Here is a 62,391-nt window from a genome sequence, read left to right on the forward strand (position 1 = left end):
TAATATACTTACCTTGCCCCTGTCGGGACTTCAAACATCGGGATGCCAGCGTCGGTACTGTAACTACCGGCATCCTGTCCGCGCGGTCAAACATACTGAACCCATCCACACTGTATACTTTTTAATAACATATTGTAGCCAGCATATCATGTTGACAATTTTGTTGGTAGGGGCTCTCAAAAGTTAGTTGGGGCCCCCACAAACCTTAAACCGACCCTGCTGTGTAGTTCCACCACTGAAAAATAACTAGGTCACAAAAAACCACGAGAGCATCCGGGAAAGGCTTTCTAAATGTTAGCTTTAAATAACTTCTTGCCTGCTGGCAAAAGCGTTTCTGCCCGGGAAGTGTACTACTAAGCGATATCAGATTTATATGTAGCTCATATGAAAGTTAATGCGAGCTTCTGGGCATTCTTATTATGGGGCAGGTTTTTGCCAGGTCATAGAAGTCCGTCTTGGATGAAGCTTTAAGCCTTGCTAAGAAAGCTGATTAAGAGGATCCTAATTTACTGATGTTCATGTCTGTGGGAAGATTATACATGCAATCTGCCCCTCCCGCACAGCACTCGAAATGCCAGTCTTCAGAAAGATTCAGAGCAGTGCCACCATACTGCCTGCGGGTACTGCCAGGGAGACGTTCTCACATTACAATACAAGATCTCATAGGAGTCAGTGGCAGGTGGAATGTCAGACTGTCAATGTCGTTGATGCAATCTGTTAGTTGTTAATGGCTTTGGGTACTGAAGGTCCTAATACAGGGTTGGAGAAACAAATGTAAGTATTATATCTTCTTCCATTTAGGTCTAATTAGATTTGTATGTATTATTAGGGTAATGTCTGCAACATCGTATACTTGATGGTTTATAAAGAGCAGTAATCTGTGTACAATATTCAAATGCTCCAATCAGTTCTATGGCCCTCATTCCGAGTTGATCGGTCGCAAGGCGAATTTAGCAGAGTTACACACGCTAAGCCGCCGCCTACTGGGAGTGAATCTTAGCTTCTTAAAATTGCGACCGATGTATTCACAATATTGCGATTACTAACTACTTAGCAGTTTCAGAGTAGCTCCAGACTTACTCTGCCTGTGCGATCAGTTCAGTGCTTGTCGTTCCTGGTTGACGTCACAAACACACCCAGCGTTCGCCCAGGCACTCCCACCGTTTCCCCGGCCACTCCTGCGTTTTTTCCGGAAACGGTAGCGTTTTCAGCCACACGCCCCTGAAACGCCGTGTTTCCGCCCAGTAACACCCATTTCCTGTCAATCACATTACGATCGCCGGAGCGAAGAAAAAGCCGTGAGTAAAAATACTTTCTTCATAGTAAAGTTACTTGGCGCAGTCGCAGTGCGAACATTGCGCATGCGTACTAAGCGGATTTTCACTGCGATGCGATGAAAAATACCGAGCGAACAACTCGGAATGAGGGCCTATATTTTCATTATTGCTGTTATCATTATTTGTGATTAATCTTATTACTTTTTGTTAATAAGTGTCCGTAGTGCGGTACAGAATAAATTACAATAATACCCAAAACAATACACTATTACAAAGGTTCAGACAGTGGAAGGGGTTAAAAATCAAACAGTGACGTAACTTTACAACTAAGGTGTCTATTCATGAAGCAGTGAAAACTGTGGAGAAGTGAGCCAGTGGTGAAGAACCAATCAGCATTGAAGTAACATTTATCATTTACATACTATAAAATCATACGTAGCAGCTGATTGGTTACCATGGGCAACTTCTCCACTGGCTCACTTCTCCGCTCTTTTCACTGCTTCATGAATAGACCCCTTTAAGTCACTGGCAGTTAATTACAGGAGCGTCAATGGTATACCTTAAGGATTCCGGCTGTCGGGATCCTGGCAACCGTAACACTGACAACGGAATCCCAACAGCTGCCAGAGCACCGAACACGGTATCCCGAAAGGATCAGGATCCCGACGACAGAGTCACCACAGCCAGGATCCCGAAGGTAAGTATTAACGGCCGGGTTAGGTTTAGGCTGCAGGACTGGCAGTTAGGTTTAGGCACCACCGGGTAGGGGGAGGGGGGGGAGGGGATAGGGTTAGGCACCAATAGGGGAGGTTAGGGTTAGGCTGCAGATAAGGAGGGTTAAGGGGTTTGGGAAGGAGGTTAGGATACTTACCCGTGCCGGGGTTGCCTCTATTGGGATTGCCAGCATCAGGATACTGACCGCTGGCATACCAACCGCCGGGATTTGATGCTGAATCTGCATCAATGACCTGGTGAGGATCAGAGTTAATGACTAAGGGGGAGATGTACTAAGCAGTGATAAAAGTGGAGAAGTGAGCCAGTGAAGAAGTTGCCCATGGCTAACCAATCAGCATTGACGTGAGATTTATAATTTGCATACTATACAAGTATACAGAACGCTGATTGGTTGCCATGGGCAACTTCTCCACTGGCTCACTTCTCCACTTTTATCACTGCTTAGTACATGGGAGTGCACTGGAGATATTGCAGGGAGATAACCAAGAGAGTGGAGGGCCCTGCTCATGACATCTTACAGTATAGGGAAGTGGTGGGCATAACTGGGAATAGAAGGGAAGGGAGGAAAGAGGATGTGAGTTAAGAGAGTGAAGAAGGCCATTAGACTTTAATGCAACAGGTACTTTTTACTTGTTTGCATTATTGGTCCTGCTGGTTCCATTTATAATACAGCATTTAAATGTGACACCCCCTTTCCTGTCCTAAAAAGACACTGCTTCGTACTCCGTTACCCCTGCCCTGTGCGCATCACTCCCAGGTGAGTGTAACACGGCAGTGGCAACACGGTGCAAAGTTTATAAGATGCTGATGGCTAAATCCACTGGGGCAGCTGTCATCAGCTTAGATAAGCAGCTTTGTGTCCATCTTAATCCTGCGCGTCTGGGAAAGTGTTCCAGCAATAATTGTCCACATAACTGTATTCAGGTTAAATTAATGGCTGATAATAGATGAGGAGATGGCTCAGCTGGTTAAATAAATTACTTAGTCCTAGAGGAAATTAATGTGTGACTTTAGAATAGTTTCCAGAATAAATTAATCTAGAAAATCAATAATTTATGTCAGAAAATGAATAGTCAAATTACAATGAATGGTTTTGAGTTTTGACCTTTATTTGCCCAGGATGTGTTACAGTAGAGTTAATCGGTGTCGGACTGAGGCATAAAGGATGCAGTGGTAGGGGCCCATGTTTACAGGTGTGGCCAGTCTCCGGAAGGGGTGTGGCCAGCCACCACATTGGTTTGCCTAATCATGAAAGAGTGCATGGGCTGGCACCTTGATAAATATATATAGTAAATACTGCTAATGCATGCATGATAATGTACCAAAGTAATACACCATAATCCTGTGCAGTATAAGGTAACATGTATAATGTACAATTCAAGTGCACAGTCTGGAACCTGATCTATAATGGAGGGGAAGGGCCCCTCAGACAGTGGGGCCCACCGGTGGTTTCCCCTGTACTCCTGTGGGCCAGTCCAACCCTGGAGTTAATGATAAATCATACATAGTATAGACAGACATGAATAAGTCACAGTTTCCTCCTCGTCTGGAATGTACAGGAGAATGGCAATTTAGTGGGAGACCTCCCTAATTCCAGAGATTGTACCTGGTAAAGGTTGGCAGAGCCATGACACCAGTCATCAGGTGTATGTATAAATGAGTCCCATCTGAATAAATAGACTTTTATTAATAAAGTTATTGAGAAATACACTTTGTTTAATGCAGGCCAGAAGACACTTCAGCTGTCTCTTCAGCCTCTCCCACCAGGTAAGGAAGAACACGCTCTAAGAGGTCAGGCTTTCAAACATTGGGTGGGATGTACTAAAGGGAAAATGCGGTAATAACCCCATTTTCGGGGGTTTTACTGCATTTTCATATGTACTAACCCCCGGCCACCGCGTTTTTGCCCCTGAGGGTATCCCTATAGAAGCCCATGGGCTTCTTAACACTGGCCTCCGCAACCTGCTGCTGACGCCGCCCTCCCCCCGCTGACGCCGCCCCCCTTTCCCTGAAATACCTCCGTTAAGGCAGCCCTGGTCCCTGAAGCTAAACTCCTCCTCCCCCAGCAACACAGCCGGAGGGCCTTCCAGCTGCAGGGAGGAGGAGGCGTCGGGGACAGCCTGTTCCTGCTTTCTGGCAGGTGAGCAGATGGAGACCCCAGGGATGTGCGGAGACCCACTGCACACCACCTCACAGGTATTGCGGGGGGACTCCGTCACCGCATTATGATGTTAATCGCATATATTAATACATATTCGATTAACATCGATGCGATTGGCCGCGAGGGACGGCGATGTATGTTAATACATTCCGCCTGTTGTCAACAAGGGCATAGCCAGAACGTGAGGGCCCCATAGCAAGTTTGAAGGGGCCCCAGTCCCAATGCTTCTAGAGATACACCTCTCCACAGCAGTTCTTAATTTTCTGCCCCTTTAGTTAATGTTATGCCCCTTAGTAGTGCTCTAGTTTATTTTCTGCCCCATAGTAGTGCGTTAGTTAATGTTATGCCCCATAGTAGTGCGTTAGTTAATGTTATGCCCCTTAATAGTGCCCTAGTTTTGTTAAGAACCCCAGTAGTGCCCTAGTTCATGTAATTTCATAATGCCAGTACACATTATGCGACACAGCACCCCCAATTCACATTATTACATACAGTGCACCCCCCCCTCCCCGGTCATATTATGTCACATTATAGTGCTATCTAGTTTATATTATGCCATAATACAGTGCCTCCATTTCATATGGTCTCACACTACAGTGCCTCAGTTCAGATCATGTAACATTATAATGCCCTCCAGGCCATTTTATACCACATTGCAATGAGCAAGTCCAGGGGCATACCTAGATATATTGCAGGCCCCAAGGCAAACGTTTTAAGCGCCCCTATGTACCACCGAAGGGGGGAAAATGCATATAACACGCACCTTTGACAGGGCTCTGGGCCCCATAGCAGCTGCACTCCCTTCATCTATGGTAGCTACACCCTTGTATATAACACATGTAACTATGAGAGGGAAGATGGGCCCCTCACAGCTCTGGGCCCCATAGCAGCTGCACTCCCTTCGTCTATGGTAGCTACACCCTTGTATATAACACATGTAACTATGACAGGGAAGATGGGCCCCTCTCGGCTCTGGGCCCCATAGCAGCTGCACTCCCTGCACCTATGGTAGCTACACTCTTGATTGTCACCATAAACATTGCATAATGTTCTTTCCCAAAGGCAGGTTGCACTGTGTAGGTTTGCACTCATGTTAATAAATAACAATATACAGTATATTTGTTCTTAACAGTTTTCTCTATTATTTCATATCACAGTGGGGCGGAGGATGATGTATGCAATGTCCGTCAACAAAGACTGGAGCTGCAGGTAAACTAAAAGTGTATTTACTAAAGCACATGAGATAAAAGTGTACTTGGGGTCACTGAGACATTGGGGGTGTGGTGGGCGGGCCACTGGAAGGGGCAGGGCCACACCCATCATGAAATATAATCCTATAGTGTGCACAGCCATGATGAAGGAGGAGTAGTCTCAGCATCTTCTGGGGTATCTGCATTCCCCTAGAGAGGAACAGGTAGCTTGTATCCGCCACCGCTTTTCAGAACCTAAGGGCTGGGAGACCGGTGTTTGGGATCCCGGAGGTCAGCATACCGACCCCAGGATCCCAGCAGCAGAATGCCGGGGGTCTGCGCTCGCCACATGTTCTATTCCCACTCTATGGGTGTCGTGGAATAGAGCCTGTGGATCTGCATTCTGACTACTGGTATTTTCAGTGCTCGGGATCCCAGCGTCGGCATGGTGACCACTGGGATCCCGAGCGCTGGTCACATGACCACATCCCCTAAACACATTATAAACTCAAGAACACATTATGGATGCGTCAAAATACAAGCTAGGATTTAGACAAACTTTTCTATGGCCAGTGGAACAGTGTTTTTCCCCATGAAAATGTGTACATCAGACCAATAAGAGAGCCAGAGTAAACAAAATATACAGTATATAAACATCAAAAAGTGACATAACATTTTTGTCATTAAAGGAAATTTGGAAAATCTTTTTATTATTATTTTTTATTGCTCTGAAGCGTAAACTCTTTGAAAAGAAACAGAGAAGAAAGCGGCAGGAGCCCCAAATGATACAACCCAACGTTGACTATAAAGTCAAGCCACGGAGATCTCGGAAGACCGGGGAGCAGGAGGCCCCGGGGGAGTCCAGCACTGGGAGCAGCATATTTATGGGTACGACACAGAGATCACAATACAAATGGAGATCAGAATGCTATTTTTCACATATCTTGATTAAACAAAAGCATTTGGTGCCTCACAATGATGGCTATCTCTCTGTGAACATATAAGAGGCCTATTGTAACCCACCTCTGATAAAGCTACAATATGGTGCGATTATGGGAGGTAAATACTGTAGTCCTTCAAACACAATTATTTTGTTTTCTTTTATCTTATAACTAAAAACATCCAGGTGTCTCAGTGGATGCAACTGCCTTAACAGAGGGCACTCCTGCCAGCCGCTGCCTCAGTCCTATCATACGGAAAGTCAATGCTGATTGTAAGCTGGAGAAGAAGGAAGAGCTCAATGAAGGTACGGTATGCAGAAAAGTGGCCGAATTGGACAAGACTTTATCATTTGGCTCTCATTGCCAAGTGGCTGGGTGACGTTTGGCGTGACTGGGGTGTGAGGCACAAACTACTGTGAATATTTATTTGCATGGGAAGAGATAATATACCGATATAACTCTCCCAAACATCAAAAAGAGCCTGCACCTGCTTTTCTTATTCAAGCAGGATTTCCACCCAGTCCATCCAAAAAACGTATTTGGGTAGTCTTGATATAAAGATAATTCAGGGAGGCCATGGTGGATGTAGTTCTGAAGAGTTAAGTGCCAGGAGGAGTGTTTTACCTCCCATAGTAATACATGGAGACAGGGTTGGACTGGCCCACAGGGGTCCCAGGGAAACCACCGGTAGGCCCCACTGACTGAGGGCCCACTCCTTTCTCTAGGTATCAGGTTCCAGACTATGCACTTGTATTATACATGGTAGATATGTTGCATTACACAGCACTAAACTATTGTGTATTTCAAGCCTCTGTGGAGACTGGCCACACCCCATTTGTAGTCTGGCCACACCCCTAGGTATGGACCCCTATAACTGCATTACCCCGGTGGGCCCTTCATGTCCCAGTTCGACACTGCATGGAGACTTGGGTGTTATACAAAATATTGCCCATTCCGGAGTGAACAGGACATGATTAATCAAGAATCTCCCTTCATCACATTTTATCTGTTGCAAGAACCTATTATCAGTATTATTAGTTATTTATATAGCTCCACCAATTTACACAGAGAATACGTGAACCAGAGTCTCGCCTGAGAATCACTAGTAATTTTCCCTGAGCACTCCTAGAACTAACATTGGTATAGAAATCAGTTGGCCATTCCCCCATTGCAACACCAAATATGTGACTTATTTATTTTTTCTCCTTATTAGCCAACATTTCAGATGAAGAGCTGGAGGAGACCCTACTGGAAGATGTTCTTCCCCGGGCAAACAAGAAAGAACCCAACTCAGCCAACCAAGAGCAGGAGACTAAGACAAAGGATGGTTGGTAACCATGAGTCATTCTATAACCTCACATACAGTAATCCCTTTCCTGAATTCATGGTGGGGGAAAGGGGCAGACTAGATGGGCCAAGTGGCTCTTATCTGTCATCAAATTCTATGTTTCTATGTGTTCATTAACAAGCTCTTTGCTTAATGTTTGGCAGTGACATTACTAATCAAATTGTTTTATGTCCTCTCACCAACTTTTGAGATAAATTATTAATGAGTCTAACCTGAATGTTGGTGCATGAAACTATAATCCGTGTTGGTTCCTATTGCATGTCATTCAGGGCCAAAAATAAACACGAGAAACTCTGGCATTTCTATTTCCAACATTTTGAGCCATTTTAAAGCATGTATTTATTCCATGCTTGCCGACCTTTGGGCTGCCCCCTCCAGGAAGGGGAAACCAGGTCGGCACTGTAGGGGGTTGTTTTGTGGCCCAAGTGGTTGGTGCTGGGGGCATGATGACATGATCACATCATCGTGGCCCTGTACTTGGCTTTACAATGCTGTGATTACTGTCATTATAAAGCATGGGGCAGGGCCACGTTGACCTGACTCAACATGAATCATGTCATTGGTCGTCTGTACCATCCTCTTCATTCGGGAAGTAGGTGGCCGCTGCCGGGTTGCAATTGGAGATGTGCCCACTCTTACGGCCACCCAGGAGTGCCACACAATTTTCGCGAGCCTCACAGATGATCAAGGAGAGTAGGCAAACTGCAAAAATCTTTAGGGCATGCTCTTTAACTGATCTTCTGTCAGAAATGTCCTCCTGCTTTATAATTTTAGACTAGTTTATGGTTTTGATGGACATCGGCAGCTGAAGTTATTCTAAAGGTACGAAAGGTAAGGAAGCCATGGTCCCTTCACATCTACAACTGCAACGGCATCACCCAAAAAGTCTAAAACCCCTAGTGTCACCCCCCAGATCAGGATACAGAGAGGAGAGCACACACACACTTACTGATGCCCAGTCTCTCCATACAGAAAGCTCAACACTTCAACACATGGAACCGAGTCATAACCTGTCCTCTCCGGATTTTCCTGCAGGTGACGCTGTACCGGGTACTGTGCAGAACACGAATTCAGAGAAGGCGTTTGCATTTGATAACTCCAGTGAAGAAGAGGCGTATTCGGTGTCTGTAGGGGATCGCAAAGTTCCTCCCGCACCTGTCAAACAGCGGAAGAAAAAGAAGACGCAAAAGCAAGCAGATGCATATGAGGAAGACAATGACTATGAGGATATTCTCAGTAGTGTGGCATACGCCAGACCAATGACTATCTACAATAAGGTTAGCTTATAGTGAGTGATGTCTTCATTTGGTTAAGGAAAGACATGCCTTAAAATGACATAGTTTATTGTCTTTATTTATTTCCCCATTCCTCTATTTGAAAAAAATGTCCTTTGTAAAAGCCCAAAGTTTCTAGACTGTTGCAGCCTGACATAGTAATACTCGCCTTATTATGGTAACGCTAGGAAGAAGACTCCATGATAGCAGTGCCGTTGGAGATTGATGATCTAAAAGAATTTGCCTTATGCCCAGCTCCCCACAACATGACTCTGAAGTGCCGCATCACCAGGGACAAGAGGGGAATAGAGAAGGGCATTTACCCCACCTACTACCTCCACCTGGAGAGAGATGATGGCCAACGGGTAACTAAAGAAAACCATTGTGTATAGTCTATTAGTCCCTTGCTCAGACCAAACAATCCCTCATTAGATTCATTCCAATTTCTTTTGTAGATAAATGCAGGATATGCGGATGGAGTACAGTATAGGGTCCATGTACTAACGTGAGATAAGGAGCCAAAATAAAAACAGTAGAGAATATCCCTGTGCATATCGTTTCTCGATATGTACTAAATGGTTTGCTCCGCCATTTGGCTACTTGCTCTGAGTGAAGGCTAGATTATTATCACGCTGCCATAGGAACCCATGGCAGCGCTAAGCGTCCCATCTGTTAGTAAACAGACAGGTCACTTACCATCAGCTGTCTTCTCCAGCGCCGGCTTCGCCTCCGCTAGCGGCCGTCATCTGCCTCCTGCAGTATATAGATTTGAGAGCCAGGCGTCATCTTTGTTGATTAGTTACTTTGTTGATAAAGTTTTTTGGAAAAAAAGTATAAAGCTGCGGTGCTTGTTTCATCAGCTTGTGGGGATATTTTAATTTGTTGACAGGTTTCGCGCGTGCGCAGAAACCCGTCACTATGCAAAGTATGTATCTGAGCAGTCTGCACCGAGAGGGTGAGCTTTCGTTACCCTCTTCAGCCGTCCTAATTTTAGTAATAATCGCGGTAGCCACCTCCTGCTTTGCAGTGGTAACAGGCAATGCAGGAGCTGCTATTTCACTGCGCCTGGTGATATTCTACATGGACCCGTATAAGACAATGGGGGTCATTCTGACCCATTCGCTCGCTGCGTTTTAACGCAGCAGAGCGAACGGGTCCCTACTGCGCATGCCAGACGGCCGAAGGCCGTAGCAAGGATGCGGTCACCTCTGCCTGATTGACAGGCAGAGGCGATCGCTGGGTGGGAGGGGGCGGAACGGCGGCGTTTGACTGCCGTTTCGTGGGTTTGGTCCGGCCAACGCAGGCGTGGCCGGACCGAACGGGGGGCGGGCCGCAGCGGCTGCGTGATGTCACACGCAGCCGCTGCGAGCCGGGGAGAGATGAGTAGCTCCCGGCCAGCACGCTAAAGCTGCGCTGGCCGGGAGCTACTCTTGAAGTGCAAAGGCATTGCCGCTGTGCGATGCCTTTGCACTTCTGCGAGCGGGGGCCGGACTGACATGCGGGGTGGGCTAGCCCTGTGCTGGGCGTCCACCCGCATGTCAGGGAAAATTATCGTAGCTATGCTAAATTTAGCACAGCTACGATCAATTTGGAATGACCCCCAATGTGGCATATTTAACAAAAATATGAATTTCCTCACCTGTTAAGTATCATTCCTTATCACTGCATATTACAGCAATAAGAACCTATATAAATATGAGAATTAATTACACATGAGCATATAGACGCAATGTCCAGATATAAAAAAACAAGCGTGTATATGTGCATATGTATATAAATCCAGGCGCAATAAAATGTGCCTTCACTAAAACACACTGGCTAGTGTACTGTTCACCATACAAATAAAAATAACACATGCTGCTCCCACTTTATAGTCCGAAATTACACTATAATAACAACCATAAGTAGATATATAAGAGAGCGCAAAAGTATTTAAAATATTTATTACACAAAAAGCCATTAAAACCAATCAATGTTCATAAAAAAAATGCACATTAGCACTATAGCTGGAAAACCGCTTCCGATTTGATTTTAGAAGGTTTATTGATCCAAAAATGATTTGAGAGTTCATATATGAATAAGCATATCAGTATACAGTTATATAGCTGTATTGCAATTACCACCCTCCGCTTGTCTAGCAGCGTTACACTCAGCCTCCTTCTTTATGCCGATGTGGTCAGACGTTATTAATGTCCAACAACTAAGGTATGGTTTATATTTGAAAGTTCAGCAGTACCTTAGTACCCTGTCCGTGCACAGACCAAGGGTAGAGGCAGCGTCCTTATGATGCAGACCTCAGTTCTTAGGACCGGTAATTATGACTTGTAGCTGCGGCAGTTATGTCCCTGATTGCGGGCTATGGTGTCCGGGATCCAATCCCGCTGTGTACGTTCACCAGGCAGGGTCCAACTATAGTCAGTGTGTCGCTTTGATGATCCGGTCCGCGGCCAGGAGGGAGTGTGCTGCTGCAGGTGGAGAGCACCGAAATCAGCTGTAAGATGTATGAGTGTATACGAGCGCAGGTGCAGAGGCCCCTTATTATATAAATATGGTATTTAGTAAATCTCTTGCTAAGGCATGGAGCCCATTCTTGCAAAGAGTAGTAGGTCATAATTTACCCTACTTTCTGCTGCGGGGTACACTGGGCTCCATAAGGATAGACATTGGGGTGTACAGTAGGATCTTGATCCGAGGCACCAACAGGCTCAAAAGCTTTGACTGTTCCCAAGATGCATAGCGCCGCATCCTCTATAACCCCGCCTCCCTGCACAGGAGCCCAGTTTTGTAGTTGGTGCCGCAGATAGCAGGCACATAACAGGGCTCTTAGGGCTGCTCCAGGCAGCCCTAAGAAGAGCTTTTTATGAAGAAAAGTGAAGACTACAAGGGCTGCAGCAGTGTGTAGATGTCAGGAGACATTTACTGCTGCAGCTCCATCTCTCCCCAGCGGCGCTGTACACTCCCGTGCCCTGGTTGCCGGGTACCTACAGCAGGAGGCTCCGGTTTTCTTCTCGTCAGGCACACACGACTGGGGCTCTCCGGGATCGCATGGCCGCGCTTCGGGAGGTGGTGCTGTATCGCGATCAGGCGCGGTCCGTGGGAGGCGGGCTGCGCGCGCTGGCGGTGGACACTGTGGCATACAGGTGATCCCACTAGATAACCAGGGCATGGGTGCAGGTCAGGTTTTCTCTCTAAACCGTTTTACTAGTAGCCCGCAGTACCAGGTGGTTTTGCCAGCAGGGGGATAAGGCTTAGACCTGGAGCCACTCCCCCAGCCCCAGGGCACCATATACAGTAAATGTTCCCGCCCTGGAGCTGCATATCTGTCTCTCCCTCACTCCCTGTCAGTGTTTGGGCGCCATTTCTCTTAGCTACACTGTTCCTGGGACTGCTTGGGCAAATCCTCCTTTGTAAAGCCGCCTGATAGTCAGTGCTGTGAGTTTACAAGACACTTAAGTATTCTACATGTCATTTGGACAGTGATAGTTAAGAAAGAGTGCACTTAGTCAGGGTTATCTGGTACAAGTACCCTGTGATATACATCCAGTTCTTACTGTGTACTGTTATATCTATTGTTATATAGCTGTGTAAGCTAGTCCAGTGCAGTATTATTGTTTGTAATAACCTCTGCATTGTACAGACTGTGACTATATGTGTGTGCATTAGCTTGCTGGGTGATTTTCATTTCGTGTCTCTCACTCAACTTGCTATCCCTATATTCTATAACCTGAGGGGGCTTGGCGCGTCAGGTTTATAATACTATAATATAGGATATTCACAAGATATACTCTAATTGTATTTTTCTCTGTGATTTTAGTCACCATATCTCTCCTGTATCCCTGCTTGTGCTGACTACATTGCGCAGGGGTTTGGGTAAGAGGTATTGTGTTGCTCACAATTGTACTGTGTTACCTGTCTGCTTCTGAGGGTAACGGTTCTGGGGCTGAACACACTACTGGTGTTGCTGACGCCACAGATCCCTATGAGGAGAATATAGCAGCTGAGGGCTCTGGTTCTGGGGGCTCCTTGCCCCCCAGTGGGACTGTGGCAACGGGGGTCCATAATGACCCACCGTGGGCTACCGTCTCCACACTTCTGAATACGCTAGTTACTAAACTAATGCCCCCTATGGGACCTCCTATGCTGGTTCAGCCATATGTGGTCAATTGAAGAAATTTAACCAGTCTTTGACTACAAAAAAGTCTGACCCTCGCTCGCCTAAGACTAAGAAGTCCTCTAAGCGAGCTCTTACCTCCTCACAATCCACTGCTGTCTCTGACACCTCGTCTGATGAAGATGGCGATTACACTGACCCCACAGATTCTGACACAGATACTGCTGATGGGGAGGGTAGGTCACAAGTGGATGTTCCTCAGTAGCGGATCTTGCCACGGGAAAGCAGGACTTTTGCCCGGGGCGCTACCTTCCGGAGGGCGCTGGCGCCATCCGGAGGGCGCTGGCGCCATCCGGAGGGCGCCACACCATGGCAAGATCCGCCACTGCTGTGCCCTCCGTTGTCCGCTGTGTCCCCCGGCTGGGTCCCCTGTGAAGGGAACTAGACGCTACGCGTCTAGTTTCCCTTCGTGGAGAGGACCTTTTGCTGTGCGGTGCGCGATGACGTCATCGCGCACCGCTCAGCATTTAATCGGCGCTACTACTGTACAGGGGGCGTAACTGACCACGCCCCCTGTATTAAGCCACACCCCCATTCCCTGGCCGGGGCGCCGTGAGGCCTCGAACCGGCCCTGATGTTCCTGATCTTTTGGAGGCTATTAAGTTGATTCTACAGATTACAGATGATCCCAAGCCATCCGTCCCTCCTAAGAAACCAGATAGGTTCAAGCGTCAGAAGGTGATTAAACAAGTTTTACCTCATTCTGATCACCTAGTGGATATACGTCAGGAATTCTGGGAAAATCCAGGGAAGAAGTTTGTGCCTCACAAGAAGATGCTGGCTCGCTATCCCCTCGTGCCAGAGCTGTCAAAAAATTGGGAAACGCCTCCTCCAGTGGACTCGATCTGGCAAGGATGGTGGTTTCCTCAGCTCTACCTGTCACTACCGTCACGTTTCTGAAAAAGCCTACGGATAAACGTGTGGAGGGTTGTCTGAAAGCGATTTACACCCTCACGGGTGCTGCACAAAGGCCCACTATTGCAGCGACATGGGCTGCAGAGGCTATTGAAGCATGGGCCCTAGAGTTGGAAGCTGAAATCTCTTCTGACCATGCTAGACAGTGCTTGTCATATATTGTCACAGCTTCTCGTTATATTAAAGAGGCGGCTTCTGATGCCGGTATTCTGGCAGCCAAGGCCTCTACTACATCAGTCCTGGCTCGCCGGATATTGTGGCTGAGATCCTGGTCAGTGGATCTGGATTCTAGAAAAACCCTAGAGGTACTCCCTTTCAAAGGAGATATTCTGTTTGGGGAGGACTTAAATAAGATAGTAGCTGATTTGGCTACTGCCAAAACTGCCTGTCTGCCAAGTACCGCTCCTTCTGTGTCTAAGGCTAAAAGTACTTCCTTTTGTCCCTTTCGTCCTTCCGGTAAAGCAAAAGGTCAGGCGTACCACAAACAGGCCCGCACTTCCAAACCTGGGAGGCGGGCCGCGCGCGCTGGTGGTGGACACTGTGGCATACAGGCGATCCCACAAATTCACCAGGGCATGGGTGCAGGTCAGGTTTTCTCTCTAAACCGTTTTACTAGTAGCCCGCAGTACAAAGGTGGTTTTGCCAGCAGGGGGATAAGGCTTAGACCTGGAGCCACTCCCCCAGCCCCACAGTATACAGTATACAGTAAATGTTCCCGCCCTGGAGCTGCATATCTGTCTCTCCCTCACTCCCTGTCAGTGTTTGGGCGCCATTTCTCTTAGCTACACTGTTCCTGGGACTGTTCCCGCTGTTCCTGGGACTGTTCCCGCCATTTCTCTTAGCTACACTGTTCCTGGGACTGCTTGGGCAAATCCTCCTTTGTAAAGCCGCCTGATAGTCAGCGCTGTGACTTTACAAGACCCTTAAGTATTCTACATGTCATTTGGACAGTGATAGTTAAGAAAGAGTGCATTTAGTCAGGGTTATCTGGTACAAGCACCCTGTGATATACATCCAGTTCTTACTGTGTACTGTTATATCTATTGTTATATAGCTGTGTAAGCTAGTCCAGTGCAGTACTATTGTTAGTAATAACCTCTGCATTGTACAGACTGTGACTATATGTGTGTGCATTAGCTTGCTGGGTGATTTTCATTTCGTGTCTCTCACTCAACTTGCTATCCCTATATTCTATAACCTGAGGGGGCTTGGCGCGTCAGGTTTATAATACTATAATATAGGATATTCACGAGATATACTCTAATTGTATTTTTCTCTGTGATTTTAGTCACCATATCTCTCCTGTATCCCTGCTTGTGCTGACTACATTGCGCAGGGGTTTGGGTAAGAGGTATTGTGCTGCTGACAATTGTACTGTGTTACCTGTCTGCTTCTGAGGGTAACGGTTCTGGGGCTGAACACACTACTGGTGTTGCTGACGCCACAGATCCCTATGAGGAGAATATAGCAGCTGAGGGCTCTGGTTCTGGGGGCTCCTTGCCCCCCAGTGGGACTGTGGCAATGGGGGTCCATAATGACCCACCGTGGGCTACCTTCTCCACACTTCTGAATACGCTAGTTACTAAACTAATGCTTCCTATGGGACCTCCTATGCCGGCTCAGCCGTATGTGGTCCCCACGGTTAACCCGCCGTGGGCAGATAACTTGTCTGCTCAATTGAAGAAATTTAACCAGTCTTTGACTACAAAAAAGTCTGACCCTCGCTCGCCTAAGACTAAGAAGTCCTCTAAGCGAGCTCTTACCTCCTCACAATCCACTGCTGTCTCTGACACCTCGTCTGATGAAGATGGCGATTACACTGACCCCACAGATTCTGACACAGATACTGCTGATGGGGAGGGTAGGTCACAAGTGGATGTTCCTCAGTAGCGGATCTTGCCACGGGAAAGCAGGACTTTTGCCCAGGGCGCCGCCTTTCGGAGGGCGCCGCACCATGGCAAGACCCGCCACTGCTGTGCCCTCCGTTGCCCGCTGTGTCCCCCGGCTGGGTCCCCTGTGAAGGGAACTAGACGCTACGCATCTAGTTTCCCTTCGTGGAGAGGACCTTTGCTGTGCGGTGCGCGATGACGTCATCACGCACCGCGCAGCAAAGGTCCTCTCCGCGAACTTCGTGGAGAGGACCTTTTGCTATGGGGTGCGCGATGACGTCATCGCGCACCGCTCAGCATTTAAGCGGCGCTACTACTGTACAGGGGGGCGTAACTGACCACGCCCCCTGTATTAAGCCACGCCCTTATTCCCTGCCCGGGGAGCAGTGAGGGCTCGAACCGGCCCTGATGTTCCTGATCTTTTGGAGGCTATTAAGTTGATTCTACAGATTACGGATGATCCCAAGCCATCCGTCCCTCCTAAGAAACCAGATAGGTTCAAGCGTCAGAAGGTGGTTAAACAAGTTTTACCTCATTCTGTTCACCTAGTGGATATACGTCAGGAATTCTGGGAAAATCCAGGGAAGAAGTTTGTGCCTCACAAGAAGATGCTGGCTCGCTATCCCCTCGTGCCAGAGCTGTCAAAAAATTGGGAAACGCCTCCTCCAGTGGACTCGATCTGGCAAGGATGGTGGTTTCCTCAGCTCTACCTGTCACTACCGTCACGTTTCTGAAAAAGCCTACAAATAAACGTGTGGAGGGTTGTCTGAAAGCGATTTACACCCTCACGGGTGCTGCACAAAGGCCCACTATTGCAGCGACATGGGCTGCAGAGGCTATTGAAGCGTGGGCCCTAGAGTTGGAAGCTGAAATCTCTTCTGATCCATGCTAGACAGTGCTTGTCATATATTGTCACAGCTTCTCGTTATATTAAAGAGTCAGCTTATGATGCCGGTATCCTGGCAGCCAAGGCCTCTACTACGTCAGTCCTGGCTCGCCGGATATTGTGGCAGAGATCCTGGTCAGTGGATCTGGATTCCAGGAAAACCCTGGAGGTACTCCCTTTCAAGGGAGATATTCTGTTTGGGGAGGACTTAAAAAAGATAGTAGCTGATTTGGCTACTGCCAAAACTGCCTGTCTGCCAAGTACTGCTCCTTCTGTGTCGAAGGCTAAAAGTACTTCCTTTTGTCCCTTTCGTCCTTCCGGTAAAGCAAAAGGTCAGGCGTACCACAAACAGGCCCGCACTTCCAAACCTGGTAAGCCAAAGCCCAAAAGAGCCTGGGCTGCCCGTCAGCCAGCTTCCAAGACCGATAAGCCTGCCACATGACGGGGCGGGCCTCCCCCTGGGGGATCCCAGGGTGGGGGGCTGGCTTCTAGGGTATACCCAGGATTGGTTGAAGTCCACTTCAGATGCCTGGGTACAGGAAGTCGGCACTCGAGGTTACGCCATAGCTTTCAAAAACCGCCCCCTCATCGATTTTGCCTGACAGACGTCCCTTCGGACCAGACAAAGGCAAAAACTCTCCATTCGGTGGTACAGACCCTCCTGGACACAGGAGTTGTAGTACAAGTGCTTCCTGCTCAGAGAGGCCAGGGGTACTATTCTCCAGAGCCGGATTAAGGGGGGGGGGGGGGGCCCGGGGGGCATGTACCCTGGGCCCCCCTTTATAAAGAGGCACCCGCCACTCACCACAGATCGAATCCGATCTGTGCTGCCAGCGCTCCCAGCTCCTCACTCCCTTGTGAGCCGTGGCGCTGACGCCGCATTTCAGTACAGGACTTGCTGAGCGACGGCTCAGCTGTCCAATACTGTGTGAAATAGGCAGCCTGCGGCTCAGTCATTGGCTGGGCGCGCAGGCTGCCGGAAAGGAGAAGCAAGGGATCCCTGGCGATGCGTGGAGCCGAGCCAGCGCAGGCGGAGGTACGAGCTTGCAAACTGCTTGGAGGAGAGGCAGAGATAAACGAGCTCTCCCTCTCCTGTTGTGTCAGGGGCAGAACAAAAAATAAGATTTTACTCACCGGTAAATCTATTTCTCTAGTCCGTAGTGGATGCTGGGACTCCGTAAGGACTATGGGGAATAGCGGCTCCGCAGGAGACTGGGCACAACTAAAGAAAGCTTTAGGACTACCTGGTGTGCACTGGCTCCTCCCACTATGACCCTCCTCCAGACCTCAGTTAGGATACTGTGCCCGGAAGAGCTGACACAATAAGGAAGGATTTTGAATCCCGGGTAAGACTCATACCAGCCACACCAATCACACCGTATAACTCGTGATACTATACCCAGTTAACAGTATGAAATATAACTGAGCCTCTCAACAGATGGCTCAACAATAACCCTTTAGTTAGGCAATAACTATAAACAAGTATTGCAGACAATCCGCACTTGGGATGGGCGCCCAGCATCCACTACGGACTACGAGAAATAGATTTACCGGTGAGTAAAATCTTATTTTCTCTGACGTCCTAAGTGGATGCTGGGACTCCGTAAGGACCATGGGGATTATACCAAAGCTCCCAAACGGGCGGGAGAGTGCGGATGACTCTGCAGCACCGAATGAGCAAACTCTAGGTCCTCCTCAGCCAGGGTATCAAACTTGTAGACTCTTGCAAAAATGTTTGAACCCGACCAAGTAACAGCTCGGCAAATTTGTAAAGCCGAGACCCCTCGGGCAGCCGCCCAAGAAGAGCCCACTTTCCTCGTGGAATGGGCTTGTACAGATTTAGGGTGCGGCAGTCCAGCCGCAGAATGTGCAAGTTGAATCGTGCTACAGATCCAGCGAGCAATAGTCTGCTTAGAAGCAGGAGCACCCAGCTTGTTGGGTGCATACAGGATAAATAGCGAGTCAGTTTTCCTGACTCCAGCCGTCCTGGAAACATATACTTTTCAGGGCCCTTACTACGTCCAGTAACTTGGAATCCTCCAAGTCCCAAGTAGCCGCAGGCACCACAATAGGTTGGTTAACATGAAAAACTGATACCACCTTAGGAAGGAATTGGGAACGAGTCCTCAATTCCGCCTTATCCATATTCAAAAACAGATAAGGGCTTTTGCATGACAAAGCCGCCAATTCTGATACACGCCTGGCCGACGCCAAGGCCAACAGCATGACCACTTTCCACGTGAGGTATTGTAGCTCCACGGATTTAAGTGGCTCAACCCAATGCGACTTCAGGAAATCCAACACCACGTTGAGATCCCACGGTGCCACTGGAGGCACAAAACGGGGGCTGACTATGCAGCGCTCCCTTAACAAAAGTCTGAACTTCAGGCAGTGAAGCCAGTTCTATTTTGGAAGAAAATCGATAGAGCCGAAATCTGGACCTTAATGGAACCCAATTTTAGGCCCATAGTCACCCTGACTGTAGGAAGCGCAGAAATCGACCTAGTTGAAATTCCTCCTTTGGGGCCTTCCTGGCCTCACAGCACGCAACATATTTCCGCCATATGCGGTGATAATGGTTTGCGTTCACTTCTTTCCTAGCTTTAATTAGCGTAGGGATAACTTCCTCCGGAATGCCCTTTTCCTTCAGGATCCGGCGTTCAACCGCCATGCCGTCAAACGCAGCCGCGGTACGTCTTGGAACAGACAGGCCCCCTGCTGCAGCAGGTCCTGTCTGAGCGGCAGAGGCCATGGGTCCTCTGAGATCATTTCTTGGAGTTCTGGGTACCAAGCTCTTCTCGGCCAATCCGGAACAATGAGTATTGGCCCTCATTCCGAGTTGTTCGCTCGGTAAAAATCCTCGCATCGCAGCGATTTTCCGCTTAATGCGCATGCGCAATGTCCGCACTGCGACTGCGCCAAGTAAATTTGCTATGCACTTAGTAATTTTACTCACGGCATTTTCATCGTTCTGGCGATCGTAATGTGATTGACAGGAAATGGGTGTTACTGGGCGGAAACAGGCCGTTTTATGGGCGTGTGGGAAAAAACGCTACCGTTTCCGGAAAAAACGCAGGAGTGGCCGGAGAAACGGAGGAGTGTCTGGGCGAACGCTGGGTGTGTTTGTGACGTCAAACCAGGAACGACAAGCACTGAAATGATCGCAGATGCCGAGTAAGTCTGAAGCTACTCAGAAACTGCTACGAGGTGTGTAATCGCAATATTGCGATTACTTCGTTCGCAATTTTAAGATGCTAAGATTCACTCCCAGTAGGCGGCGGCTTAGCATGAGCAACTCTGCTAAAATCGCCTTGCGAGCGAACAACTCGGAATGACCTCCATAGTTCTTACTCCTCTCCTTCTTCTTATTCTCATTACCCTGGGTAAGAGAGGCAGAGAAGGGAACACATACACCGACTGGTACACCCACGGTGTTACCAGAGCGTCCACAGCTATCGCCTGAGGGTCCCTTGACCTGGCGCAATATCTTTGTAGCTTATTGTTGAGGCGGGACGCCATCATGTCCACCTGTGGCCTTTCCCAACGGTGTACAATCATTTGGAAGACTTCTGGATGAAGTCCCCACTCTCCCGGGTGGAGGTCGTGTCTGCTGAGAAAGTCTGCTTCCCAGTTGTCCACTCCGGGAATGAACACTGCTGACAGTGCTAACACATGATTTTCCGCCCATCGGAGAATCCTTGTGGCTTCTGCCATTGCCATCCTGCTTCTTGTGCCGCCCTGTCGGTTTACATGAGCGACCGCCGTGATGTTGTCTGACTAGATCAGCACCGGCCGGTGTTGAAGCAGGGGTCTAGCCTGACTTAGGGCATTGTAAATGGCCCTTAGTTCCAGAATATTTATGTGTAGGGAAGTCTTCTGACTTTTCCATAGTCCTTGGAAGTTTCTTACCTGTGTGACTGCCCCCCAGCCTCGAAGGCTGGCATCCGTGGTCACCAGGACCCAGTCCTGTATGCCAAATCTGCGGCCCCCTAGAAGATGAGCACTCTGCAGCCACCACAACAGCGACACCCTGGCCCTTGGAGACAGGGTTATCCGCCGATGCATCTGAAGATGCGACCCGGACCACTTGTCCAACAGATCCCACTGGAAGATCCTTGCATGGGACCTGGCGAATGGAATTTCTTCGTAAGAAGCTACCATCTTTCCCAGGGCTCGCGTGCATTGATGCACCGACACCTGTATTTGTATTAGGAGGTCTCTGTCTAGAGACGACAACTCCTAGGACTTCCCCTCCGGGAGAAACCCTTTTTATCCTGTTCTGTGTCCAGAATCATACCCAGGAACAGTAGACGCGTCGTAGGAACCAGCTGCGACTTTGGAATATTCAGAATCCAGACGTGCTGTTGTAGCACTTCCCGAGATAGTGCTACTCCGACGAACAACTGCTCCCTGGACCTCGCCTTTATAAGGAGATCGTCCAAGCACGGGATAATTATTTCGGCCATTACCTTGGTAAATACCCTCGGTGACGGGGACAGACCAACGGCAACGTCTGGAATTGGTAATGACCATCCTGTACCACAATTTTGAGGTACTCCTGGTGAAGAGGGTAAATAGGGACATGCAGGTAAGCATCCTTGATGTCCAGTGATACCATGAAATTCTCCAGGCTTGCAATAATCGCCCTGAACGATTCCATTTTGAACTTGAACCTTCGTATATAAGTGTTCAAGGATTTCAATTTTAGAATGGGTCTCACCGAACCGTCTGGTTTCGGTACCACAACATTTTGGAATAGTAACCCCGGCCTTGTTGAAGGAGGGGTACCTTGATTTCACCTGCTGGAAGTACAGCTTGTGAATTGCCGCCAGTACTACCTCCCTTTCTCCGAGGGCAGCAGGCAAGGCTGATGTGAGGTAACGGCAAGGGGGAGTCGCCTCGAACTCCAGCCTGTATCCCTGTGATACTACTTGCAGAACCTAGGGATCCACCTGTGGGCAAGCCCACTGGTCCCTGAAGTTCCCGAGACGCGCCCCCACCGCACCTGTCTCCACCTGTGGAGCCCCAGCATCATGCGGTGGACTCAGAGGAAGCGGGGGAAGATTTTTGATCCTGGGAACTGGCTGTCTGGTGCAGCTTTTTCCTTCTTCCCTTGTCTCTGTGCAGAAAGGAAGCGCCTTTGACCCGCTTGCTTTTCTGAAGCCGAAAGGACTGTACCTGAAAATACGGTGCTTTCTTAGGCTGTGAGGAAACCTGAGGTAAAAAATTTTCTTCCCAGCTGTTGCTGTGGATACGAGGTCCCAGAGACCATCCCCAAACAATTCCTCACCCGTATAAGGCAGAATCTCCATGTGCCTTTTAAAGGCAGCATCACCTGTCCACTGCCGGGTCTCTAATACCCTCCTGGCAGAATGGACATTGCATTAAGTCTGGATGCCAGCCGGCAAATATCCCTCTGTGCATCCTTCATATATAAGACGACGTCTTTAATATGCTCTATGTTAGCAAAATATTATCCCTGTCTAGGGTATTAATATTATCTGACAGGGTATCAGACCACGCTGCAGCAGCACTATTTATGCTGAGGCAAATGCAGGTCTCAGTATAGTACCTGAGTGTGTATATACAGACTTCAGGATAGTCTCCTGCTTTTATCAGCAGGCTCCTTCAAAGTGGCCGTATCCCAAGACGGCAGTGCCACCTTTTTTGACAAACGTGTGAGCGCCTTATCCACCCTAGGGGATATCTCCCAACGTGACCTATCCTCTGGCGGGAAAGGGTACGCCAGCAGTAACCTCTCTTTTTAACCCTTTGAGCCTGAAAACTACAGGGGAGAGCCTGGGGAGCTGTCTTCCAGCTGCACTGTGAAGAAAAAATGGCGCCAGTGTGCTGAGGGAGATAGCCCCGCCCCTTTTTCGGCAGACTTTTCTCCCGCTTTTTTCATGGATTCTGGCAGGGGTAATTTATCACATATATAGCCCTGGGACTATATATTGTGATGATTTGCCAGCCAAGGTGTATTATATTGCCCTCATGGCGCCCCCCCCCCCCCCCCCCAGCGCCCTGCACCCATCAGTGACCGGAGTGTGAGGTATGCATGAGGAGCAATGGCGCACAGCTGCAGTGCTGTGTGCTACCTTGTTGAAGACAGAAGTCTTCTGCCGCCGATTTTCCGGAACACTTCTTGCTTCTGGCTCTGTAAGGGGGCCGGCGGCGCGGCTCCGGGACCGAACATCGAGGTCGGGTCCTGTGGTCGATCCCTCTGGAGCTAATGGTGTCCAGTAGCCTAAGAAGCCCAAGCTACCACCAGTTAGGTAGGTTCGCTTCTTCTCCCCTTAGTCCCTCGCTGCAGTGAGTCTGTTGCCAGCAGATCTCACTGTAAAATAAAAAACCTAAAATATACTTTCTTTCTAGGAGCTCAGGAGAGCCCCTAGTGTGCATCCAGCTCAGCCGGGCACAAGATTCTAACTGAGGTCTGGAGGAGGGTCATAGTGGGAGGAGTCAGTGCACACCAGGTAGTCCTAAAGCTTTCTTTAGTTGTGCCCAGTCTCCTGCGGAGCCGCTATTCCCCATGGTCCTTACGGAGTCCCAGCATCCACTTAGGACGTCAGAGAAAGTAAGCCTGGCTGAATTAAACTGCTGCTGTAAATTAGGGTCTAATTTACAGTTAATTTAGGGTATAATATATACACACTGTACTGGTGCCTTCACAATAATAGCAGAATTATTTCTTAGCGGGTACAGCACTCAGGCTGAATAATAACACAAAGAATCCAAAGCGATTGAAGTTGTGTTTGTGTTATTATTATTCAGCCTGAGTGCCGCACCCTCTAAGAAATACATTTTTTTTTTCTTCGGATAAGTCCTCTATCTGCCTCTTTATTAGGGGCCCCACTGTCAGAGGTGCCCTGGGCCCCCCATAGTCTTAATTCGGCTCTGCTATTCTCCGCTATTTCTAGTCCCGAAACCGAATGGGTCCTCCTGGCCCTTTCTCAACCTCCAGGCATTGAACAAGTTTGTGAGAGTCTCCAAGTTCCGTATGGAAACCCTTCGCTCTATCGTTCTGGCCTTGGAACCTGGGGATTATATGGTCTCCCTGGATATTCAGGATGCTTACCTGCATATTCCTATAGCAGTGTCACATCAGCAATACCTGAGGTTTCCGATTGGCAACCTCCATTACCAGTTTCGGGCGTTACCTTTTGGTTTAACCACGGCTCCGCGAGTCTTCATCAAAGTTATAGCGGTGATGACGGTGGTACTCCGCCGTCAAGGGGTCAGGATCTTACCGTATCTGGACGACTTGTTGATCCTGGCAAATTCCCCAGAACTTCTCCTATGTCACCTAGATCTGACTGTCTGGTTTCTGCAAGCCCACGGGTGGCTCATCAACTGGAATAAATCCTCCCTGGTCCCTGCTCAGAGCATGGTGGACACACACAACCAGCGGTGGTTCTTGTCTCAGGAGAAAGTCCTGAAGTTTCAGGACAGGATTCGTTGCTTCCTCTCTCGTCCGCAAGTGTCGATACATTCGGCGATGCAGGTGCTGGGCCTCATGGTGTCAGCATTCGACATGGTGGAGTATGCTCAATTCCATTCTCGCCCCCTCCAGAGGCTGATTCTGGCCAAGTGGGACGGCCTGCCTCACCGGATCAGGTCTCACATGATCTCATTGACTCCGGAGGTCCATCTGTCGCTGTACTGGTGGCTCCAGGACCAACGATTGTGCAGGGGCCGTCCCTTCTGGATATCCAACTGGGTCCTGTTGATGACAGATGCCAGTCTAAGGGGTTGGGGCGCGGAGTTGGAGCAACACTTCCTTCAGGGTCGGTGGACCAAGGAGGAGTCTCTCCTCCCGATCAACATTCTGGAATTGCGGGCGGTCTTCAACTCCTTGTACCTGTCCCAGCTTTTATTTCAGAACCGTCCTGTTCAGGTACAGTCGGACAACGCCACCACTGTGGCCTACATAAATCATCAAGGCGGCAATCGAAGCTGCTTGGCAATGAAGGAAGTTTCTCGGATTCTTCAATGGGCGGAATGCCATCTACCGGCCATATCGGCGATATTCATTCCGGGAGTACTGAATTGGGAAGCGGACTTTCTCAGTCGTCAGGACGTGCATGCCGGCGAGTGGGGCCTCCATCCAGAAGTGTTTCAACTCCTAGTGGAAAGGTGGGGCCTTCCAGACGTAGATCTGATGGCGTCTCGACACAATCACAAGGTTCCGGTCTTCGGAGCCAGGACAAGGGACCCTCAAGCAGCATTCGTGGATGCGCTGGCGGTGCCGTGGAAGTTTCGCCTGCCGTACGTGTTCCCTCCGGTGTCACTCCTGCCCAGGGTAATTCGGAAGTTCAAGCAGGAAGGAGGAATCCTGCTTCTCATAGCTCCCGCGTGGCCCAGACGGCACTGGTTCTCAGACTTTCAGGGCCTCTCGTCAGAGCGTCCAATTCTACTCCCACAATGCCCAGACCTCCTCGTTCAGGGCCCCTGTGTCTATCAGGACCTGGCCCGGCTGTCTTTGACGGTGTGGCTCTTGAAGCTTCCGTCTTGAGGGCTAAAGGGTTTTCTGAGGTGGTCATTCAAACTATGTTGCGGGCCCGGAAACCGGCTTCTGCTCGGATTTACCATAGGGTCTGGCATTCTTACTTTGTTTGGTGCGCATCTAACAATTATGACGCTTCCAAGTTTAGTACAGCCAAGTTGTTGGCTTTTCTTCAGCAGGGCCTGGACTTAGGCCTGTATCTGGCCTCCCTCAAGGTTCAAATTTCTGCCTTGTCGGTGTGGTTTCAGAGAAAAATTGCGACCTTACCTGCTGTGCATACCTTTACTCAGGGTGTGTTGCGTATCCAACCTCTCTATGTCCCGCCTGTGGCTCCTTGGGATTTGTCGTGGTTTTGGAGGCGTTACAAGAGTCTCCGTTTGAACCTCTTGGTTCAGCTGATCTTAAGTGGCTTTCCCTTAAGGTGGTGTTTCTGCTGGCTATTGCCTCAGCTAGAAGAGTGTCGAATTTGGGTGCCTTGTCTTGTAGTTCCCCATATCTGATATTTCACCGTGACGAGCTGTTCTTCGGACTCGTTCCGGATATTTACCTAAGGTGGTTTCTTCGTTCCACCTTAATCAGAAGATTGTGGTTCCGGCACTTGTTTCTCCTGATCTGTCTCCCAGAGAGCGGTCTTTGGATGTGGTACGGGCTCTTCGTATCTATGTGAAGTGAACTGCTTCTATTAGGAAATCTGATTCTCTCTTTGTTCTGTTTGGATTTCACAAACGGGGCTGGCCTGCTCACAAGCAGACTTTGGCCAGATGGATTAGAATGGTGATTGCACATGCTTATGTGAAGGCTGGTCTGTCAGCTCCTGCTCACATTACGGCCCATTCTACTCGGTCCGTTAGACCTTCTTGGGCGGCCCGCCGTGGTGCGACCCTTGAACAATTGTGCAAGGTGGCTACGTGGTCCTCAGTGAACATGTTCATAAGGTTCTATGCCTTCGATACTGCCGCTTCCCAGGATGCTTTCTTTGGACGCCAGGTTCTTGTGCCCGCTACAGTGCGTCCCCTCCCATAAGGAACTGCTTTAGGACATCCCCAATGTCTATCCTTGTGGAGCCCAGTGTACCCCGCAGCAGAAAACGAGTTTTATGGTAAGAACTTACCCTTGTTAAAACTCTTTCTGCGAGGTACACTGGGCTCCACAAGGCGCCCACCCTGACGCACTTAGCTTCTTTGGGTTGGTATGGCATTTGCCGCTGACACTTCTCCTGTCGTGAGAGTGTGGTGTATGTGGCTACTAACTATTGTCGTCTCTTTTCCTGCTACTGCATTGGGCTGGTTAACTAAAAACTGAGCTCCTGTGCAGGGAGGCGGGGTTATAGAGGAGGCGGTGCTTTGCATCTTGGGAACAGTCAAAGCTTTTGAGCCTGTTGGTGCCTCGGATCAAGATCCTACTCTAGTCTACACCCCAATGTCTGTTCTTGTGGAGCCCAGTGTACCTCGCAGAAAGAGTTTTAACAAGGTAAGTTCTTACCATAGAACTCGTTATATCTGTTAACGTCTGGTCCTGTCGAGGCAAATGCGCATTTGCAGTGGTTGGACGTGAGTGCGGGCTGACAGGGGGGGATCAGAAGGATCCTTCGCCAAAGAATATTGCAATACATTATCCAATAGGCTACTATCTAAAGATGGCGTTTGTTCCCTTAGCCAAGATTTTCGGATCTTGGTAATTTTGCCTTTAACGCAGACTACATATACAGCTATAAGAACCCTATCTGAAAATGGCAGAAGAGCTAGCACAGCAGATAGCTCCAATATTATCACCCTCATTATAAATACATTACATAAAAGCAGTACATAAATACAATACATTAAATAAAAGCATTACATAAGTACAATACACTACACAAAAAAATGCAGCAAGGCTGAGAAAACTGACTTATTTGGAAGATTGACCACAAATTTAGGGCATAATTCAGATCTGATCACAGCAGCAAACTTGTTAGCTAACGGGCAAAAGGGGGGGGGGGGTACGGCGGGGGCTGGGGGGGTGTTCACACTGAAATCTAAATTGCAGTGTAAAAATAAAGCAGGCAGTATTTACCCTGCACAGAAACAATATAACCCACCCAAATCGGGTATGGGTCGTTGGGTCGCCCCAACTTAGGTCTACAGTCATTAGGTCAACCACTGAGGGTCGACGTGGGCAATAGGTCGACATGTGAATTAGGTCGACATGTACTACATCGACAGGTGAAAAGGTCGATATGAGGTTTTGGACTGTTTTTGGTGTCGTTTTCTTCGTAAGGTCATGAGGAACCCCAATTAGTGCACAATGTCCCGTCGCATGGCGAGCGAACAAGGTGCCTCGCTCCGCTACCGCTTCACTTGGCACAGGTTACCGTTCCCGATCGTAGTCCACGTGGATCATTAAGTATGAAAAAAATCCAAAAATGTTTTAAAAAATGTGAAGAAACCCATGTCGACCTTTTGACCTGTCGACCTAGTACATGTCGACGTATTGACCATGTCGTCCTAATGCATGTCGACCTTCAGTGGCCGACCTAATGACTAATGATCTAAGCTGTGTCGACCTAACGACCGTATCTCCCCAAATCTAACTCTTTCTGCACGTTATATCTGCCCCCCCTGCAGTGAACATGGGCCCTCATTCCGAGTTGTTCGCTCGCAAGGCGAATGTAGCAGAGTTACACACGCTAAGCCGCCGCCTACTGGGAGTGAATCTTAGCTTCTTAAAATTGCGACCGACGTACGCGCAATATTGCGATTACAAACGAGTTAGCAGTTTCAGAGTAGCTCCAGACTTACTCTGCCTGTGCGATCATTTCAGTGCTTGTCGTTCCTGGTTGACGTCACAAACACACCCAGCGTTCGCCCAGGCACTCCCACCGTTTCCCCGGCCACTCCTGCGTTTTTTCCGGAAACGGTAGCGTTTTCAGCCACACGCCCCTGAAACGCCGTGTATCCGCCCAGTAACACCCATTTCCTGTCAATCACATTACGATCGCCGGAGCGAAGAAAAAGCCGTGAGTAAAAATACTTTCTTCATAGTAAAGTTACTTGGCGCAGTCGCAGTGCGAACATTGCGCATGCGTACTAAGCGGATTTTCACTGCGATGCGATGAAAAATACCGAGCGAACAACTCGGAATGAGGGCCATGGTTTTGCTCATTTTGCTCATTTGCTAACAAATTTGCTGCTGCCGGAAGGGGGACATTTACTAAGCAGTGATAAGAGCGGAGAAGTGAGCCAGTGGAGAAGTTGCCCCATCAACCAATCAGCAGCTCTGTATCATTTTATAGTATGCAAATTACAGATGTTTCTTCAGTGCTGATTGGTTGCCATGGGCAACTTCTCCACTGGCTCACTTTTCCGCTCTTATCACTGCTTAGTAAATGTCCCCCTAGTAAATACTTTGGAGATACTGTGGAATTGGCTTGTGTTGGAAGATGGTGAGGCATTGCTGTACCAGTGCACTTACTGACAGTTCATTTACGTTACTGCAATTTGCTGTTCACAGATGTTTCTTATGGCTGGAAAGAAGAGGAAGAAAAGTAAGGCCTCCAATTACCTCTTGTCAGTGGACCCCACAGACCTCTCGCGAGGCGGAGAAAGCTACATTGGGAAAGTCAGGTGACTAACTGCGTGTGGCCGTGTGTGTACTACCTATTGTTAGATATGTGCAGCGGGCACTTTTCGTGTTTTGGTTTTGGTTCTAATTACCGGCTCGTGTTTTGGTTTTGGTTTGGTTTTGCCAAAACCACCCTTTCGTGTTTTGGTTTTGGTTTTGGATGAGGTATTATTAACCTCAATATTATTAATTTCCACTCATTTTCAGTCTATTCTGAACACCTCACACCTCACAATATTGTTTTTAGACCAAAAAGTTGCACCAAGGTGGCTGTATGAATCAGCTAAGCGACACAAGTGTGCAGCACAAACACCTGGCCCATCTAGAAAGGGCACTGCAGTGTCAGACAGGATGGCAGATTTTACAAAATAGGCCCCAAACAGCACATGATGCAAAGAAGAAAAAGAGGTGCACCGAGGTTGCTGTATGACTAAGCTAAGCGGCACAAACAATTGGCCCATCTAGGAGTGGCAGTGCAGTGTCAGACACGATGGCACTTAAAAAAAAAAAAAAAATAGTACTAAAACAGCACATCATGGGGGTCATTCCGAGTTGTTCGCTCATTGCCGATTTTCGCTATGCTGCGATTTGTTGCTAAATGCGCATGCGCATGGTACTCAGGGCGCATGTGCTTAGTTATTTAACTAAAAACGTAGCAGTTTTGCTGTTGTTCGTGCAGCGCTTTTCAGTCGCACTGCTGATCGGTGAATGATTGACAGGAAAGGGGCGTTTTTGGGTGGTAACTGAGCGTTTTCCAGGAGTGTGCTAAAAAACGCAGGCATGTCAGGTAAAAACGCGGGAATGTCTGGAGAAACGGGGGAGTGGCTGGCTGAACGCAGGGCGTGTTTGTGACATCAAACCAGGAACTAAACTGACCGAGCTGATCGCAATCTAGGAGTAGGTCTGGAGCTACTCAGAAACTGCAAGAAAATATTTAGTAGCAATTCTGATAATCTTTCGTTCGCTATTCTGCTAAGCTAAGATACACTCCCAGAGGGCGGCGGCCTAGCGTTTGCAAGGCTGCTAAAAGCAGCTAGCGAGCGAACAACTCGGAATGAGGGCCCATGCCAAGAAGTAAAAGAGGGCAATGAGGTAGCTGTATTACTAAGCTAAGCGACAAAAGTGTGCGGCACAAACACCTGGCCCATCTAGGGTTGGCACAGCAGTCCCACTGCTTTAATGGCGGATACCGGACGCACATCTAGCACCAGCATAGTTGTTATGGCCTCAGTAATCCGCTTTGCAACAGGGTGTATATATATATATATATATATATATATATATAGCAGGATCACTGGACTTATACGGCGGGATCACTGGACTTATACGGCAGGATCACTGGACTTATACGGCAGGATCACTGGACTTATACGATCACTGGACTTATACGGCAGGATCACTGGACTTATACGGCAGGATCACTGGACATATACGACAGTATCACTGGACATATATACGGCAGTATCACTGGACTGGATTTATACGGCAGGATCACTGAAATTATATGGCAGGATCACTGGATTTATACGGCAGGGTCACTGGATTTATACGGCAGGGTCACTGGATTTATACGGCAGGGTCACTGAAATTATACGTCAGTACCACTGGACATATACGGCAGTATCAATGGACATATTCGTCAGTATCACTGGACTGAATTTATACGCCAGTACCACTGGAATTATGCGCAGGATCACTGGAATTATACGGCAGGATCACTGGAATTATACGTCAGGATCACTGGAATTATACGTCAGGATCACTGGACATATACGGCAGTATCAATGGACTGGATTTATATGCCAGTACCACTGGAATTATACAGCAGGATCACTGGAATTATACGTCAGGATCACTGGAATTATACGGCAGTACCACTGGACATACAGATAGAGCTATCTTTATCGTGGCCTTTAATAGGATTAATTGAGCCAGGGCTGTCAGATTTAATCCCCTGCTGTAATTACTTAATCCCCTGCTGTATCGTTCTCTCTTATTGTATTGCATCCGAGAACAGTAGATGAAAGGCTTATGCTAATAACCATGGTGCACCTAGGCGCAGCAGAGAAGTCAGGATAATTGTGGCTACATCTGTATACAGCAGTATCACTGGACATATACGGCAGTATCACTGGACATATACGGCAGTATCACTGGACATATACGGCAGTATCACTGGACATATACGGCAGTACCACTGGACATATACGGCAGTACCACTGGACATATACGGCAGTACCACTGGACATATACGGCAGTACCACTGGACATATACGGCAGTACCACTGGACATATACAGCAGCACAGGGATACCACCACTTGACTTATGCAGGACAACACAGCACCACTGCAATGTACTGGATTTATACAACAGCACTGGACATATGGCAGCAGAGGACACCACCACTGTGACTGGACTGATGCAGCACAATACACCACCACTGATGCAGCACAACACAGCACCACTGGAATGGTCTTATACAGCAGCACTGGACATATAGCAGCAGAGGACACAACCACTGTGACTGGACTGATGCAGCACAAGACACTAACACTGAACTGATGGAGGACACTGAGGACGGAGACACGTCCTCTCTCTACACTCTCCAATGCCGGAGTGAAAATGGCGGGGTCGCACGGCTCCTTATATGGAATCCAAACCCCGCGAGAATCCGACAGCGGGATGATGACGTTTTGCCTCGTTCTGGTTTCCTAGTCAGGCGGAAAAACCCGAACCTGACTCGGACCTGGGCTCGGGTAGTTAAGTTGGGGGGGGTGTTTCGGTTCTCTGAGAACCGAACCCGCTCAGCTCTACCTATTATGACTCTGTGATGTGCTTTGGTGTCCGGAACCTCTGACAACCACCAGAAACCCAGTCTTACTGCGGGGGGACAATGGTGCACTTTGCTGTGTTCACTGCATAATCACTCCCGTAATACATTTGTGATGTTTTCATTCATAAAGTTCAGTAATAACTAAGAGTGTGCAAGTGGTGCTGTTGCCCAGGGTGCAACACCGTTGCTGCCCCATGGCAGGAATGACACCCTGCAGCCACTATTATGGCCAGGGGAATCCTTTGATTCTTCCGGACACACAGCCTATACAGCCGCCCTGCGCGTCCTGAGGATTGATGCAATATCAGGGGGCGGGGCCGGCACAGAGCACAGTGCCGCCTTATTCTAGAACTGAAAAAGGTATTTGACTTTCTAATGTGATTGCAGGTCGAACATGCTCGGAACCAGGTTCACAGTGTTTGACAACGGAGTGAGCCCCGAGTCAAAGCCCTTCGTGCAGGAGAGGGAGACGATCAGACAAGAGCTGGCATCTATATCTTATGTAAGTTTCCTTTCTCTGGAACACTGTGGTACATTAGTGGAAATACCAGTTCTTAAATAACATGTAGCAGTATTAATGGTAAATCAAAAGAAGTCTATGCAATCATTTAAAGTTGACTCACAACATAACCTCAATATTTAATTCTAATGCCATCACTACAATAGCCCACCCTCATACTGCAGAGCGCTTGCTGCATTACTGGTGTGGGAGATGCATTACACTGCACTTTACATAAGCGTAGACACACGTATTTCCACATGTATCGTTTGCATCAAGAAAGGGTTGGGGCAATTGAACAGTGATGATTGACAGGAAGTGACCATTTAGAGGAGCTAATGGGGGGTTTATGGGGAGTAGATATAAAGAGATGGAAATAGGTCAAAGTCGCAACTTAGACAATGCATGGGGATAGGTTATCACGATTCAACAAGAGAGAGTACAATACCTGACCCGATGATTCTTCCGGGAATAATCCTCAATGGTTCACTTTCACAATGGGGTGGGTGCATGTAACCAGTGCAAAGTTCGATTTAAATTCTCAAACAAAAGATGGAGCAGCCAGTGCTCTAAATGGAAGTGGAAGGTGAGTTGAAGAATCCACAACCCAATAGACCAAACGGGAAGATCAACTTCTTAATATAGATGACAACCAAGGTTGCGTACTATGCTCACTTTGGAGACGGTTGGTTTAAACGTAGAGATGTGCAGCGGGCATTTTTCGGGTTTTGTGTTTTGGTTTTGGATTCGGTTCCGCGTCGTGTTTTGGATTCGGACGCGTTTTGGCAATACCTTCCATAAGAATTTTTGTCGGATTCGGGTGCGTTTTGGATTCGGGTTTTTAAAAAAAAAAACCTCAAAAACAGCTTAAATCATAGAATTTGGGGGTAATTTTGATCCTATAGTATTATTAACCTCAATAACCAGAATTTTCACTAATTTCCAGTCTATTCTGAATACCTCACACCTTACAATATTGTTTTTAGGCCAAAAGGTTGCACCGAGGTCACTGGATGACTAAGCTAAGCGACCCAAGTGGTCAGCACAAACACCTGGCCCATCTAGGAGTGGCACTGCAGTGTCAGACAGGAGGGCAGATATCAAAAAAAGGCCCCTAACAGCACATGATGCAAAGACGAAAAAAAGGTGCACCGAGGTTGCTGTAGGCCTAAACTAAGCGACACAACCACCTGGCCCATCTAGTAGTCTCACGCAGTGGCTGAATGTCAAGAGTGGGCCGCAATTGTTCGGTCCACTGACAGCATCTCCAGCACGCTCCAGTCACTTTAAAAAAAATCTGCAATTGGTGGACTTATACGGCAGTACCCCAGGACTAATACAGCAGTACCGCTGGACTCATACCGCAGTGTCACACAGGATGGCACTTTTCAAAAACTAGGCCCTCATGCAAAGATGTCGAAGAGGTGCAATGAGGTAGCTGTATGACTAAGCCAAGCGACACAATTCCAACTGGAATTATATGTCCAAATCACTGGAATTATTTGGCAAGATCACTGTAATTAATAATTATAAATCACTGCTATTAATTGGTAAAATCACTGTAATGCTACGTCCAAATCACTGTAATTATTTGGCAAGAGCACTGTAATTAATAATTATAAATCCCTGATATCAATTGGTAAAATCACTGTAATGCTACGTCCAAATCACTGGAATTATTTGGCAAGATCACTGGAATTAATAATTATAAATCACTGATATTAATTGTTAAAATCACTGTAATGCTACTCCAAATTACTGGAATTAATTGGCAAAATCCCGCTATCGCCTGCCTAGTGAAGTGGAATCTAGATGGGATTTGGTACCGGGGACACAATAACTTCATCAATTGTCTAAATCCCACTACACTAATGGCGGAAAACGGGCGCACGTCTAACAGCGCACTGATTATACTAATCATTGATTATACTGAGCACTGATTTTACTGAGCACTGATTATACTGATCACTGATTATACTGAGCACTGATTATACTGAGCACTGATGATACTACGGAGAACTGACACTGAGCAGGACGATGCAGCACAAGACACTGTACTAGTATTAGTGAGCAGCACAAAAGCCCTCTGGAATTGTCACCCCCCAGATACCACTGTGACTGGAATGATGATGACCTATGCACAGTGACAGGACACTACCACAGCACCCTACAGCAGCAAGATGCAGCACAAGACACTGGACTATTAGTAATGTACTGTAGTATACTGGTCACCACAATGCAGCACAAGACAATGAGCAGTGATACTGAGTACTGATGAGGATACTAGAACTGACACTGGGCAGCGAGAACAGCACTGGACTATTGTACTGTAGTATACTGAGCACCACACAATGCAGCACAAGACAATGAGTAGTGATACTGAGCACTGATGAGGATACTAGATTGAGACTGGGCAGCGAGAACAGCACTGGACTATTGTACTGTAGTATACTGGTCACAACAATGCAGCACAAGACAATAAGTAGTGATACTGAGCACTGATGAGGATACTAGAACTGACACTGGGCAGCGAGATGCAGCACTGGACTATTGTACTGTAGTATACTGGTCACCACAATGCAGCACAAGACAATGAGTAGTGATACTGAGCACTGATGAGGATACTAGAGCTGACACTGGGCAGCAAAATGCAGCACTGGACTATTGTACTGTAGTATACTGGTCACCACAATGCAGCACAAGACAATGAGTAGTGATACTGAGCACTGATGAGGATACTAGAACTGACACTGGGCAGCGAGATGCAGCACTGGACTATTGTACTGTAGCATACTGGTCACCACAATGCAGCACAAGACAATGAGTAGTGATACTGAGCACTGATGAGGATACTAGAACTGACACTGGGCAGCGAAATGCAGCACTGGACTATTGTACTGTAGTATACTGGTCACAACAATGCAGCACAGATACTTAGCACTGATATTGAGCTTATATTGAGCTTTCCACTCAGAGAACGTAGCCACGTCCTCTCACTCTCTCGACAATGCACGAGTGAAAATGGCAGCGACGTGCGGCTCTTTATATGGAATCCGAATCTCGCAAGAATCCGCGACAGCGGGATAATGACGTTTTGCCTCGTTCGGGTTTCCCGAGTCAGGCGGGAAGAACCGTGGCTGCATCGGACCCGTGTAAACCATGTGGAGTTCGGGGGGGGAGGGGTTGTTCGGTTCTCGGAGAACCGAACCCGCTCATCTCTAGTTTAAATCTCAATAAGGTATCTATCGCAGATATTCTGAAATCATTCGCCCGGAATGTAGAGTATTCTGTAGTTTGCGGATTCCTTCAGACAGACTCTTTTTCAAATGATCTCTGTAACAAGTCGGTGCAGAACAGCAGCACCCTGGAACCAGGTCCCTTTATTGCTGATGAATGATCTTCCCATGCATCCACAACCAAATCATTCTGCTGTGAGAACCCTCAAGCAACAGTTCTTTAATTCTTGAACATAAAAAGTCTGCAAAGAAAGTCCTGCACACTGGGCGGACCTAGGGGCAGACTTAGGGGGTCAAACTACCCCTAGCAACATTATTGACAACCGCTCACCTTCCACCTAATCGTGCACTCATATGCCTCAAAGCCACCAAAGCAGCCCCAACCTCACCCCACTACCAGCTCCCAGACCACAATTTGCCGCCCATTGTCCCACTCCCATCAGTTACAAAATAAAAAAATAATGAAAAAAGTCGTAATGACAGAAGAGGAACCACCCAACCTCATCAGCCTGGTGTGCCGCCCCTCAGCAAGTGCCGCCCCTAGGCAAGTGCCTCATTTGCCCCGGTGGGAAATCCACCACTGGGTGGACCCCATATACATGTATAATGCATATATACAGGCAGAGTGCCTGCTGCTGCTATTGATGCTCTCACATCAGATACTTTGAGGGTATACCATAGGCCAACCCTTAACCTTGCTGTTCCTAATTTTAGCATATAGGCTGCGAATGTGTACGCAATTGTGAATGAGGATGCGGTGGATTCCGTGGGCGTCACTTTTCATTTCAAGGCGGCAGTTTCACTTGCTAACATCTGCAGTTCCTTACCCTAGAAAATCGCAATTGCATCTGCGTACTAGGGCCTACTAAGTGTGCGCTTAGGGGTGGAGCATGCCACAATATGCGCAACTTTGCTTACCGACGAACATACATATATAGCCAGATTTATTACCTTATGCCAATACAAGTATCTGTACAGCTTCATACATACTATATGGTTGTACCACCCACTCACTAATGAAACAGATGTCTTGTGCACAGCTGCATAGTAGCCGCACAGATAATGCCCAGAAGCGCCCATTTCACGGACAACAACAACTGTGCGTGCAAGTAGTCGTCTCCAAGGAGTGCGTGCACGGTGCGGCACATGCACAGCTTGCTACAAAACATGCTAGATAGATACGCCCGCTTTTGAACTTGCGCGTGAATCAGAATGAGCTAATGGCGTAACTACAGGGTGGCTAATGTCCAGGGGCCCAGAAAGTGAAGGGGGCCCACCCCAAAATCAGTCTCTATTGCTGTACACTAAATACAGTATGTGATTTGGCAATTAATTTCTGTGTACACGCCACGGTACTACTAAGTTACTATTCCGTTCAACTAGAGTTGTGACTTCTAATAAAATGATACGATGGCGATGCAGCCAAACCTTTATAACCGTATTGGCTTTGCTTTGCAGGCTAGAAGGTGAGGCGTTGCGGTAAGATAGTGTCAAAGCTTTGTAAGTGTATTGGCTCCGCCCATTGGTGTTTCTATAATGTGTGCAATGTGTGTGGTGCGCAAGGGCCCCTGGGTCCAGGGGGGCCCACACCGCACACACTGCACCCATTTAAATACTTACCTTACTGGAGTTCAGCGGCGGGCGCAGCGATCACAGCGGAAATCGCCGCCATGCATGCGTGGTAGCCAAATTGGTCTCCAGATCATGGCGGGCGCCATGTTTCTGGAGACCAGCGCATGCGCAGTAGACTCTGGCACAATGCCGGAGTCTACAGCGCTGTGCACACGGGTCCCCTCCTCTGTAGAAACGCCCCTGGCTCCGCCTCAGCTTACCCAACTGCTAGGCGTTATTGTTGATGCTCACGGATAACTTGCCAGTTTCAGCAATACCATCTTCTCGTGTTATGATAATGTCACCTAAACAATATGCAAGAGGTAGTGAGAAAGGAAAAAAGAAAACGAGAGGAGAAAGAAAATCTCGCTAAACTCCCGAAAATCACTGATTTTTTTCTCCCACCTTGAGGGCCTTCAAGCCTCTAGTTAGGCCACTGGAATTAGTTTCATTGTTTTGAAAAGATTTACTTCATTATGAAATTGTGTTACAGATTTTACATAAGCAGTAATTGGCAATATTATATAGCAGTGAGATCATTTGCAATGAACACACAAAATTGAGCTTCAGTTTATCACGTAGGTACTTTTATATGAAGATGATAGTAAAGTAATTGCTTATATATGGCAATATCACCTCATTTACTAGGACTATTGTCAGTCGTGTTAAATCACCGTACGATGCCCTTTACTCTGTGCCTGGTAAAGATTGCAGTTTAATATCAAAGGTTAAATTAAGAACTGTGAAAACACTTTAAAATGTGCTGAATACACATGAAGCTGGTAAAATATTACACATGAAGAACAGTTCCATCCATGCATGTTTTTTTGCTTTACCTTCCAACAGAAAACCAATGTGTTAGGGCTCAGAGGTCCTCGAAAAATGAAAGTCATTATTCCTGGGATGAACCAGGAGCGGGAGAGAGTGTGTATTCAGCCCCTCGATGTGAGTCTGACCTGTCACTGGAACAGCCATTATATACTGTATACTCTATACACTAGTATTCTTGACCTACTGTATACTGGGTCACTAGTTATTTTGCCTGTTTTTCCTCCCTGTCTCTTCTCAGTGTCCCCCTCAACCCCCACCCCTTCCTCATTTTCTTGTCTATCAACTCTGTCCCCTCCCATTTCTCTGTATCTCATTTCAGTACACCTTACCCCAGCTCTCATTTCTGCTGCCCTCCCCCCTCTCCCCCTATATTGCCCTATCTCATATCTGTTCTCCTCCACTCCACTCTTGTCTTTCAGCTCTATCCCCTTACCACCCCTTCTCACTGTCGCTCATTTCTCTCCCCTTCACCAACCACCCTGTCTCCATGTCTCTCACCTCTGTCCCCCTCATCCCACCTTCTCCCTGTCTTTCATCTCTGTCCCTCTAACCTCCCCACTATATGTTATCTCTATACCCCTCATCCTCCATTTCCTAGTTTCTTATCTTTGTCTCCCTCACCAACTCTGTTTCCCTCATCTCATCTTTGCTATACCACCTGTCAGTCTCTCTCATCTTTGTCCCCAATTGCCCCTGAAACATGGGGGAAGGTGCAGGGGAAGGAGCGTTGGCAGAATAGGAGTGTTCCCTCCTATAAACACCTGCAGCCCACCTCCACAGTGGACCCCCACCCCCTCCCACAGCCTCAGGTCCTCACAGGCAAGAATAGTCTCCTAACAGTGCTAGGGAGGGGAAAGTAGAGGAGACAGAAGAGAGGTTGTGTCTGGAAGTCAGGCAGCCACTGAGAACTGTGAGGGGAGGGAGGGGGCGTGGTCTCCCTGCATTTAGACACATGCTCTAGAGAGATTACCTATAAATATATATATATATATATATATGCTGTATGTATGTATATATATATATATATATATATACACATATATATATATATATATATATATATATATATATACATACATACATATATATATATATATATATATATATATACATACATATATATATACATATATATATCCCTACAGCAGCAGCCGGCACTCACATATAGCCACAACTTGCTCAGGCAAGCTATTAGCTTTTTTTATATACACTGTACATGTGGTATGTACAATAAAAGCATCTAGTGACTTGCTACACAATGGCCGCGATTGCTTTTTATATCCACATGGAAAATGCACGAAGGGAACACTATGTAAGTGAATATAAAGATTGAGAGGAACAGAGGGGTTCACACTGAATATTCCAGGCATTTCCAGGTAACCCTTTGATTGATAGTAGTGACTGAAGGGATGACCCCACTGGTTCCTTAAAAGACCCATATTGATGAGCACTAATCTTCTTGCAGTACATATAATACTTTCTTCCTCACCATAAACAACTAATTACTACTCTAAAGAGCTCGGTTTCTCACCCTTTGTTATAATAGATAGATAGATAGATAGATAGATAGATAGATAGATAGATAGATAGATAGATAGATAGATAGATAGATAGATAGATACTGTAGATAGAAAGCGTGAAAAGTTACTAGCCGCTTGTTCTAGAATTTGTGAAAGTACATTTCTTTGTAATTTCGATTCCTGGTAATATATTGTCACAGGTGTGTCTTATTAATATGTTCTCTTTGCTCTGCAAAGGAACGCGAGACCCTCCTGTCACGGTACCAGAATGGAAATATGGAGGATATAATTTATCTGCAGAACAAGGTACCATCGTGGAATGAGGAGACCCAGTCCCACGTCCTCAACTTCCACGGACGAGTCACTTTGGCCTCTGTAAAGAATTTCCAGATCATTAATGCTGGTGACCGTGAGTATCTCCTCATACGCTCATCTAAGGAATTTGCTCTTCAGATACATAGACCATTGCCATCTCTCATAAAATCTTCAGGGGATGCAGCCACTAATGGGCCCTGAGGTGAGAGGGACCCACTTTAATCTTCTGAGCATGCTTGAGGACAATGCATGAACAGTGAAGCCCTCATGTGGAGTATACTGGATGCAGGGACAAGTTTTGAGTCTTAAGAGTTGTCATTCTGGAGTGGAAAATAAGGCATTTTTATGCACATCTGGACGATTTTAAGAGTACTACAGACAGTGGTCCTGATGTGGAGTAGAACCTGTTTGCTGAGCACAGTTTGTTTTCGCAGTCCGCATGCTCCAGAGCCACACGCAAGTACGGGTAATGCAAAGTCCTGCGCGTTTCTGGTGTAACTGGGCTTTAATGGGTGTCCTCATGTAGGCAGTGTACAGTGAAGATATGTCAATGTAACTCCCGGCTAAGCAGAGTTCACTATTAGTGTAAATTTGCTTGTTTCCAGGCGTATATATTTTGCACCAAAGGTAACGCTGATATATGTACACCCTGATGAAGATGACTACTACCAAACCAAGCGTTCAAAAATATTGCTTATTACTCTGCATACGGATGAATATGCACATTTTAGTTTTTGTGTGTATGCAATCTTTGACCACACATGCCGGATTTCCGTACAGGTTAGCACCAGCCCCACCAGTAACTGGCACTGAACCCAATGACAATGTACCTATAACTTAAAATATGTTTCATATGCTGTATATTTATTTGTAAACTTTTCATTGGCCCAACATGTGCCTTATAAATGGGAAGTTTAGTATTCATGAGTAATGTTAGTAATTCATGAGTAATTGCATCAGGGGTGACGGCATATGTCTCTTCTCATGCAGCGGAGAACATCCTTCTGCAGTTTGGCCGTGTTGCGGATGATGTGTTCACCATGGACTGCAAATACCCGCTGAGCCCGATCCAAGCTTTTGGAATCTGCCTGTCGAGTTTTGATGGCAAACTGGCCTGCGAGTAGATGTAACGAGACACAGACCTGTGACTGAGGGAATCACCGTGACTGCCAGGTCGTTCATTACGCAGACACACTGGAAAAGTATTTATTACGGCACTAATTAATACCTCTGCGAGGAATAGAGACTTTCATTTTGTAAATAAATTTATTGATCATACCCGTGTATTGCTGTACCCATTACTTGTACAGTGAGTGTATTTGTGTGTGTGTGTATATATTTGTATTTGAGTATATTTGTTGTATGTGAGTATATTTGTTAGTATATATGTGTGTGAGTATATTTGTGTTTGAGTATATTTGTGTGTGAGTATATTTGTGTGTGAGTATATATATGTTTGAGTATATTTGTGTGTGAGTATATTTGTATTTGAGTATATTTGTGTGTGAGTGTATTTGTATGTGAGTTTATTTTATGTCTGAGTATATTTGTGTGTGAGTATATTTGTATTTTGCAGGGCTACGATCATGACAATAGACATGCGGGGGGACGCCCAGCACAGGGCTATCCCACCCGCCCCGCATGTCAGTGCCGCCCCCGCAGAAATACAAAAGCATCGCACAGAGGCGATGCTTTTGCACTTTCGGAGTAGCTCCCGGCCAGCGCAGCTTAGCGTGCTAGCCGGGAGCTACTCGTCGCTCCCCGGCCCACAGCAGCTGCGTGTAACGTCACACAGCCGCTGCGGCCCACCCCCTGCACGGTTCGGCCACGCTTGCGTTGGCTGGACCGCACACACGAAACGGCAGCCAAATGCTGCCATTCCGCCCCACTTGCCCAGCGACCGCCTCTGCCTTTCAATCAGGCAGAGGCGATCGTAGCACAGTGACGGCACTCGGCCGTCGGGCATGCACCGGCGCATGCGCAGTTCTGACCCGATCGCGCCGCTGCGATAAACTGCAGCGTGCGATCAGGTCAGAATGACCCCCAAAGTGCTAAGATGTGCAAATTCTGGTATAAGTGTTCGAGCGTGAGCTGGACTGTGGAAAACCTGAAACGCCCACTTTACCTATTTGAGCACTATGCAGATCCGTCAGCTGGTCCGTACAAGCCCCCACCACCCAAACATCGGCCAACATCCACTCCTCAAATATGTCCTGGGTTGTGCAATGTGTAACTTTCGCAAAACATGGCATGCACAGTAGAAAAACATTGGGCATCTGCTAAACAATCGGTATTACGTACAACTCTGTGTCAGGCCCAGGAACAGTTTCGGACTGGGGCATGAAGGCCCCCCCGGGGGAATGCAATGGTATTGGCCCCTGCTTAGGGATGTGGCCAGTCTCCAGAGGAGGTGTGGCTTGCCAACACAGAGAGTGTATGTTCTAGGCACCTTTCTAAATATATTCCATCCATGCATAATTAATGCACTGTAGAAAATGCTTTGTCCTATGCAGTATAATGTAACATAATTTATGTATAATGTGTAATTCAAGTGCACAGTATGGAACCTGATCCCTAGAGGAGGGGGTGGGCCCTCTGGCAGTGGGGCCCACCGGCGGTTTTTCTTGTCCCCCAGTAGGCCAGTTTGACCCTCTCCAGGATTCTAATGATTTAACATCGGAACCATCTTTGTGTTTGCTATTGCTATTGACGGCATAGGCGGATCCAGGGGGAGCACTTGGGCCCATGCCTCCCCTGTCGTTTCTGACTTCTTCTTTTTTTCAAAAGGAGAACAGCAGCAGCACTACTGCTATTTCCGTCACTCAGATTTGATAAAAGAGCTGGCAGGCACTAGGACCCGCCGCACCTCTAATAGCAAGTCTGTGTGGCAACCAATGGGGAGGCTGGAGCTGCAGCTCCAGCCTCCCCATGCTCACACCGCAACCTACCTCCCCCACTGCCAGCCGTCCAGAGTCCAGCCCAGGCGCGGGGTTCAAATGCCAGCATCGAGTAAGACTGTTACTTATGACGGCGCAGAAGGCTTCATTAGCCCTCACTGCACCACACAGTTTCCAGCGCTTCCTCCTCCACTTCCTTTACCACCATGCTAGGTGCAGTCACACTCAGCCTCAGCTTTGAGAAGGCGGCCCGTGTGACTGTGACAGGGCTGTCCTGCAGATGTCTTATGCTGCTTGTTGGAGATCCAGCTGGCTGCTTCTGCTAATCAAAGATGGGCAGTTCGTGTGCTGCAGTCTGAGTCTCAGTGCAGTGCCAAAAACAAGGTATGCTGCACCTGCCACCACCAACTTAAAACTTTAATAATTATATTGTGCTGGGGTGCCTTCCAGGCTCCCATAACTAATGGAACAGGTGACCAACATTTCAAGGCCCAATCAGCTTTTTCATCAGGGTGAAACATTGGCAATAAACCAGGATGCGCTCCTACAACCAATTATTACCTAATGGTGTATTATGTGAGGCCACGCCCCCTGTGATACCACACCCCTTATCTGGGAGCACAAGTGCCTTAGGTGCATGTACATATAACTATTACCGTTACCCTACCATGGTACCCCCCCTTTCATTTTCTTCTGGATCCGCCCCTGATTGACGGCGAGGTTTGATGATCTTCTTCTGATGACCTAATCCTTCCCTCTGACCTGGGACTTGCCTATGTGCTGCATTCTGATATGCTTTACTGCTCCCAAGTCCACCAATCAGAACCAGCAAAGGGGTATGGCCAGGCAGCACACTTTCTTCCTGCAGATCAGCTCTCCACTGAGGGGTATTATGTGATATGGAAAAGTGTATATTGCATTTATCAAGTACACTCTATAAAATGATAGGTAGAAGCTGGTTGGTTGTCTGCAATGGACAACGTCTGTAGTTGTCCACTTCTCCACTCTTTAGAAGGCTTGTTCATTAATCGCATCACCATCGGGCATCAACACTATCGATGGTCTCTCAGCAGAAAAATCACTGTTCTGTTTCTGCTCTTTAAACATCGAAACCATCAACATCTGCATTTTGATTCCCATCCCTACTGCGCTTATATATATATATATATATATATATATATATATATATACCGTATATACTCGAGTATAAGTCGACCCAAATATAAGCCGAGGCACCTAATTCTACCACAAAAACCTGGGTAAACGTATTGACTCGAGTATAAGCCTAGGGTGGGAAATGCAGCTCTAGCCGTACACAGCCCTCATAGTGCCAGATATGCCCTCATGCTGCCAGATATGCCCTCATACTGCCAGATATGCCCCACAGTGCCAGATATGCCCCACAGTGCCAGATATGCCCTCATGCTGCCAGATATGCCACCACAGTGCCAGATATGCCCCACAGTGCCAGATATGCCCTCATGCTGCCATATATGCCACCACAGTGCCAGATATGCCCCACAGTGCCAGATATGCCCTCATGCTGCCAGATATGCCACCACAGTGCCAGATGTGCCAGATATGCCCTCATGCTGCCAGATATGCCACCACAGTGCCAGATATGCCACCACAGTGCCAGATATGCCCTCATACTGCCAGATATGCCCCCACAGTGCCAGATATGCCCTCATACTGCCAGATATGCCCCACAGTGCCTGATGTGCCAGATATGCCCTCATGCTGCCAAATATGCCCCACAGTGCCAGATGTGCCAGATATGCCCTCATGCTGCCAGATATGCCCTCATGCTGCCAGATATGCCCCTCATACTGCCACATATGCCCCTCATGCTGCCACATATGCCCCTCATGCTGCCAAATATGCCCCACAGTGCCAGATGTGCCAGATATGCCCTCATGCTGCCAAATATGCCCCACAGTGCCAGATGTGCCAGATATGCCCTCATGCTGCCAGATATGCCCTCATGCTGCCAGATATGCCCCTCATGCTGCCACATATGCCCCTCATGCTGCCACATATGCCCCTCATGCTGCCAAATATGCCCCACAGTGCCAGATGTGCCAGATATGCCCTCATGCTGCCAAATATGCCCCACAGTGCCAGATGTGCCAGATATGCCCTCATGCTGCCAGATATGCCCCTCATGCTGCCAGATATGCCCCTCATGCTGCCACATATGCCCCCTCCCCAAGTGCCAAATATGCTCCCCCAGTGCTGTTACTTACCCCTCCATCGATCCCGCGCTGTCTTCTGAAGGAGGGACACGGAGGGCACAGCGTGCGCCTCTCCTGTGTCCCTCCTGCATCTCCGGCGGCCGCGGCGGGTCTATTAAAGGAAGTGCCGGTTCGTGATCAGAGGTCACGAACGGGTACTTCCTTTAATAGACCTGCCGCTGCTGCCGGAAATGCAGGAGGGACACAGGAGAGGCGCGCGCGGTGCGCTCCGTGTCCCTCCTTCACACTGCTCTGCCTGTCTCACTGCACTGACTCGAGTATAAGCCGAGGTGGCTTTTTCAGCACAAAAAAAAGTGCTGAAAAAGTCGGCTTATACTCGAGTATATACGGTATATACATATGTATATATATTGGTTTGTTACCACCAGTGTCAGACTGGAGCATGAGGGGCCCACCACGGGAATGCAGTGGAAGGGGCTCATGTGTAGGGGTGTGGCCAGTCTTCACAGACGTTTTGCTAACCATTAGACAATGCACGGTATGGGTCCCTTGATAAATATATATATTAAATAGTACTAGTGCATGCATGATAATGTACCAGATTAATAACAGCAATGCACTGCAGAGAATGCACCATAGTCCTATGCAGTATAAGGTAACATATGTATAATGTATAATTCAAGTGCACAGTCTGGAGACCGGTCCCTAGAGGAGGGGGTGGGCCCTCAGGCAGTGGAACCAACTGGGGCTTTCCACTGGATCCCTGTGGGCCAGTCCAACCCATTACCCTGGTTACCGCCCTTATGAAAGTAATGAAATGTCATTTTCAAACTTGAAATATTTTAGCAAGAGAGTATACAAACAGAGTACAACATTATAGTAAGTTCCCCATGAAGATACGCTCATTTAAGGGCACCCAGTGGCAAACGCAGGATTTCTAGAAGGGGGTTTCCAAATGTGTGGGGGTCTGGGGGAGTAGTATTAGAACCTAGGGGGTCATTCCGAGTTGTTCGCTCGCAAGCGGATTTTAGCAGATTTGCTCATGCTAAGCCGCCGCCTATTGGGAGTGAATCTTAGCATCTTAAAATTGCGAACGATGTATTCGCAATATTGCGATTACACACCTCGTAGCAGTTTCTGAGTAGCTCCAGACTTACTCGGCATCTGCGATCATTTCAGTGCTTGTCGTTCCTGGTTTGACGTCACAAACACACCCAGCGTTCACCCAGACACTCCCCCGTTTCTCCGGCCACTCCTGCGTTTTTTCCGGAAACGGTAGCGTTTTTTCCCACACGCCCATAAAACGGCCTGTTTCCGCCCAGTAACACCCATTTCCTGTCAATCACATTACGATCGCCAGAACGATGAAAAAGCCGTGAGTAAAATTCCTAACTGCATAGCAAATTTATTTGGCGCAGTCGTAGTGCGGACATTGCGCATTAAGCGGAAAATCGCTGCGATGCGAAGATTTTTACCGAGCGAACAACTCAGAATGACCCCCCTAGTAATGACCCAGGACATTAATGTAAACATTGGTCTTTTTATACACGGGATACTGTATGGAATACAGTATTAATATCTAACACTATAGATGGTCTATAGTGTAGGCTGTATAAAATGTTTATATTTAAATAATATAAATAAGATAAGTGGTCACGAAAAAGGTTCAACATCCCATAATAAAGAAATTCACAAAATGACAGAACCATTACTGGTCTTTCTAAACACACATTCTCCCACCTCATGGTAAAGCTCCTGTCTTTTCTACCTGGTAGCTACTTTCTGGTCCAGAGCACTGATTGAGGACTCAGAACCAGAGGCGTCACTAGGGTTGGTGTCACCCGGTGTTGTAACTCATGGTGTCACACACACCTCCCACCCCCATATGGACCTACTCTCGTATCAGTCCATACAGAAACTCTGAGAGCAGGGGCCAGTGCTAGGGTGTTCAGTGCGCCCTGCAAATGACAAATTTGCGCCCTCCCTCCATACGCAATAAAAGGACAGTGCATGCCGAAGGCACACGCAGCAAAAAGGGGTGTGGTCTAACAAGGTAGGGGCGTGACCACCAACAGTACCCCCAATTCAAATTACGCCACACAGTAGCACAATCTTATTCACATTACACTGCACGTAGTGTCCATGATTCATATTGCACCACATGTTACAACACACAGTAGTGCCCCTTATACACATAAGACCCACAGTCAGGGCTGGCAACAGAAATCTTGGGGCCCCATACACTGATATCCCCCCCTTCCTTCCTCCCAGGGGCAAATGCTGGATTTGTAAGGGGGGATTCCAGATATGTACTACATATACACATATAGATAGATAGATAGATAGATAGATAGATAGATAGATAGATAGATAGATAGATAGATAGATAGATAGATATGTATATAAATTGATTGCACCAAATACAGAATGGCGGTACTCATAGGGGTAAATTTACTAAGATTCGTATTTTCCCGTTTCAGGTCAAAGTTCAATCACGAATGACATCGAAAGTGTAAAACTGCAACTTTTTGAATTGATTACGACTAATTTACTAAGCTGTCGTATTCGGGTTTTTCTTTTGTTCCGATGTCGATGTCATTCGTGGTTTTTTTTCTATTTTTACGGCAGTGATTAGCAAAACACTGCCGACTTTTTTTACAATCAATCTCGGCCGGATCTGTGTGATCCGTGCTGGGGTTTTTTTTTTTTTTAATTAAACACTGTAAAATAATAAAAAAAAATGCGTGGGGTCCCCCCTCCTAAGCATAACCAGCCTCGGGCTCTTTGAGCCGATCCTGGTTGCAAAAATATGGGGGGAAAAATGACAGGGGTTCCCCCATATTTAAGCAACCAGCATCGGGCTCTGCGCCTGGTCCTGGTCCCAAAAATACGGGGGACAAAAAGAGTAGGGGTCCCCCGTATTTTTAAAACCAGCACCGGGCTCCACTAGCTGGACAGATAATGCCACAGCCGGGGGTCACTTTTATATAGTGCCCTGCGGCCGTGGCATCAAAAATCCAACTAGTCACCCCTGGCCGGGGTACCCTGGGGGAGTGGGGACCCCTTCAATCAAGGGGTCCCCCCCCCCCAGCCACCCAAGGGCCAGGGGTGAAGCCCGAGGCTGTCCCCCCCCATCCAATGGGCTGCGGATGGGGAGGCTGATAGCCTTTGTTGTAAAAGAAAAGATATTGTTTTTAGTAGCAGTACTACAAGTCCCAGCAAGCCTCCCCCGCATGCTGGTACTTGGAGAACCACAAGTACCAGCATGCGGCGGAAAAACTGTCCCGCTGGTACCTGTAGTACTACTACTAAAAAAACACCCAAAAAAAGACAAGACACACACACCGTGAAAGTATAATTTTATTACATACATACACACACACATACATACATACTTACCTTAAGTTCCCACGCAGGTCGGTCCTCTTCTCCAGTAGAATCCAAGGGGTACCTGTTGAAGAAATTATACTCACGAGATCCAGGGGTCCAGGCTCCTCGGGAAATCCAGGGGTAATCCACGTACTTGAAAAAAAAAACGGTGTCCCGACCACGAACTGAAAGGGGACCCATGTTTGCACATGGGTCACCTTTCCACGAATGCCAGAAACCCACTCTGACTTCTGTCTAAGTGGGTTTCTTCAGCCAATCAGGGAGCGCCACGTTGTAGCACTCTCCTGATCAGCTGTGTGGTCCTGTCCTCACTGACAGGCAGCACACGGCAGTGTTACAATGTAGCGCCTATGCGCTACATTGTAACCAATGATGGGAACTTTCTGCCCTGCGGTTGACCTAAAGTGACGTCACCGCTGAGCAGAAAGTTCCCATCATTGGTTACAATGTAGCGCATAGGCGCTACATTGTAACACTGCCGTGTGCTGCCTGTCAGTGAGGACAGGACCACACAGCTGATCAGGAGAGTGCTACAACGTGGCGCTCCCTGATTGGCTGAAGAAACCCACTTAGACAGAAGTCAAAGTGGGTTTCTGGCATTCGTGGAAAGGTGACCCATGTGCAAACATGGGTCCCCTTTCAGTTCGTGGTCGGGACACCGTTTTTTTTTTTTTTTTCAAGTACGTGGATTACCCCTTGATTTCCCGAGGAGCCTGGACCCCTGGATCTCGTGAGTATAATTTCTTCAACAGGTACCCCTTGGATTCTACTGGAGAAGAGGACCGACCTGCGTGGGAACTTAAGGTAAGTATGTATGTATGTGTGTATGTATGTAATAAAATTATACTTTCACGGTGTGTGTGTCTTGTCTTTTTTTGGGTATTTTTTTAGTAGTAGTACTACAGGTACCAGCGGGCCCGTTTTTCCGTCGCATGCTGGTACTTGTGGTTCTCCAAGTACCAGCATGCGGGGGAGGCTTGCTGGGCCTTGTAGTACTGCTACTAAAAACAATATCTTTTCTTTTACAACAAAGGCTATCAGCCTCCCCATCCGCAGCCCATTGGATGGGGGGGGGACAGCCTCGGGCTTCACCCCTGGCCCTTGGGTGGCTGGGGGGGACGACCCCTTGATTGAAGGGGTCCCCACTCCCCCAGGGTACTCCGGCCAGGAGTGACTAGTTGGATTTTTGATGCCACGGCCGCAGGGCACTATATAAAAGTGACCCCCGGCTGTGGCATTATCTGTCCAGCTAGTGGAGCCCGGTGCTGGTTTTAAAAATACGGGGGACCCCTACTCTTTTTGTCCCCCGTATTTTTGGGACCAGGACCAGGCGCAGAGCCCGATGCTGGTTGCTTAAATATGGGGGAACCCCTGTCATTTTTCCCCCCATATTTTTGCAACCAGGATCGGCTCAAAGAGCCCGAGGCTGGTTATGCTTAGGAGGGGGGACCCCACGCATATTTTTTTATTATTTTACAGTGTTTAATAAAAAATAAAAAATAAAATAAACCCCAGCACGGATCACACAGATCCGGCCGAGATTGATTGTAAAAAAAGTCGGCAGTGTTTTGCTAATCACTGCCGTAAAAATAGAAAAAAAACCACGAATGACATCGACATCGGAACAAAAGAAAAACCCGAATACGACAGCTTAGTAAATTAGTCGTAATCAATTCAAAAAGTTGCAGTTTTACACTTTCGATGTCATTCGTGATTGAACTTTGACCTGAAACGGGAAAATACGAATCTTAGTAAATTTACCCCATAGTCTGTGTAGTAGCATAAAAAGTGAGTTTATTCCTCCTTCACCTCCTACCTTTCGGGACAGAACCTGTCATCAGGGATCGGATACAATGATACAAAGAAGCATTTATAGATACAAATACAAAGACATAATTACCTGATACAGTGCAGCTGGGATCTCTCGCTGTCAGACACTCACTCAGACATACCGACTAGTAACCCTGTCAGACTCTGTTAGGGTCTCCTGCTCTGTGCTGCCACGTCGTCATGGCAACCGGGAGACAAGTGCTAGCGGAGTAACCTGAGCGTAGCTGATACTCCGGTTCGGGTCTTTTGCTGTGCAGTGGTTACAGGCTCTGTGCACGGCAGGGGATCCGGTGCTGGTTTTTGTGCTCACAGTCTGTGAGGTCTGAGGGGGGGGGGGGAAAGCACCTGCTATATAAACCCTCTTCTCAGGTTAGGCAGATGCTGCTGAATCTTTGTTGGTTAGTCAGTTCCTGAAAGCTAGCTAGTACTGTGTAAACTTTGTATTTGTTTGTTGCTTACTGCAAATAGGCCTTGGGATTTGGTATTACACTCTGCCAATCCAGACCTAGCAGTAAGACTGGAGTCAGTTGTTTAACCTGCTGGGGTTCTTTTGCTACTCTGTGAACCTAGCAAGTTTGCGGCTGTATTCTCAGACTTGCCTGCCAAAATCCTTTCTCACTGTGCAAGGTGTTCAGGTGTCAGTTTAGTGGCAGTAAGCTGAACCAGTGCACTGCAAGTGAGGACTAGGATTGTGGAGACTCTCCTTGGGGTAAATTTACTAAGGTCCCGATTTTGACCGAGATGCCGTTTTTTCATCAAAGTGTCATCTCTGTAATTTACTAAACTCAAATCACGGCAGTGATGAGTGCATTCGTAATATTTGGAAGTCCTAGGAAAAAAATCACGAATGAATACACCATCGGTCAAAACGCGGCTGTTTAAGTATGAATCTCGGTCATTTACTAAGAAGTGCAAAGCAAAAAAAAAAAAAACACTGCCGTGAAAAATTACAACTCGTAAAAAAGTGCTTAAAAAAAACAGACCTGCTTTTTTTATTCGTGATTGGATAGGCATGCACGGATCCATGAGATCCATGCATGTATATCAGTGGGAAGGGGTGGGAAAGTGATTATTTTTTAATAAAAAATTGCGTGGGGTCCCCCCTCCTAAGCATAACCAGCCTCGGGCTCTTTGAGCCGATCCTGGTTGCAGAAATATGGGAAAAAAATTGACAGGGGTTCCCCCATATTTAAGCAACCAGCATCGGGCTCTGCGCCTGGTCCTGGTTCCAAAAATACGGGGGACAAAAAGAGTAGGGGTCCCCCGTATTTTTAAAACCAGCACCGGGCTCCACTAGCTGGACAGATAATGCCACAGCCGGGGGTCACTTTGATATAGTGCCCTGCGGCCGTGGCATCAAAAATCCAACTAGTCACACCTGGCCGGGGTACCCTGGGGGAGTGGGGACCCCTTCAATCAAGGGGTCCCCCCCCCCCAGCCACCCAAGGGCCAGGGGTGAAGCCCGAGGCTGCCCCCCCCCCCATCCAATGGGCTGCGGATGGGGGGGCTGATAGCCTTTTGTGATAATGAAAAGATATTGTTTTTAGTAGCAGTACTACAAGTCCCAGCAAGCCTCCCCCGCATGCTGGTACTTGGAGAACCACAAGTACCAGCATGCGGCGGAAAAACTGGCCCGCTGGTACCTGTAGTACTATTACTAAAAAAATACCCAAATAAACACAAGACACACACACCTTGAAAGTAAAGATTTATTACATACATGCACACAAACATACATACATACTTACCTTATGTTCACACGCAGGTCGGTCCTCTTCTCCAGTAGAATCCAAGGGGTACCTGTTGAATAAATTACACTCACCAGATCCAGGGTCCAGGCTCCTTGTCGCATCCATGTGTAATCCACGTACTTGAATAAAATAACAAAACGGATACCCGAGCCACGAACTGAAAGGGGCCCCATGTTTTCACATGGGACTCCTTTCCCCGAATGCCAGAAACCCGCTCTGACTTCTGTCTAAGTGGGTTTCCTCAGCCAATCAGGGAGCGCCACGTTGTAGCACTCTCCTGATCGGCTGTGTGCTCCTGTACTGAGTGACAGGCGGCACACGGCAGTGTTACAATGTAGCGCCTATGCGCTCCATTGTAACCAATGGTGGGAACTTTCTGCCCTGCGGTTGACCTAAAGTGACGTCACCGCTGAGCAGAAAGTTCCCACCATTGGTTACAATGGAGCGCATAGGCGCTACATTGTAACACTGCCGCGTGCTGCCTGTCAGTCAGTACAGGAGCACACAGCCGATCAGGAGAGTGCCACAACGTGGTGTTCCCTGATTGGCTGAAGAAACCCACTTAGACAGAAGTCAGAGTGGGTTTCTGGCATTCGGGGAAAGGAGTCCCATGTGAAAACATGGGGCCCCTTTCAGTTCGTGGCTCGGGTATCCGTTTTGTTATTTTATTCAAGTACGTGGATTACACATGGATGCGACGAGTAGCCTGGGACCCTGGATCTGGTGAGTGTAATTTATTCAACAGGTACCCCTTGGATTCTACTGGAGAAGAGGACCGACCTGCGTGTGAACATAAGGTAAGTATGTTTGTATGCATGTATGTAATAAATCTTTACTTTCAAGGTGTGTGTGTCTTGTGTTTATTTGGGTATTTTTTTAATAATAGTACTACAGGTACCAGCGGGCCCGTTTTTCCGCCGCATGCTGGTACTTGTGGTTCTCCAAGTACCAGCATGTGGGGGAGGCTTGCTGGGCCTTGTAGTACTGCTACTAAAAACAATATCTTTTCATTATCACAAAAGGCTATCAGCCCCCCCATCCGCAGCCCATTGGATGGGGGGGGACAGCCTCGGGCTTCACCCCTGGCCTTTGGGTGGCTGGGGGGGGGGGACCCCTTGATTGAAGGGGTCCCCACTCCCCCAGGGTACCCCGGCCAGGGGTGACTAGTTGGATTTTTTATGCCACGGCCGCAGGGCACTATATCAAAGTGACCCCCGGCTGTGGCATTATCTGTCCAGCTAGTGGAGCCCGGTGCTGGTTTTAAAAATACGGGGGACCCCTACTCTTTTTGTCCCCCGTATTTTTGGAACCAGGACCAGGCGCAGAGCCCGATGCTGGTTGCTTAAATATGGGGGAACCCCTGTCATTTTCCCCCCCATATTTCTGCAACCAGGATCGGCTCAAAGATCCCGAGGCTGGTTATGCTTAGGAGGGGGGACCCCACGCAATTTTTTTTAATGATTTTACACTGTTTAATTTAAAAATAAAAAAATAAAAGAACCCCAGCACGGATCACACAGATCCGGCCGAGATTCATTTTTAAAAAGTCGGCAGTGTTTTGCTAATCACTGCCGTAAAAAAATGAAAAAAAAAAACGAATGACATCGACATCGGAAAACCCGAAAAGGCAAAATACGGCAGCTTAGTAAATCCGTCGTAACAAATTCAAAAAGTTGCAGTTTTACACTTTCGATGTCATTCGTGATTATTCTCCCACCAAATCGGGAGAATTACGAATGTTAGTAAATATACCCCCTTGTGTCTATTATTCCATCTCTGACCAAGGAGTTTACTGCCACACCCGTTGGTAACCCTTTAGGGTTTTGCTGTTGCCCTTAGCAACAGCATTTCGGGTTCTCTACGTATTAAATCACTACATCTCGCTTCTTTCCATCTGAGCATTCCTAATACTAGGGAGACACCCAGTTTCTTAGCCTTTGGGCTTCTCTGTTCACTTTGTGTTTATTTTGTTACCCTATCACCTTCTGTGTATGTAATGTCATATTCCCCAGTCTGTCTGTGAGTTCATTTGTTTTGCATCCCTCACCGTTCAGACACCAGTACATTTCCTGCTGGCACTGGTGTGCATAACAGACTCCCAGTGGCATCATCAGGTCGCATCCCCCTGCGGCGTCTGTCAGGAAAAACAGCAATGGGTTCAGTCCTGAAACTTAAGAGGAATAAGTGCCCCCATTCTGTATTTGGTATATTGGGGGTATATCACCCCATGGAGGGCACAGGAACAAGGTTCTCCTTTATTGCTAAGAAAAAGTGCAATATATATATATATATATATATATATATATTAGTGATGTGCACCGGACATTTTTCGGGTTTTGTGTTTTGGTTTTGGATTCGGTTCGGCGGCCGTGTTTTGGATTCGGACGCGTTTTGGCAAAACCTCCCTGAAAATTTTTTGTCGGATTCGGGTGTGTTTTGGATATATTAGTGATGAGCGGGTTCGGTTCCTCGGGATCCGAACCCCCCCGAACTTCACCCATTTTTGTACGGTTCCGAGCGGACTCGGATCCTCCCGCCTTGCTCGGTTAACCCGAGCGCGCCCGAACGTCATCATCCCGCTGTCGGATCTCGCGAGATTCGTATTCTATATAAGGAGCCGCGCGTCGCCGCCATTTTTCACTCGTGCATTGGAGATGATAGTGAGAGGACGTGGCTGGCGTTCTCTCAGTTTCTGTGTTCAGTGTGCTGCAAATATCTGTGCTCAGTGTGCTGCAAATATCTGTGCTCAGTGTGCTGCAAATATCGGTGCTCAGTGTGCTGCAAATATCTACGTTCTCTGCCTGAAAAACGCTCCATATCTGTGCTCAGTGTGCTGCAAATATCTGTGCTCAGTGTGCTTTATTGTGGGGACTGGGGACCACCAGTATTATATAGTAGGAGGACAGTGCAGAGTTTTGCTGACCAGTGACCACCAGGTATTATACGTTCTCTGCCTGAAAAACGCTTCATATCTGTGCTGCATTGTAGTATATAGTAGGAGGACAGTGCAGAATTTTGCTGACCAGTGACCACCAGAATTATATCAGTACGGTACAGTAGTCCACTGCTCTACCTACCTCTGTGTCGTCAAGTATACTATCCATCCATACCTGTGGTGCATTTAAGTTTTTGTGCGCAGTATATATATAGTAGTAGGACAGTGCATAATTTTGCTGACCACCAGTATATAATATATAGCAGTACGGTACAGTAGGCCACTGCTCTACCTACCTCTGTGTCGTCAAGTATACTATCCATCCATACCTGTGGTGCATTTAAGTTTTTTTGCGCAGTATATATATACAGTAGTAGGACAGTGCATAATTTTGCTGACCACCAGTATATAATATATAGCAGTACGGTACAGTAGGCCACTGCTCTACCTACCTCTGTGTCGTCAAGTATACTATCCATCCATACCTGTGGTGTATTTAAGTTTTTTTGCGCAGTATATATATAGTATATAGCGACCTTGGTGCACCTCTTTTTTTCTTTGCATCATGTGCTGTTTGGGGACTATTTTTTTGAAGTGCCATCCTGTCTGACACTGCAGTGCCACTCCTAGATGGGCCAGGTGTTTGTGTCGGCCACTTGGGTCGCTTAGCTTAGTCACACAGCTACCTCATTGCGCCTCTTTTTTTCTTTGCATCATGTGCTGTTTGGGGACTATTTTTTGAAGTGCCATCCTGTCTGACACTGCAGTGCCACTCCTAGATGGGCCAGGTGTTTGTGTCGGCCACTTGGGTCACTTAGCTTAGTCACACAGCTACCTCATTGCGCCACTTTTTTTCTTTGCATCATGTGCTGTTTGGGGACTATTTTTTTAATCTGCCATCCTGTCTGACACTGCAGTGCCACTCCTAGATGGGCCAGGTGTTTGTGTCGGCCACTTGGGTCGCTTAGCTTAGCCATCCAGCGACCTTGGTGCACCTCATTTTTTCTTTGCATCATGTGCTGTTTGGGGACTCTTTTTTGAAGTGCCATCCTGTCTGACACTGCAGTGCCACTCCTAGATGGGCCAGGTGTTTGTGTCGGCCACTTGGGTCGCTTAGCTTAGTCACACAGCTACCTCATTGCGCCTCTTTTTTTCTTTGCATCATGTGCTGTTTGGGGACTATTTTTTTGAAGTGCCATCCTGTCTGACACTGCAGTACCACTCCTAGATGGGCCAGGTGTTTGTGTCGGCCACTTGGGTCGCTTAGCTTAGTCACACAGCTACCTCATTGCGCCTCTTTTTTTCTTTGCATCATGTGCTGTTTGGGGACTGTTTTTTTAATCTGCCATCCTCTCTGACACTGCAGTGCCACTCCTAGATGGGCCAGGTGTTTGTGTCGGCCACTTGGGTCGCTTAGCTTAGCCATCCAGCGACCTTGGTGCACCTCTTTTTTTCTTTGCATCATGTGCTGTTTGGGGACTATTTTTTGAAGTGCCATCCTGTCTGACACTGCAGTGCCACTCCTAGATGGGCCAGGTGTTTGTGTCGGCCACTTGGGTCGCTTAGCTTAGTCACACAGCTAACTCATTGCACCTCTTTTTTTCTTTGCATCATGTGCTGTTTGGGACTATTTTTTTTAAAAAATAGAGTTTGTTTATTCAAAAAAGGATCACAAATACAGACATATCGTTAGGCATGGGAAATCGAATAATACAGTATAGGCAATGCAACAGATTATAGCATACGTGATTTCGAAGAAGTAAGATATATAACGTCACATGTGCATTTTCTCCCATTCCAGTACTACACTCACGGTGCAATATAAGAAGGAAAAAAAACATTCTAATGTCTGTAAACAGGTCGTAACTCTCATAATAAACATTTTAATTTTCTCCCCAATTATTTTCCAATTACAGCTCCAACTAGTAGGCCGGAACATAGCCTACCAAAGTTTCTAGAGCATAAAACAAAACAAAAAAAATTAAACAAAGAAAAAAGGACTAGAGAGAAAGAAAAAACCAAAAAAAAAAAACCAAAACATCAAGGAGCAGTATTACAGTACAATTAGTGAGGTATATGAAGTAATGAGTAATAAGTGATATCTCAACCTGGCCTTGTGTGAACCTAGTACCCCCTCCGCCCCCAGGGCGCAGCACCCTCAAAACGCAAGAGCAGGGGAGGAGTATACAGAAGTAATCCAAGGGGACCAAATTTTCTCATATTTAGAAGTAGCATTGTTTTTCATGTATACATAGCGGTCTTTAAGGAGAGTGTCATTAACCAGTGCCTTAAAGGCTGATATAGAAGGGCAATACGGGGCCATCCATGACCGTGCGATGCACACTTTGGCCAGGGCACAAATACTACGAGCATAAAGGCCCTCCCATCTGGACCCCGAAGCAGGACCCCCTATTCCCAGTACACAGAATCTCGAGGTCAACATACTCCCAGGCATCCCCGTGTGCTCCAGAATCGACCTGACCTGACCCCAGACCAGAACACCTGAATGGACGGACACTGCCACACAAGGTGCCAAAAGGACCTCCCATCGGCCCCACATTTAGGGCAAACAGCTGTAGTGTCGGCCCCAAACCTGGCCAACCGAGCCGGTGTCATATAGGATCTGTGCAAGATATAGAGCTGTATTTGTTGAAATCGGAGTGACTTAGTCACCACCCCCGGGTATTCCAGGGCAAGCTCCCAGTCCTCCTCGCCTATGGGACCCAAATCGCCCTCCCAACGCTCACGGAGTCCCATGAGAGGTTCTGCGTGGAGTATCCCCAATAAGTACGAATATGTAAAAGAAATCACCCTAACCTGTCCCAGCGAGCCTAAGAAGGTCTTTATGGGGAAATGAAGGAGCACCAAGGGTGAGTCCCGAAATTGTGATTGTAAGGCGTGTCAGAGTTGTAGGAATCTAAAAAAAATAAGAATTAGGTAGACCAAATTCCTCCCTTAACTGCTGAAACGATTTCATCGTACCATCACTGTACAATTGGGATATGGAGACAATGAAGTATGGAGCCCACACCACCCCGCCCTCAAGAGCCCCCAACTCGGATAGTGAAGTAGAGTGCCAGAGGGGAGTATCCGGGTCCAAGCCATCAAACCCAAGCATATTTTTCAGAGCAAGCCAGATCTTCATGGCCTGAAAGACAACCGGGGGAGAGTACCGAGAAACCTACCCACTCAACAAAACCTGCACCGGAGAGAGGCCCGGGTAATAGCACCGGAGAAATGCCCATTGTAAAGTGCTGGCATCCCCGCCCTGTATCCAGGTACTAAGGTGAGACAACTGGGACGCAAAGTAGTACAACTGAAAGTTGGGCAGGGTTAATCCACCGTCAGCTTTCAGCCTAGTGAGAGTATTCAGCTTTATCCTAGGCCTTTTATTGGCCCATATTAAGGACGGAAAGATATATACCGGGGATTGCAAGAGAATGTATAATAGTTTGGGTAGAATTATCATTTTAATTAGACTAACCCTGCCGGTCACTGTCAACGGAAGCTTGCACCAAGCTCTCGACTTGCGTATAATCAGTTGCGTCATTGGGTCCAAGTTCAGTGGGTATAAAATCAGAAGGGTTATTCGTGATTTGAATTCCAAGATATTTAAACTGATCTGTCCAGCATAGCGGCAAGGAGAGCTTCGGGACCAAGGGAGGGGGACCTATGACGGGCATAATGAATGACTTGGGCCAGTTAATACGGAGACCAGAAAAGCCGCCGAGTTCCTCAATGACCTGCAAAAGAATAGGCATGTCAACAGCATAATCATGTAGGAATATCAGCAGGTCATCCGCATAAAGGGCAATTTTGTCTATACAAGGGCCCGTGGTGATTCCCCCAATGTCCGGGTGTGTCCTAATCAGGCAGGCCAAAGGCTCTATGGCAATAGCAAATAGGGCAGGAGAGAGGGGGCACCCTTGTCTAGTACCCCGAGACAGGGTAAAGGAGGTCGAAATATAACCATTTACCAAGATCCTGGCACGCGGATTTTTATACAGCAGTCTGATCCATTGTATGAAATTAGGGCCGAAGCCCATACATTTCATAACTCCCCACAGGTATGACCATTCAACGCTATCGAACGCCTTAGCCGCGTCCAAAGAGACCACGACCGAGTCCGAGGCGAAAGTATGTGGAGCTTGCAGAATAGTATACAGCCTGCGCAAATTAATAGACGTGGACATGCCCGGCATAAAGCCAGACTGGTCCTGATGTATTATGGACTTAATAACCGAGTTGAGCCGAACTGCCTGAATTTTTGCCAGGATCTTAGCATCAGTAGGAATAAGGGAGATTGGCCTATAGGACTCCAAGAGGTGGGGGTCCTTGCCGGGCTTCGGCAGCACTATAATAACAGCCTCGGACATCGAGGGAGGAAGTTGATTAGCAGCAAACGCGTCCGTGAACATGGTAAGCAACTTGGGGCCAAAGAACTCTATATGTGTTTTATATAGCTCAGTGGGGATGCCACCACAGCCCGGAGATTTGCCATTGGGGGACATGCCCACTGCCGCAGACACCTCCTCCAAAGTCAAAGGCGCCTCCAAAAAACTGCAAGCCTCGGGGGAGAGTCTGGAGAGGGGTACACTATTCAAATATATGTCCAAGTCTGCCGCAGAGCACGTCAGGCGAGACTCATACAAATCCCTATAGTACAAAAGGAACAATTGCGCAATATCTGGGGTGTTGTCTGCAATGGAGCCATCAGGACCAGACATCTGCACAACCGTAGACCCAGGCCGGTCGTAATGTACCAAGCGGGCTAACAAGCTCCCCGGTCTATCCGCCTGCATATACAAATTAGTGGCCCGAAACAACAAGGAGCGTGCATTTTTATCTGAGAGATGGGCCAGCCATGCCGCCTGAGCCGTCTGCCACCGCGTCTTAAGTGCAGATGTGCCCTCTGCCAGATAACGGATCTCGAGGTCCCGAAACTCAGATTCAAGCGTCCTCTCCTTCTCTCTACATGACAATTTATGTGCAGCTATCTTACTGATCAGTGTACCGCGCAGAAAGGCTTTAAATGAGTCCCACACAACAGGAGCTGGGGCCGAGCCCACATTAACCGCAAAAAAACCCTCCCACTTTGATGTCAAGTCCGAGCAGTCGCCTAACTGAGCTAACCAGGATGGATGTAGCTTCCAATACGACTGTCCCCTCTGGCACTCCACCTCTAAAGATAACAGCAAGGGCGAATGGTCGAACACCCCCCGCGCCTCATAGTGAACATCTAAGATTCTGGGCAGAAGCTCAGGGGAAACCAGGGCCAGATCAATTCTGGAGAATGAGCCATGTGTGCCGGAGAAGCACGAGAACTGTCTAAGTGCGGGATGCCATACCCTCCAAGCGTCTACCCACTGCATATTACTCAGAAAGTCTGCGAATTTAGACGGGGTGCCCCCCGCCCCAGGAGCCAAAGGGGACCTCCACCTATCCAGAGAGACATCAAACACGTTATTAAAGTCCCCCAAACAAATAACGGGGGTAAGGGGGGAGGAGGCAATAAATGAGGTCAGGAAAAATTACGAGAATTCAATTTGCATTCATTCCAAGAACACAAACCTGCCATAAGGGTCAGTATTTACCGTAAGCAATTCAAATTGGACAGATCTTTTGATCATAACCGACACCCCTCGGGAGAAGGAGGAGTGAGAGGAATGATACGCCCATCCCACACAAGGCCTGCGGAGCGACAGCAGTCTATTACCTTCTAAATGAATCTCACTCAGGCAAACAATGTCCGGGTCATATTTCTTAATCATTTTGAGTACCAGGGATCTCTTTACTTTATTATTGATACCCCGGACATTCCACGACAAAAATTTTAAGGCAGGCATGGTATCCGAGTGGTTATCCGGGACGCATTACAAAAACACCACGCTGGGTGATTAAGGGACCTCGGAATCGAAGACGCCTGCACCCTCACCCGCCTACACCATACATTATCCCAAAGACAGTGTCGTCCGCAGACCCTGGGCCACAAGCCCATCCGGCCCAAACAGCGTATCAATACCTCACATAGAAGAAAAAAACAAAAGTATAGAAAACAATAAACTGAAGAAAAAAAAAACAGAACCCGCATAAAAACCAACAATACCCTGATACCAACCCCCCTCCCCGTATACCTTCCCAAACAGCGGCATACACATATCCCTAACAAACCCAACCCTGGAGAACCAAGTGCCTACGGCAAACTAATGCTTAGCGTAAAGACCTAGAGTCCCAGTACAAAAAGAAACCCTAGAGGTATGTAACACAACGCAACAAAGTCCAGAACCCCTGTAAGAAGAGGGTGCTCCCCGGACATATACTTTCATATAGAAGGCCCAAGTAGGAGGAAGATCAAGATATCAGTCCGGAGCAAGTTGACGGTTGCCTGGAGCATATCTGTCCAGCCAGGCCGCCGCCTCCCGTGGAGAGCTGAAGAACTTGGTCTGCGACCACCCGCAATCTGGAGGGGAACAACATCGAGTAGGGAAGGTTCAGGTCACGCAGACGCCATTTAATAGGCAGAAACTGGGCCCGGTCTTTCTGGACGTCGGCTGCAAAATCTGGGAATGCCAACACCCGAACACCATTCCGAAGCAGGGGGCCCTTCGTGCGACCCAGGCGTAACACAGAGTCCCGGTCTTTATAATGTAGAAATTTGGCTATGAAAGTTCGTGGTGGGGCTCCTGGAGGTAAAGGCCAGAAAGGAACCCTGTGGGCCCTCTCCACCGCAAACTGGGAGGTGAAGGATTCTGCACCATACGCCTCTTTGAGCCAGGATTCCAAGAAATCTTCGGGGTGCGTCCCCTCTTCCCATTCAGGCAGGCCCACAAACCGCACATTGTTTCTACGGAGGCGCCCCTCCATATCCAGAAGCTTGGTCTGTATTGTTGAAACTTGCTGAGATACTGCCGACACGGATTGCTTTAGGGGGCCACAGAGATCCTCCAGATTGGAGACCCACGTCTCGGCCTCACCCACTCTCTCCCGGATTCTCTGGACATCCTGACGTAGTAAAGAAAGATCGCACTGCACCTTCTCCATTTTGTCCGACAAGCGTTGTTCGCTGCCCGCTATCGCCTCCAGTACCTGCTGGATGGATGGAGCGGGGGGCTGCATAGCCGCGCCCGAGTCAGCCCCAGCCGGGGGATCAGGGCGGGCGGGAGAGGACGATTTAGGAGATGGCTGCACCGGCTGGGTGGCGGACTGGCGGGCAAACTTCTCCAGCTTGGCCGCAGCCGCGCTTTGACCGCCTTTCACCATATTAGCACGCTGAGACCACCAACCGGGCACAACACGGATCCATTTGGGCTCAGCCGGCTCGCAGGACCCAAGTATTCAGTGTCAGAGGGCCCAACAGACAGCGGGCGAAGTAGTATCAAATGTGCCCCAAAACAGCCAGTGGTGACTATAAGGGGTGAGCCAGGAGATCCCAGGGGTACAGGAAAGGGCAGTGGACCAAGGCAGTGTATGAAGGCAGGATAATAGGGAGCCGGGCAGCGCACCCAGAGGCACCACAATCAGTCCCACAGTCTCTGTGCAGTATAATGTGAAACAGAGGGGAGGAAGCTGCTTCCAAAATGGCCACCGGGCCCACAGCCTCCCCTCTCCCCCAGCAGCTCAGCTCAGCTCAGAATACCCAGGTATGGGACAGAGG

General features: G+C 47.9%; 1 protein-coding gene across 1 annotated transcript; it reads left to right on the forward strand.

Annotated features, from left to right (window-relative positions):
* Window positions 1-1,827: 1,827 nt before the first annotated feature.
* Window positions 1,828-40,981, forward strand: LOC134965188 (tubby protein homolog). The gene is made up of 13 exons (XM_063941701.1): window positions 1,828-1,974; window positions 4,079-4,152; window positions 5,331-5,382; window positions 6,098-6,251; window positions 6,490-6,609; window positions 7,518-7,631; window positions 8,688-8,929; window positions 9,115-9,291; window positions 28,783-28,895; window positions 32,115-32,229; window positions 37,920-38,018; window positions 39,662-39,833; window positions 40,730-40,981. The coding sequence occupies exons 1-13, from the start codon at window positions 1,828-1,830 to the stop codon at window positions 40,861-40,863; spliced, it is 1,713 nt and encodes a 570-aa protein (XP_063797771.1). The 3' UTR covers window positions 40,864-40,981.
* The last annotated feature ends 21,410 nt before the right edge of the window (window positions 40,982-62,391 follow it).

Source organism: Pseudophryne corroboree, chromosome 10, assembly GCF_028390025.1.
Source record: "Pseudophryne corroboree isolate aPseCor3 chromosome 10, aPseCor3.hap2, whole genome shotgun sequence".
Classification (NCBI taxonomy): domain Eukaryota; kingdom Metazoa; phylum Chordata; class Amphibia; order Anura; family Myobatrachidae; genus Pseudophryne; species Pseudophryne corroboree.

Bases quoted from the DNA above. Each gene is read 5' to 3' on its own strand.
- LOC134965188 (XM_063941701.1), top strand. From the start codon at position 1,828: ATGGTATACCTTAAGGATTCCGGCTGTCGGGATCCTGGCAACCGTAAC. The intron at 5,383-6,097 runs GTAAACTAAAAG...ATTGCTCTGAAG, and splicing joins AACAAAGACTGGAGCTGCAG to CGTAAACTCTTTGAAAAGAA. The intron at 7,632-8,687 runs GTTGGTAACCAT...ATTTTCCTGCAG, and splicing joins GGAGACTAAGACAAAGGATG to GTGACGCTGTACCGGGTACT.